The sequence below is a fragment of the Neopsephotus bourkii genome, unplaced genomic scaffold, assembly GCF_033783945.1.
Source record: "Neopsephotus bourkii isolate Nb327-2 ecotype Australia unplaced genomic scaffold, CSIRO-AGI_Nbou_v1 NB_1658, whole genome shotgun sequence".
Classification (NCBI taxonomy): domain Eukaryota; kingdom Metazoa; phylum Chordata; class Aves; order Psittaciformes; family Psittacidae; genus Neopsephotus; species Neopsephotus bourkii.
In genome coordinates this window covers 56,687-128,775 of record NW_026902132.1, presented here as the reverse complement: position 1 = coordinate 128,775, position 72,089 = coordinate 56,687, and the positions used below count along the sequence as shown (strand labels likewise).

Here is a 72,089-nt window from a genome sequence, read left to right as displayed (position 1 = left end):
AAATCTGTTCTGGTGATGCTGGTGTTATCCATTTGTACAAATGAATAGCACTTTATCCTTAGAAATTTCATAGCCTTTTCCAAAGTTTCTGTGGGTTTGCCCCACACAGTTGTAGACACTTGCCAGAATGGCAGAACTTGGGAATTATTTTGCACTAGTAAAGTATCTGACACTGCCCATAACTAGACCTGAGACTGGCCCCATGCAATAGGATTGCTAGTGTCTTTGGAACGAGCTCCAGGATCTCCTTTAGCACTGCAGATTATAATGGATTCGGAAGTTTATCCATAAAAATCATATCCTTTGGCTACAGTACCTGGAGGACATCTTCTTGTTTATCTTTTTTGATACTTGTTTGCAAGTATCAAATTCTGTGTGAGGCAGAGTAAATACACAAGCTGAGAACATCATCTTTAAAAGGTATTGTGGATGTCATCCAAGCATCTAATCAATCTCTTTACAAGTCCTGAAGACCAGTTTGCTTTCAAACCTCATCTTTTGGTTGAGATGAAATTAAGAAGTTTCTTTCACATCTCTTACTGTGTCAAGCCCTCATTATTGCAAAAGATTTCACTTACATTTGGGGAAAGAGAGAGATCAGGGATGGTTTTGTTATGAGATGTTTTAAGTCATTAGAGAATGTTATGAAAAGGTAATTGTATTGCTGTGCTGCAACAAGAAAGCAAAGTATAAAGTGTTCTGGGGATATTACTTCCTCCACAGCATGGTTTGGAGTTTAGTACCAATAACTACTATAAATATTTTTAATCCTTCAGAAGTAAAAAAGTAAAAAAAAAAAAAAAAACAAAGTAAAAAAGTAAAGACAAGTGGACTTTTAGGTACCTCTCCTTCTGTACAATCATGAATACCTGACAAGCAATAGCTAATTTTGACAAACTGTCTGCCTAACAAATTAATTTAGCTAAACTAGAAGCAAAGCAGATCCTGCTAAGTGTAGTTGAGATGTAGTCCTTCCACAAGGACATTCAAAGCTCAGATATATTGTTATCCCATTCCCAAAGGAAATGAAGAACATTTACAGCTAACCAGTGCTATTACTTTACACAGTTAGTAAGCAACTTCAAGTTCTATAGCTTGAAGAGCTTATGTTCAAGTTGCGGGCACACAAGAGAGTGGGTGTCACAGCCTGTGCCTTGCTTTTTTTTTACCTCTGCTATCTTAATCTGGCACAGACAAACCATCACACCACTGTAACAGCACCTTCATTCAGCTGCAGGGTGACATCCTTCAGCAAGCGGTACACCATCCCTGTCCAGAAGTAAAAATCTTACTGATAACAGAGGTTATTCCTACAGTTTTACTTAGTTTGACACACTCTCTGTCTATATTTCTTTCTATTACTGAAAGTAGAAAGGATCTCTGATGTGGACAATTAAATTCCTGTACACAGGATACAGTTTTTCTTAACAAAGTATTTGTTACTACTGTTGTCTCTACTGTTAAGCAAAGATGCCTCAACAGTCAGGCACACTGTATGTTCTTAGGCTGAAGAGGTCTTGAGTGGCTAGTGGTCTCAGGGGTATAAACTAGTGGCATGAGGACTGTGACTGCTTAAATTTCTGGCTACTTACCTTTGCAGCATTAGAAGAAAAAATTAAATCTAAAGACCAAAGTATTAACTGTGTAGCATCACCTATCAATATGGGCCTTGAAGCCTGTATAACTCAGATCCAGAAGAACTTCTGTCTCCAAAATTCCTTGGATCCTTAGTGTTGGAGCTAGAGAATTGCAAACAAAGTCCCTAAAAATGCAAGGAACCGGTAAGGTTCATCAATCATTCTTGACAGCATTCTCAGCTGCTTTTTGGGTATTCACTGAACATACCTAGAAGGAAAAGCTGTATAGTGTAGGCACTGAACCATGCTCTGGTTGATTAGAAGTGCTAGTACATGAGGAAAATGCATGATTTGGTCAGCACTAATTTGAACCATGTATTTTGGGAATATCCATAGGTCCATTTGTTCCAGAGAGGTACTTAATTACTGAATTAATTTTTCCTATCAGTTAGAATCATATTACAAGCTATCTCTGTAATGTTAACCTTACAAAATGGAAATTGAATGACTACATTTTGCCTTACACTAGCACTAATCATTGTCTGTGAGTGCTTTAACAAGTTGGCCATCACAAAATAGATTATATATCATAGCACAAAAGCCCCAGATGAAGATTTGAAGATACAGGGTGTCTTTTCAAAGAATTTGAATATTTTTTTTGCTTCTGATTCTCAAATACCCTAATCATAGAGTCATGGAATTGTTTAGGTTGTAAAAGACCTCTAGTAACTAACCTAGGGCTGCCAAGTCCACCGCTAAACCAGGTCCCTAAGTGGCACATCATCACACCCTTAAATACCTCCAGGGGTGGTGACTTCTCTGGGCAGCCTATTCCAATGCTCAACAACCCTTTTAGTGAAGGTATTTTTCTTAATATCCAACCTAAACCTCCCCTGGTGCAACTTGAGGCCATTTCCTCTTTTCCTATCACTTGTTTCCTGGGAGAAGTGACCAACACCCGCCTCACTACAGCCTCCTTTCAGGTAGTTGTAAAGAGTGATAAGGTCTCTCCTGAGACTCCTTTTCTCCAGGCTAAACAACCCCAGTTGCCTCAGCCACTGCTTTGTACCTCAGCTGTTGACACACCTTAGCAGATGATCTCCAAATGCAGCTGTGATTTCCTCAGCATACCCAGGAGGAGAGTGGAGAAGAATTCCTTTCTCTGTATTACTCCTTCTCCCTCCAGACTGCTGGTGAAGTTCTCCTTAGCTCCTGGCAAAGATAAGAGAAACCCTAATGTTTTTCCAGTTTCAGCAGCATCATCTACCAGGTCTGTACTATGCAGGTACACTCTTGTTCAAGGGTGTCCTGTCCTAATAACGATATCTCTTTTGAAGTAACTGGACCACAAAAGAAAGCACTTGACATCTGTCTCAAAATCCTCAAGAAAATAGCCATAAATGCACATGTACATGGTGTTTATTTGACAATTGTTGTTCATGATGGTGGCAGTAATAGTCATGATAACAACAGTTGTTGTGAGATAGGCAAGGTCTTTCTGAAAGTTCTGCCCTGGAAAGAAAGGTTGTGAAGTCAACTTATCTCCTTTCTTAGCTGAGACTGGCAATATTAGCAAAGTGTTAGCTAATATTAGTTATTAATTAACTCAATATGAATATCTTGAGACTATGGATTAAAAAACACTTTTAAAATCTTGACTTCAGCTTCCCTTTGTGACATTAGAGGCTATTGAAATACATCACAATCACTTCCCAAGTTTTATAATCTGTCATGAACATGTTTCTGGAATATGTGTAAGACAGTATTCTGGAATGTATAAGACAGTATACCCACAGCAGTGGGTGGATGAAAAGTGTGTTCACCAGTGTACTTTCTTTTGGACAAGAGCTCTTCCACAAAAAAGCTGCAGAAAACTCCTTCAAGAAGTATGCATATAGTTGGCTAATTAGACCAGTCTGGTTATCCCAAAACATGCTATTCTCTAAGGGTTATCTATAAGGGAAATGAGGACGTAAACTGGTTGAGATCACAATATGATTCTGAGGATCCTAAGGAAAAAGAAGAAGGGAGGCAACACGTAATTTGGAGGCAACAAGTAATTTGGACTGCTTCATTGCAAACAAAACCATTTTATAACATCTAATACCGAATTTGGTAACTTTGGTCAAAAGTCATCTTCTTAAGGCATATCTCACACAAACGATTGGGACTGTAATTGTAAAGTTTGTAAAAATCCCCCTTAGACTGCAGTCACTCAGACTACAGCCCCATCAGGTGTGTTCCTAGCCAGCAAAAGATTCCTCCAGGTAAGAAGCACAGCCTTTTCATCAGCAGAGCAGTTAGAAGTCTATTTGCTTATCCCTGCCTCCAGGATCTCCAGATAACATAAAAAGATCTGTGGTATTGCTTGATTCAGTCCTTGTGCCTGAGAACTCATGTTTTCCTGCTCTGCTGTTCCCTGAAGCTGCTCCTTCGCTCCTGGGCTGGCTACAGCTGACTTCACTGAGCTGAGATTCTGACTCAAAGAGAGTCTTCAAATGTGCAGGGGAGAGGAATATATCTAGCCATGAAACATTTGCTGACCAGAATGCATCCTTGCAGAAAGGGGCAATAGATCATTGTGAAAGAGTAGCTTGAGCCAAAGAATGCCAAGATCACTAACTATCTAGAACAAAGAGCTCTGCAGCAGTATGCTTAAAAACTGCCATGTGTATACATTTAGCATTTTGCATGTAGTGAACCATTTGGTGTGTGTTAGTGGGAGAGGTATCTGATATCTCAATCCATGGGTATTTGATCTAGAATATACCCTGCTTAGCAAGACATGGCCATATCTTTCTGTTAAAAAGACCAAAAAATTTATTGCAAGCATTTCACAATTCATTCAAAACAGGACAGAGTGCATGTCTCTGAGCTTATGTAAAAAAAAAAAAAAAATATCTTATTTTGAGAGAAATCATGTTTTCTAGTTCTTAAACCTCTTTATATAAGAAAGAGGAGCATAATAAAAATAACCCCAATATTAAACAAATATACCAAGGTACCCAGAAACAATATTCAGAAGCTTATTGCTACAATTACAGTGAAATATGTAAACTTTATTCTTTCTTTTCACTACCACCATGCAGCATAGTCATCCATCTGCAGAACCTAATATGTCAAAGGTTTTGAAGTTTGATATTGTGCAGTGCCAGAAACTCTACCAGTGACAAAAGGAAATAGTGGAGTTCCTTCATCCCTGAAACGGATGCTGTGCAATCCCATTTTATGCATAGAATCAGCTAGAAATGGAAGCTACAGATACAATAGGAATTTAAGGAGCTTATTATTAAGACAAAGAAAGAAGAAATAGCCATTAAACAGAGAATGGACTTGGAAGAGACACCAGAGAAGTGTTAGCAGGAAACGCATATCATTGTCAATTCAATCAAGTTGGAAGGTGTTGGAAAAGGAGAGCAACAGCACACCCTGATAACCTAGCAGTTCGTGTATGTTTTTGACCAATTTACTTTTGTCTGGTCTCGTTTTCCTATGCAGAGCAGAGAATAAAGGATGTTATAAATATAGGCTTACTGTACTGATAAAGACTTATTTTTCTCACCCTCCCAATTAATGGTGGGCTTCACAATCAGTATAAGCCAGAACAATGTGGAGTGCTCACTAATGTTGCAGAACAACATTTATCCCACAAAAAAAAGAGAAAACTTCATTTTCATAACGCAGCTACATAACTGCTGATGTCAGCACAAAAGAGTTGGAAGGAATGTGTGGTCTGGGAGTTAAGACTATTGTGAACTTGCATACTACTTATGGAGAGAGCCATTGTACTGTCACTCCAGGAATACTGCGTAAACAGAGAAAGGCATGAGTAGCTTTTGAGAAGCTGCAATTTATTGTTTGCCAAATGCTGCTTTGTTCTAATGTAATCTTCCTCCTTGCTCCCCCAAGAATACATGAAATTGATGTAAATCATAAGAAAAGGAGATGGGGTACATTCATGTATAAATCATTATTGGTTACATAAATCTCCTTACTGGTAGGACAGGACTTGGAGGAAATTTGTGCTATAGCATTTGAGCGTTTTGTCAGTAAGGTGCTCTGCTCTGGTCTTTTCACCTGTATGAGTAAGAAGGTATAAGCATTTGAACAACACATCAGAAGTACAGAATTTACTTCTAGAAGTATTTTACTTAGGGAATAATCTCCCAAAAAAGCTGATTTTGATGCTCCTGCTGTGTCAGTGTTAGAGGTTATTAAATGGATCATCTAGCCAGTACAGAGACATGCAAAATCTAAGTTTATGGCTGTTCAAATGCTGTGGCAAAGATGATGAATTGGTTAGATGTAAAAATTTACTATTTCAGATGCTGTTTGAACTGTTTTTACTAGAAGGTTGCAAAAGTATCAGGAAGCTTCAACAAACAAGGCTTATGATAAAGAAGTTATAAACCTGACTTCAGCATTTTGGTTAACTGCAGATTTTTTACATAGAAAACATAAGCAGAAGCTGCAGTGGAAGTTCTCTTATAACTTAGTTAAAATACATAGATGTGTATATATTTTTACATATGGATAAATATATATGAAAATACATATATACTAACTGCTCATATCATATAATATAACTGATCTATAAGATGGTGCATTTACCCACGTTTTGTCACATCTAGGTGACAAAACGTCGTTGGATCACCATAGCTGGAGCAGCACCACAACTAAATAATTTTGGCGATCTGTCTCAGCATTCCTAATGGAGGATAAGCTGCTTCTTGGCCAGCTCTGCTGTCTGAAAGTCACGTAGGAAGGTGACTTTGCTATACATACATACTGCTTAACCTTAGACATAGTTATGAATAGCTCCATTTGTGGATGAGCTCTTAAGTTGGAGGTCTTTGCTTAGTGTGCAGGCTCTGCAGGTCTGGCTTGAGATGCAGGCTGTGTGCCACCCTTAAAAATTTGGAAAACTCATCTTACTGAATCTCAGCATATCAAGGCAGTGTGATGATACTTACACCTGGATTTGGAGACGGTTACAAGCTGTGGCAGAAAGCATCTCTTCGGCCATGCTCTTATGCAAAGCTTTCTGTCCTTTTCCTTTCACAGCCTCAGGGGAAACAACTGCTAGCAACTGTTCTTGGTACAGTGTGAACTTCCAGAGCAAATAAAAGTTGCAGAAAAAAACCACTTTTGAAACTGCGTCTTAGAATTCAGTTCTGTATGAAATATATATATTTTTAAAAAAGCATGCAAGTCCAAAATATTTTAAACAGATCTAGAAGCTGACAATTTTTTTCTCAGTCTTTGTGAAGAAATGTCTCATGATTAAAAAACCAAAACAGTACCTTTTGATCTGGCTTCATACAAAGTAGCTTTGGTTATTTTAATTTAGATAATTGTTTTGGATTTTTTTTTTAGTAATTTAAAGCTGCTGTGTTGTTTACATCCAAGCTACTAAGTCATTGTGAAAGACAGCTCACAAGAACAAGTCTTGCTCGATAGAAACAAACCATTTATTTTTTCTTCTTTTCTTGTCTATTAAGGCTTTTTAAAAATTATTTTTGGCAACAGAAATAATGCTATCACTGAAAGGAAAATTAGTCTTGTAATAAAAACAACTCCTCACTCATTCTACCTATAAAATCTTTTATTCTTACAATGAATTCTTCTCAAGGAGCTAATTAGAAAGTTCTTTAATTGATAAGCATATGACCATGAGGGCATTTTCAATTTTTCACAGCATCCCAGATGACACAGTTACAGAAAGGCATAACTGAAAAGAGAGAGAGAGTCTAATTGGAACAATTAATTGAAACAACATCTAGTTAATTTCAATTATAAGAATCCTAACTGCTCCCTCGTCCCTTGTTGTGTGGCCTGCTGCATTGGGGTGATGTTCCTACAGACTTCTCAGCAAAAGCTGCATGAGGATCCCATCTGCTACTGATTATTCCTGTATTTACTATTTATATTACATAATACACATCAGCTTTACTCCTGCATACTTCTGTTCCCAGGAAGATGCTCTATAAAAGCAGACAGGAAATTTGTAACTGCAGACATGTGCATGGCTTTGTATGCTTAAATTACCCATTCAGACAGGAAAAAGTTAAGTCACTCACTTGAATGATTTGGGATTTAAATGTGTCTAACATAAATTTCCTTAAGAAATATCAAAGAACACTTCTATGCAAGAAGTCTGTTTCCAGCTAAATACCCAGCTCTAATACTCACCAGACTCTGGGAATAAGCTGCAAAATATGCTTTTTGCAGGCAAAGTTCTTGTGCTTCAATTTGAAAACTAACAAACATTGAGCTACAAAGCCTTACCACCTGTTCATCATAAAGCAGAAGGTTGTTTGCTGTCATTTTTGCAAGAAGCAACTGCACATCACTCTTTGTGGCACTCTTCAAATGTTGGTTGTATGTGTACTCACACCCCATAGGAATCTCCAAGTGATCGCACTCCCTTTCTCCACCAGCTTCTGCTAGCCATAGTGATGATTAAAGTTAAGATGCTGTCAGACACATGGCAAAACATTTCTGAGGCTAGGATTTCATGCTGCATCTTTGGTCAATGCAGTAGCTTTTGTACACAGTGTACTGATGTACAGTGTACTGATTCATCTGCAGAAATAATCCAAGGTCTAGCTTGAAACAGCACATGACTTTTGCATCTACATACAGCTGGTTTGGTCTCAAGACTTTAACTGTGGTATAGGTTCTTATGGGAGGAACTGTTTGATTTTTTATGGTTTTTTTTTATACTAGCATTCATTTCCCGTGCTGTGGCTCCCAACTCTGCTACAGGGATCTTATGTAAACAGCCTATTCAGCAAGCCTGTGCTGAGTTTGGGACACGACTGATTATAATTTTACATGGCTGAGAGAACCAGGACTGTACTGTTCAAGAAAAGGCTGTGTGGAGAGTTGCATTAATTCATAACACCTTCCAATACTTTACCTTGCTTTCTCACGTATTTTCCTTCCTGCAACAAATGAGCGAAACTGTTATCACCTCAAATTAATTTTTCCTTCTGTGGTTCCTCATGGCCTTCTCATGTGGACTTTAACAATTCTCTACTTCTAATCCTTTGCAGGAAATACAGTCTGAAGCTGATTTTCATACTGACATAATCTCATCTGCTAGTAGTGGAGTGATCAGGTCTCCTGATTATTGACTGTGTTGGCATTTCCTAGGCCTTCAAGTCACTGTGAAGACATGATCTGAGGAAGAGAAAAATGAAAAGCCTAAATAATGATACTAACTTAAATGTATGTCAAATCCTTAATATTTTCTTTTGCAAACCATAGATCACTGTATCTTGAAAAAGTAGTGTTTCTTTGTAAATGTATTCTACATAGATAGGCTCCACACTGAGAACATTTTCATCCTGTACTAATTATCTGGGTGAACAAAAGCTACACTAATGTCCAAGGACCAACATGAGAGGGTTGATCTGAACTTTGTACAATTAAGTGTGCTAAACACACTCATTGAGATTGTTCAGGTTGGTCCCATCTTAAAATAGTCTTGTAAGACAGTTATAGTGGGTTGACCTGGGCTGGCTGCCAGATGCCCACCCAGTTGCTCTCTCATTCCCCCTCCTCAACAGGAGAGAGGGCAAAAGTAAGATGGAAAAGATCCTGGGTTGGAATAAAGGCAGGTTAATAAGAAAAGCAATACCTGTGCATGTAAGCAGAGCAAGAAGAATCTAACTCTCTATTTCCCATCAGTAGGCAAACATCCAGCCACTTCTTGGAAAGCAGGACCTGAGGACCCAGAAAGATTTTTTTTTTTTTTTGTAAGACAGATGTCATAATGAGGAATGTCCCTGCATCCTCCTCTTTTCCCTCAGCTTTTATGGCTAAGCATTATGTTATATGGTATGAAACATCTCTTTGGTCACTCTGGGTCTGCTGTCATGGCTGGGTCCCCTCCCAACCTCTTGCCCACCCCCAGCCTACAGGTCTTAGGGGTGGAGGGGTCATTTCTGGATAAAGTCTGGCCACTGCAAGCACTGCTCAGCAACAGCCAAAACACTGGACTGGTACCACCGGTGTGTTATCAACCTTGCCCAGCCACAAATGTAAAGCACAGCACTACACTGGTTGCTAGGAACTCCATCCCAGCCAGACCTAGTACAATGGTACACCAAGTTATAGGCTACTGAAGTGAAAACACACACAGATAATGGTGCTAGATCAACAGAAATTACATGACTGCTATATTCTAGATCCTACAGTACAACAGAGAAGTCCCTCACTTGATGACAAAAGGAACCCTGGGAAGCTTCTTTGTGGCTTTTGATGGGAACCTGGACCAGGAGTGTAAACACTTTTCCTCCTTCTGAAACACATAGGATATTGGAGATAGATTGTCATCACTTTGCCTATAGCAGAGGAGTCATGCCAGCCCTGGACTCTGTGAAAGCAGGTGGTTCTTCACTGACACAGTGCACAGAGTGACAACAAAAACTCTGCAGGCAAAAGGACTAGGGCTATATTGCAGCAAACTGCAAAATTCCAGAGACGTGAAATATGGGATACAGGAGATGGAAGCATTTCAGACTTTAATTATTCTAAGCCATCAAATAACTGGCCACACACTGACAAGCAGGTAGTGCATTGCATCTTTAAATGCAAAGGAAAATTTCCATTCCATTGTTTTCACTATTACTTTTCCACATGTTTTTTCCTAGGCAACTATACTTCTGTAGTTAGGTAAATCAACTGGAATGTCCAGTACAACTGGCCTATAAATGAACCTTGGTAATGGCTTGGTAACGGCTTCTAAGCCATTAAAAATCACTGATAAGTTTACCACAGCAAAGGAAACACAAGAGAATTGTAAACTTAAAAACTAAATGAGAAAATATTTTATATTCTCATGTTTATAAGTGGTTACAAGGGTTCGGGAAAGTGTAGATGTTCTGTTAGACTCTCAGCTCCTCTGTCGAATACAGCCTAATCCAGGAGCTGGGTGGAAGATTTCACACACTGATGAAATGTCTTCCAGTGGCATTAGATATAACTGAAATAGACCCCCCATATTTGTAAGGAGGTGTTTCTGTTCATATCTAGATATGAACAATGGCACTCAAGAGAGGCTTATTTACAGTTGACTTATTTTTCTCCTACCAGTGTGTCTAAGTCAGTCATGTCTCTGCAACTCAGAAAAGATAAAAGAAAATTTAAAACTTCAAATTGTTCACACAAGCAGCAAGATCAGGATAATAAAATGTCATTTATTAGTATAAATGGATCAATCACTCATGGAAGAAATCTGCTCTGTGATGTACTCCTGTTGCACAATTGGTTAGATGCAGACAACAAGCAGCAATTTTTCAAAACTAAAATATTGATGATAACCGCTAATGATGGTCGGGATCAGTAATCTGATCTGGAATGCCAAGCCATATGGTCTTATACTTCCAAGGCAAGATAACCTTTAAAAACCACTCACATCATTATGTTTAAAATATTATATTCTAAGTACTACTTGAGTTGTAATGATTTTGCTGTGAAGCCTTTCAGCAATCTAAAATTTACTTTAGTAATACAGAGCCCTCTTCTACCAAGCTGTCACAGCAGCCATGTCTGTATGTGATCACCAGAACTGTATAAATCTAAAAAATTCTATAGAAACTAGACTATTTTCAGATTTCAAAATAGGCTTTCATGTCCAATAATCTTATCTATAATTCATAGTTAGTGGAGAATATGCCATTGTTTCAACCCTTAATCCATTTTGTTAATCCAAATTTTGTTTTTATCCTGTATGTACAAGAAATAAAACCTGTGCTTCTGGTTGCAACACAAAATATTTACTGATGATTCATTGATCCAGATGTAATAACACAAAGTCAGCCAAGTGTGCAACAGAACTGGACTCTGTGAAGAACTGGTCATTGAATTTTGCTTTATAAAAGACGCCTCTGACAGAGTGTGGCACACAGAAAATGCTAGAAGGCTGGCTCACTAGTAGATGATGCCTGGATTTAATGTGTGTGAGCCTAACATCTGGCTCTTCGTTTATCCAATATCTTAGTTACCATGCTCAGCCACCAATCCTGTTCCTTCTCTACTGATGCAGGCATAGGCATGAGTCCCTCATCTCTCCATGTACCTCCCGCACTGAGCTGCCAACATAAAGGACCTTGATAACATAAAAGCTGTAAACATTACTTGACAGGATTTAAATGCATCTTTTGCCACTTTTACTATGCTGCAGTGACATAAGGTAACCTTCTTGTCAGTGAGGGTTGGTTACTATGCAACTTCTGTGCTTGTGGATAAGACATAAATAATAAAAGCCAAAAAAAGTTGCCCATAGAGACAAGCCAATATCCAGAACACAAGGCTAATCATGCCTTTTTAGTGAAACATATTACAAATACGAACATTATTAGATCAAGAATCACTGCAGGAACTCAAATCTACGTGGAAAAAAAGAACAGTACAAAACCTGATGGAGAATCTGGGGCATTGAGCTGGCACTGCCATGCATTAAATTTCATTATTTTTTCCAGTTTCTATGCAGACCTATGACCCACTTCTGTTCCCACTGAAATCCATGGCAGATTTAATAGGTGCTCTATTTTTTTCATTTTAATAGGCACTCTATTTATAGAAAAACGTGTAACTTAAAACTATGTGCATTCTAGTCTTGCTTCACCTTCTGCTCCTCAAGGGATACATACTGAAGAACTAAATGCTATTCCACAGTTGTGGAATATTACTGTTACTGTAAAAATAACCATAAATTGTGCCTAAAATGCTTGTCATAACATATTTAGCTGGTTATACTACACTGGAGAACAGACTTTTTTCCTAGCTACTAAGACATAAACACAGTTTGTTATTAAGGCTGTGCCTTGTTTTAGCAGATTATCCCTCAAATGAAACCAAATTATTTTATACTTCCTTATCTTAGACTTCTGCCAATCAGGATACATCAAAGTTTAAGGCTATCAGAACAGACACTGATGAGGCATGAAAGCTGGAACCTGTGGAGATGCTTCCCTTTAGTCAGTCTTCCATCCTCTTGTGTAATGTTATATCTTAGAAGCTGATTCTTTGATATATTCAAGTTTGTTTGTTTTTTTTAAAGTGGATTTGAGAAAAAAAACTCTCCTGACAACACATCTGGGTCATTTCCATACAAAAGATTCAACTCTGTGATACCATGTTACTGGAGGTTTGGTTTCTATGATGGACATAAAACATCTTTCTGTATTTCAGCACAGGAAAAACAACATGGGGGGAAAAAAACAACATCTGTTTCATAAAATTAAATACATATAGACATATGTGTTACATAGATATGTTAAATAACACACACACACATATATATAAAGTAAATACAGATATTGTCAAGATAAATTGTGATGGTACTTAAGTTTAGATTTCAGTTACTCCTTGTGGCAAATCAATGCCTTGATCCACTGCTAGCCAGACTGGGACTCAGAAGCAGTGCCCACAACACCTGAGCTATGACATGCCTCAGGAGGGGATTAAGGATTCGATGCTGAGCCATATCAGCATACTCAAAGGGCGATGAATGTGTGGATGATTGTAGAGGCAACACAGTGAAAATCAGTGCTGCAGTGAAAGGAGTGATCTCACCCCCTTCTCCCTGCATGCAGCCACATGCCCTTTCGTGATAGTGGCCTCTCATGTGGCCATGCAGCAGGCTGGATTCAGGCAGCTGCTCAACTAGCAATAGTGACATCTGGGTTTTAGCCAGGTTGATCCACCAGCCCAGTTCTCTGTGTGGCTGTGCAAAACTCTTACTTGCAATGGGAAGCCATGAGGATGAGTGGCCAAGCACAGTAGCAGGCACAGTGCCATCCCTTTGGAACAGTTTGGACTACAGCTGATTAAGCAGCCAGAGAGCTGCAAGTGGGTAAAAACTGTGCTGCAGGTCAGGGATGCTCTCAAGCCCTACACCGGGACAAAGCAGTACCTTAACTATGTGTTAATGTGTTTTTAAGTAAAAGCCTTCAATGTTCTCTTGCAAGGCCTTTAAAACTATTTCAATAACCCAGTCCACAAGTACATTTACAAGCTTGCTTAATTAAAGCTATTTTGTTTAAAAGAATTCCAGAGCATGCTATTACCTTTTCTTAACCTCAGTGTTACAGCGGATGCTTATCCAGTCCTGGGACTCTGGTAAGCTCTTATGGGATACACATAAATGAGCTATGACAAGCAGATATGAACTCCCTTTGCCTGCACACCAACATAATGGGCCTCCAGCCAGCTCCAAACTGAAAACCCTTGCAACCTTGTTAGGGTGACACAGTGCCCGAGCTAATAAGCTGTGCTCAGAGGCAGAGCAATCTGGGCTTGGCTTCACAAACATGCTTTTGAACTGGAGCTGGCTTGTATCCAGGCAGCTGAACACAGGGGAACAGGGAATTTGTGCATGACTGCAACCAACCATGTAGTCATATTCACAGTATCATCAGACTGAAGGCTATAGCTTCTCTCCAGAAGGTCTGAATGCCTGCAAAGCTTCTGTTCTAGATTTCAAAGTACATGCACTGCATTTCACTTAATCTTCCCTTCTGAGACAATGGAAACCTTTTGCATTATGTAAACTATCCAGTCATCTGGCATTGCTTGTCTCTAATAAGTCTTAGGATTGATTTGACTTTCCCTTGTTGTCAGGAACCACACATTTCCATACAGTTTGAGGAATACTCCTGTAATTACTTGGGTTTTGAAAGGCATACAAGACACCACTATGTGTCTTCCAGCTTTGTACTGGCATGTCTTACAAAGCTAAATTTGGCCATTTTTCTTGTTCAAGGCACCTACATATTACAGAAATCCTCTTTGGTTAAGCTTGTCTTTTGTCCTGGGTTCAGCTGTAACAGTTGTTTTTATCCTTCCCACGACGCTTTTTAAGACGTCAATAAACCTATAACTATTTTGACCACATAACAAATGTGATGGGTGGTTTACTTCACATCACTTCATTCATAGTTCATCTCAAATAAGGTTTAACATATTTTTTAATCTGGCCATTATTGGGTTTGCCCAGTTCTTACTGTGTACGTCAGCCAGACTGTTTGCCACACCACCAGTGACATAAAAGCAAGTATTTTTATTACTTGCTTTGTGCGTGCAATTGGAACTTAACTCCACTCTTTCTTCTCTTCTTTTTCTCTCCCCCCTCTAAGCCTATCAGCAAAGCTGGATGCCCTAACACTCTCTGTCTCTGAAAATATGTAAGGTTATGCTAACAGAAAGCAAAAGAAGTGTAGACAAAACAAACTGAAAAGCAAGATCATTCTCTACATTCTCTACACATAGAAATGATAGACTATACAAAGTGCAGAGCAGAAAATGAGATCTGTTGTTAGATGTTAGAGAGTACTTGCAGTAATAAAGAGAAATCTGAAAATCAGCACAGGTCGGGAAGGAAGAATTAGGCCCACTGTTTTGTAAGTCGGGTAGAAATCAAAATGTGGTATTTCAAGTGGGGTATAGGCACACCATGTACATTAGGCAAGTATCCTGACAACTTAGGTGTGTCTGGCAAATACCTGCACCTAGATAAATGTTGAATTTTCCTTTAAGAAGTGAGCATGTACAACTAACACATGTAATATCTCAAAAAGAAATTCAAAGACTTGTCTAAGTAATGAAATAATTCTGTGCCTTACTGTGTAACATCTACCTAATATTAAAAGAAACCAGCTTTAATACATGATGCTAGGATCTGTTGAATGTCATACATATTCGGTCACAAGCAGTTGATTCTTTCTTTTTGAAATTGACTATATTATTTATCATTTCATATTTTGCAGACTTCTCAATAATCATAATATTTTATTTAAAATGGAATTAGGAAGCATGGTTCATTAACTGGAAACTGTGAAAGCAAAACTCTATTAAAAGGTACCAGTATTGATATGTCTTTAAAGAGGCAGAAAAAAACTACTGTCACAGAAAGAAAAAAAAAAAAACGGCATTTAAGGATATCAAGTAGTAAAATGAAATTAGAAACTTTCAAATTATTCAGTTAAGCTGAATGGCTGTTATTTTTGTTTAAAAGTTAATGGCTGAATGCAGTTTGCCTGCAGTAAATTCAACAGCTCAGTTACACAAAATCCAATAGCAAAAAAGAATATTTTTCCCCTCTGGCAATGGAAGCAAGTACCAGCTGCCACACTGTATGTGTAACTGAGATCAGTCTCAAGGACCAGTATTCACATTTTCATCAGAATTAGCAAGGTGTGTTTTTTAAACTGCCTGTGTGACTCAGGAACTTAAGTGCCTGTAGTGAGAGTTAAAAAAGCAACCTAAACTTGATTGTTTAAACTACCCCTGGGTACCTCTACCCTAATTCACTTAAATATGCTTATGGGAGATGTCTTCAACAGAAACAGAGTGGAATCTGAGAACACCAAAAAGCCCACTGTAGAAATGAAGGGATTCCCACAACCTCCAAAGAGGGCAAGAGCTGGGCCTAAACGTACACATAAACCAGCTTTATTGCACTTGCGAGATCTGCAGTTTTGCTGCATTTGATGGTACGAAATTTATATGAATGTAACCTTGGTTATGCCAGTGCGGCATACTGTATTAGCAAAAAATAGCTTGTGGCCATGTTTTTAATATGCATTACAGCTAATCCGGTTCATATGTGAATGTACTCCAGCTCTTTATAGAGTTGCAGCTGTATCACTAAAAGAGAAAGGGTCTTAACTGCTGATATCTAAACTCCTTGTTGTGTGGCAGGTTTAATCTCTTGTGCAGTGAGATCCCTCCACCAATAAAGCTGAGGTAGCAGAATATCCCATCTCCCATCCCTGCTGTGGTGGGAAATCCATTACAGATTGTGATCTGCTTAACTTGTGATATAGCAGTTACACCACTCTACATGCTACCACATGGATCAGCCACTATGAAATAACAATACAGAACTTGCAGAGGTCCCTAGTGCCGGGGTAGCTGTCATTTGACTTTTATTACTCTGTAATCTGCAAGTACAGAAGTATAATTTCATGAAAAACTCTGCCTTGGAGACAGACACAGGGCACAGGCCTAGGAGGGATCTGGCTCATTCCCCAGCAGCAGGGTCGGAGGCTGGAATGGGGCAACCATGGAGACAGCCTCATCGCCTGAGCACACAGGGAAACATAGCAAGCTGCTGGCTGCTGTCCCACTCTCTGCCTTCTGCCCTCTGCCTAGCAGAGGGTAGATTTCATCACTTGTCTGCACCTTGACTTTTAAGTGCAAGTAGTCCAGCCGGCATTGAGTACGCTGATCGTTTTATCCACAGGATCTGCATTCTTTGACTTCTAGTGTGATGTTTTTGTCTAGTGACATTTGGATCAATTCAAAAGCTGAATTTGTGCATAATCTTAGGACTGCTTTTGCCTCACAGAACAGCTGAAGTTTTCACCTCTGCCAAGTGTCCTTGAAAATTTCTTCATACATCAGATAAACAAGCTCTAAGCATCTGGCTTGTTTAACCAAGAGTAAAACTATGTAATTTAAATTTGCAAAGATACATAGCCTCCTGTTCTTGTCCAAATCATAACACAAATGTGGCATCCTCAGCATACTGTTAAGTTTCTCCCAGTAAAGCTTAATGCATCTTAAATATCTGGATGAAAATTGTAGGTAACAAACTGAAGAGTCAACAATGTCTTGCTGTTGCAGAAAAAGGCCTGGAGTCTTCATTGTTGGATGGCTTTAAAAACACATTAGACAAATATCTGTCAAGAGCTAATACGCAGGAATATCTGAGCCTTTCCTAGTGACCCTGGAAAAAAAAAAAACTTGCCCAGTTTTTCTGCAGGTCTGCCTTAAACTACTTGACCTCCAGCTGCACATCGCCACATGCCAGCCTACAAATTCAAATGCTGTCAGTTCTCGCTCACTCCTAAGTCTGCTAAGAGTCTCACTGGAACCTATAAAAAAAAATAGGTGAAGACTTCATGATTTTATTTAATACTATCATCAGTATTAATAATAATATTTAACAATGATGGAAACAGGTAGAGAATAGTAACAATAAGAGTCAACTGTCACACACTCTTCACATTGACATCATTATACTTTAGGTTTCTAAGGAGCAGCTACACTGCACCTTTACAAATATTTCTTTTCTGAAGCTTGGAATGATCCATCTCCAGATGATACAACACACACGTAATGTTATATTACTTCCCCTATACAAGCAGATATGTACTTACCCACATATGTTTGCAACACAGACAGAATGTTTCAATTAATGGAAGTTATAAATGCTTTTCGATAAAGTAATGGACTGAAATATTAATAAACTCAAAATTAAGAGTGAAACTAATTAGCAAAGTAACCATATTAAGTACTTCCACAGCTGCTAACACAAAGCTAAATAATAAAATATCCTTGGCCAAAATTGAAGCCTGGGAAGAAAGTCTGTTGCTTCATTTATATCCATACTAAAAGCAGAATCACAGCAGTTAGCTTTACCAGGCAGCTGCCAGACGTGCCTTTGGCAAGATACTGCTCTGAGAATTTTTACTGCTCAGTTACACAGGGGTGGAAAGCAAAAGCCAAGCATGTTTACTGAAGCAGAGGCCTGCAGTTAGGCATATAAAACTGTAACTTTCAGACTCAGCAGCAAGATGCTTCTACTTAAGACCCAAATACAGATTCTGTACCCTTATGTTAAGCATAGATGTATAAAATATTGTCTTTACTGAAGAATTTGGATTAAAATTGAACTAATGGGAAACGCACATTAGAAACCACATAGAAGACACTCATATTGACATTTCCTTAGAAAGGTTGAAACTCAGATCCAGGCAAAGATTAGGTATGAGCTCAGTTAGAAAGTGCCATTGCAGCTGGATAATTTATAGCGGAAATTCACCACTCTTCTCTTGACTGTCCAGGGCCAGGGACTGGTCCCTCAAACACAAAGATGCTCCCGTTTGAGCACCTGGGAAGTGTCTGGTAAGATCTGGGTGCTTACAGTTTTTCAGCTCCAAGGCTTTCTCCCCTCAAATGCACAGCTTCTGGGGATCACTCATCCAAAAACAACCTCCTGAGACAATAATTGCATTCAGAATTGGAAACAGGGACTCCGTGGCGCAGTGAGGCAACAAGAAGTGGGTAAACTACCAGGACAGCTTAATGTGGCAATTGCCTTCCTGCTGAACCTGTGGCCATCCCTCAGGCTCATCTGCATGAGTTCTTTCACAGAACAGTCTCAAAGCTTGAATTATTGATACCTCTGGAGCACAGTATATCAGTACGTACCAGAGAACACTCTCCTTGCAAAATACACGAGAAACAGAGCAGATACCACTGCCAGTAACAGCCTGCTGACAAAGGACTGAACGTTGCTCTGACCTTAAACCTATAGATGGGCTTTCCAGCTCCAGCTGTAGGGCAGCATGCAGCACTAAAGGCAGTCACTTTCTCATTTTATATCTTTTAGCTGGGGCTGCTTATTTGTAGCCTTACCCCACCTTTGCTAACTCTCAGGTTAGAAGCAAGAAGTCTCCTTGCTTGTTACTCATTCAGAGCAGTGCAACAACCATGACAAACAAGACTAATATCAAGTCTTTTAGTGGCACTCAGACAGCATGTAGACAAGCGCATGCTATGTGAGACTCTGGGAACTCACACGTTGAAATATGCATTTCCTGATTTTGTTCCCATCACAGGGATGACTGTCTAGCAAAAACACCAAAGATAAAATAGGGGTGGTTGTTCTTGGTTATTTGCATTAAGAGAATTTAGAAACCTCCTAATATGAGAGAAGAAAGAACACAGGCATTTTTCCATGGGGATTTTTTTTTGCGTGTGTTTTTCCCTGGAATGTTGTAACACCACAAGGGCTTCTGCCATATCCAAGCCAAATACAAGTAAGCCATGACCCCCTTTTTTTATTTTTTTTATTCTGAATAACCCAAATAAAACCTAGATAAACCCCATAGCTGTATACACCTGCTGCAATTAGTTAGAAAATGATGGTGTCACCAACATAGCAACAGAGTGACACACACAGGAAGCAGAAACAGAATAGGGTCATACTGAACTTTTTTTTACATGCTGGCTTCAACCACTGCCTATAGCTGAAGTATCAGAACAAAACACATCTTTTACTTCATCTTTTTCTTATCTGAAGGGGTTATTTGGCAACTTGCCACCAGCAACAATTATGTTTACACATAACATAAACAGTGTACTTGAATATGACAGTAGAGATAATAATGAGAACCTAGTGGCAAAGGGCTGAGTAAATAGCAGTCAGAGAGAGATGGGACATGCTTGGAAAACCGGAGCAGAAAATACACTTAATTCCAGTGGAAAATGCAATAAGATTGACCCTCATCTCACAGAAGCCACTGGGACTCACAATCCTAGCTGCAAAGACGAATTTCAGTATGTTATCCCATTGGAACAATGTGACTGTCAGACATAGAATGATGTGGGTTTTTAGAAACATGATGTAGAGAAACAGGCTGACTGCTATAAGCTCTTGAAATGAGTAGCAGCTGGAGAAGCTCATCTACGTCACTTAATCTGTCCAGCTCCACTACGCAGGAATGCCCACAGCCTTGATTGCCCATCTGCAGTGATGCTGCTCTGTCCTCTCATTCACCATCCAATTATTCTCATTGTAAGAAACACCTCCTTAATGACTTGAGATTTTCCTGTTTCAGCTTCAGGCCACTGCATCATGTCTTTCCTTCTTCTGAGAATGTGGACAATTCCCTTCTTTCATTTATACTATTATCATTGCAATTATTTATAGTCTGTAACTGTAAATCTCCTGAGTCCTCCATTTAATACAGTTCTTTCAGTGTCTTTTTCTGCAATATGTCTTACTTTTCTATCACCATCCACTACTGGCTTTGTATTTTCTCTGATTTTAAAATAATTCTTGTATTATGGGGATTTAATAGCATTCATCATTCAAAATGTATTGGTACTAGATGATCTAAAGGTCCTTTCCAACCTAAACCATTCCCTGATTCTCTGATTCTATTTTCACAGTATTTGCCACTAAATTACTTGAGCACTTGCCAGTCACTAATAAGTATATGCCCTGGATCTGACACAGGGAAAAAGGCAAAGAGGCATAGAAAAACTAAGATGCACACAAACATTTGAAAACAAACCCAATCCATAACTTGAACATAAATTGCCTGAGCTGCTGTTCAATATCTTCACAACAGTAATCTTGAGAAAAAACAGACAAGGTAGCTGCAGTTCAAAAGCCTAAGGAATCAGTCATTATATGCAAATAAGATTAATCTTCTTGTATCAAGAGATACTGTGCTGTATGGGCACTGAAATGACTAATGCTAACTACAGAGATCATGATAAAATGGATCTCCAAGGAATAGCACGATGTGATAGAATAGCAATCATGACAAAAACACAGCTTTAAAAGGGTACTTGTCTGTATTTTAAACCATTCAGGTAAAATGAAATAATGATTATAACATTGTAGTAGTTTTGCATATTAATGATGTGATAGACTTAAAGAAAAAAAAAGAGATCAAAATCAGTTTGGAAAAGGAGGGCTCTAATAAGATAGAAATGGAATTGGCCACCCAATCCCAGTTTCTCTATGGGCCACCAAATATGATGACAGACAGTCACAGCTCTATAGTGTTACAAGGGAGAAAGATAGTGTAGTATTAAAGACTTGAACTTCCCACACAGATAATAAATCCTAGTGATAGCTGTTGTCTCTGGCTACATCCACAAATGAGTGACGGGCATATCTTCACCAACTAGACAATGAACCGATCCTGCTGCAGTTGACTTTCAAGTTTGTGGTCTGTTAATTTTTCCACATGATCTGAATGATCATGGGCCAACTCACTTTAAATCAAATGAAATGATATACAGAACTAAGTTCTCTGCTGCAAAAGATCATTTAAAAAACAAAATCAGAGAAATACAGAGTTTAAGAGTTTGGAATGCCTTAAAATGTTCATCAAATATATTAATAAAGAAAAAAGAAAGTGCATTGCATATGACACAAAGATTAAAGATCCCCTAAGTATAAGTGTGTAACTAAATTAACTCTTGATTTACTTTTCAACAGAAACAATGACTATATAGTCATGGGTAGGGTAGATTAAAGGAAAAAGGAATACAGAACAAGAATTATCAAAATTAAATAGAAGCAAAACCCCAAAGATCTTGTAATGAAGTAGACAGTCTCTATCCTAGGACACATGCTAAAGGAGAACAGATCAACATTGTTTTGTATTTGAGGAAGAAGTTTCTCAAACTGCTCAGCCAGTCAGACCTATAGTCTGACTTCAGTAATGTACAAAGTTTTAGGACAAACATGGAAAAGAAGACGCCATAAATCTCAATATGCTTGGAAAATGGGAGAAAACACAATTTGGATTTACTAGAATTAGACTGTGCCCAGCTAACTTGAGTCTCTCCATAAGTCATGTGAGTTTTCCAACAAACTATCCAGTGGTCTTGGAAGTTCTGGGGTAATGGTTGGACTCGATGATCTTAAAGGTCTTTTCCAGCCTAAATAATTCTATGATCCTATGATTCTACATGGGACTTAGTGAAGTATCTGAATCCAGCATAGGAAACTATTATGTAAGCAGTAAATGCTGGCAATTTGTACAAAAGTTGCCAGATGAGTAACAGATACCTTAAAGGGAACATGAGAGTAATGCTGAAAAGAAAGTATTTAGACAAAGGAGGTTACTAAAAATTCATCTGTGATCAGCCACGGGACCAATCTTAGATAATACCATCACCAACAATCTAGCCATAGAAATTAGGAAGGGATTAACAGAACTAAGGACATGAATCTGGACAGGACATTTAATAGACAACTGACATTGAACTAAATAATAGAAATTGCCTAAATGTCTCTGAATAGCTATGCAGAAATGTCCATCTCTCCCCTTTGATTATACAGGTAATCTTGAACCTCAAGTTAAATACTTAGGGTAGGTGCTACTTACAACAGAGACTATGGCACCATCTGATGCAGCTAGAAAATAGCACACAGCTTGTCAGTCAAGGTATTTCTAGTAAGGAAAGTATTAATATGAGTTTAGTATCAGCATAGGAGGCTGGCATGAAACCTCTTTGCACCTTAGAGTACCACTTACTTTTCTGTTCAGTCAAGCCCAAGAAAGGTGGATTCAGGCTGGGAGAGGAGCTGATGATCCCAAGGACAATGGTCAGAGGGATGGTCTATCACAAGTGAAGTGCCCAAAAGAGTCTGGCTACCTTAACTTGTAAAAAAGGGTTCTGAGAGAGGAAAGGGAATAATGTCAGGCACAGCTGCTGAAATTGAAAGAAGTCTCAGAAGAAACAGAAACAAAATTAATAGAAATACATCCTGTGTAGAATTTAGAAGACAACTAGGTATCCCAGGAACAAGATGTCAGGGTACTCTTGATAAGGTTTACAGTAGATGTCATTGTACAAAGAGGAAGAAAAAAATAATCAAGAAACTCTCCACTTACAACCCCCTAAAGGGCTGCAACATGATATATGATAAATTTACGGTTTACTTATGACTTAACTTTCTACAACATGAGACTAGACTAGATTGAGTCTTCCCTTCCAGTCTTATGTTCATTACTGTAAAAAGACATTTTTCTTTTTGAAAACACTTGCTTCAAGGAAATAATTTACCTTACAAGAATAAAATGTATCTGTATCTATCCTATCCAGTTATGTCCTAAGATAGCCCAAGCCTAAGAAAGCTGATTTTCAATCAGCAGAATTAAAGTTAGAGCCTACATATTGCTATAGACATATTTATGTTATATGCTTGAAACAGATACAGAAACTGTATTTCATGGCATCAATTCATTTCATTTCACAGAAGCAATTTCCTTGCAAGCAAAATCTACCAATGTTTTAGCATGCAAAACAATATTATATGGCTTATAAATGCAGACATCAGTACGATCGATTTCAATGTAATTTAAAATTTAAAGGAAGTGCTGTTATGCTGCATTTCTTCAGTCTACACGTCTACCACTTCTTGCCAAAGACCACCTGCACTAGAAAAGAGCTTGACCATTTGCCTGTCAAATATTCTACCTCCTCCCAGTGACTATCAAAAAAAAAGACTGTGAAACTCAAACATATGGGGAAGAGGAAGGGCTAGTTAATGAAAGTGACAAGAGTTTACAACACCCTTTTGGATGATAAATGAAATCTGCATTTTAAATATGTCTAGGCAATGCAGAGTGTGACAACAGATCATTTTTGCAGCAACTATGGGACACAGAAAATACAACCTGCTTTTACTCCAACTAATCAATGAGCCTACAGCAGCTCTCTCGCCATGTCCTTATTCTTTTTTTGATCACCAAGCACCACAGCCTCTGTGGTAAGAACAGGGAGAACTCCCCCAGCATGGTTCTCTGCTTGTTACCCTTCTACAGAGGTACACTTTTCTGCCAGGTTTTTCACCTTTTTTGCAAATCAAAAACATATTCAGAAATGTCTTTATATACTTAATATACTGTATTCTGTTTCCCTATTATCCTCCAAATCTGAACATTCCCAAAATGTTCCAGATCATCATTCCATTCACCATATGAATGGAAAGTAATATTTGTTTTCACACATCTGCAGTGACACCCTCATTATTTCAGTATCTGATTAAAAATTTCTCTGCTAGCATGCAAGAACATTATGGCCCACTCTGAGCTTTCCATTTATTTTTGTTTCCCATCCTATTACCTCTGCTCTGCAGGCACACCACCATAATCCCTGCTTAATTAATCATATTCCTTATTTCTAAAACACACACACACACACGCACAATCATTTTTCATCCTTTGTAAAGAAGAAAACAAATAACCTCCTCCACCACCTGCTATACAGAGGCTTTGGAACACAAATGTTAGATTTCCCAATATGCATGTGTACTTCCACAAAGGTGAACATACACGCTGTTAGTTATGAGTGCACATTAAAAAAAAAAAAAAAAGGCAAACAAACTTCAAATTTATATTTTTCCACTGGAAAACTTTACAAACATGTACTTCTAGAGGAACATGAATCAATGTTTTTATTAACAGATGCCAGTCTCACAAGAAAACCTCATCAGAATATACACCAGCCTATGTATACTGAAAATAAATCTTGCAGCATCAGCAAAATAATTTTGTATTTGGTTTATTACTAAGCATATAGAATTGATGTCACATAAGGGTATGATATTCTAAAGAGTATCATATTTCTAAAGATAAATATTAAAAAGTGGTAGTCACACAGCTGCAAAATGGGCGAGGCTGTATTTTGAAGCCACATTCTGTCCCACATCTGACAGAAAGAAATTAAACCTCTTTTGCCACCACAACCGAAGTTTTAACATGTATAAGCCGAGAGAGTTGGGGCTGTTCAGCCTGGAGAAGAGGAGGCTGCGTGGAGACCTCATAGCAGCCTTCCAGTATCTGAAGGGGGGCTATAGGGATGCTGGGAAGGGACTCTTCATTAGGGACTGTAATGACAGGACAAGGTGTAATGGGTTTAAACTTAAACAGGGGAAGTTTAGATTGGATATAAGGAAGAAGCTCTTTCCTGTTAGGGTGGTGAGGCACTGGAACGGGTTGCCCAGGGAAGTTGTGAACGCTCCATCCCTGGCAGTGTTCAAGGCCAGGTTGGACAGAGACTTGGGCGGCACGGTTTAGTGGGACGTGTCCCTTCCCACGGCTGCGGGGGTTGGAACTAGATGATCTTAAGGTCCTTTCCAACCCTAACTATCCTATGATTCTATTACTGGGAAAACAAACAAACAAACAAACAAACAAAAAACACCCAGCCAAAAATGCCAGCACAGTGCAAGTTTGGGCTCCAACACATAATTTACAACTCTATCATTTGCAAATTTATGCAGTGAATGCACAGTACAGGACCACTAATGAAACACGGATTTGGGTTTTGAAAACAAATTAAATACTTCTGTGTTCTGATTCTAACATGATTTTAACTATTGTGATGTCTTCAAATACTGCAACACTAAAACACATTCATTCTCATATTATGCATGCTAGATCCTCACAAACAGTGATTATACAAAGTCATTATAGACACTTACTATAGTAAGTGACTATACAAAATAAATTACTAATTTGTAATACAAAGGAAATCCTGGCATCACAGAACCCAGGAGCAAATTCCAATTGGTGCTGGCAGGTCAAGAATTATATCCAGTGCTTTTTCCATTGTGAAGAATACATCCAAAACAGACAGGTATTTTCTACCCTCCTTTGGAGATGAACTACCCATGTTTCTTGTACCACTAACAGTAAAAAATATAGTAAAAATTAGGATTAAAATCACCAGCAAACTATCAGTTCTCTCTGCTGCATTTTTACAACTTAGATGATGATGATGGTTGGAAGGGTAAGGCGGGACATTTTTGTGAGTCTTAATTTCCTGTTTGTTGAGTATCCTGAAAACAACATAGGAAAGGGACTTTATTAGAGCAGAATTGCTTGTTTCTGTTTTTTTTCCCTAATACTGCAAACAAAACACAGAACACATAAGCAAATAGCACTTTTAGCAACAGTATAAACCATCATATAGTTTGCCGAGAAGCCTTGCAAAAAAGAAGATAAATTTGTCCCTCAGACATAGCAACAAAAACATACGGATCAGAAGAATTCATGCACATACTGGTTTTGGATTATCCCAAAGGATGCATTCTGCCTCTCTCTCATGCTCTGTACAACTCCCCTGAAGTCAGAAATACAAATCCTGTCTCTGTACTCCCAAAATACAGCCAGAAATACACCTCCTTCGATTACTGCCAATTCAGGCATGCACTGACTTTATGAGCAGTTAATGTCTTTGTTGGGAGCACATAATGAAAAAAAATATTTTTGCAAGTAATCCTGAATCAGGATGTTATACCATGATATGTAGGTGCTGCTTTTGCTACCAATGAGGCTTTCCTTTTCTTTATTAGATTAAGTTGTACATTGTAGGTGTATTCTCACTTCATGTCCTTCACTAGAGAAGATGGAGGCCAAAGTCCCATTGATTTAAGACCTGAGGGTGAATTAGTAATCCCAGTGCTTCAGAAACTCATTTAGAAATGGAGGCTACAGGGTCTTTCAGGTGAAAAGAGAAACAAACACAAACCACACTGAACCGTATTTACTTCAGAAAGTCCTTTATATTGTTTATTGTCTCTTGTATGTTGACCTCACACTCTATGACCAACAGAATAAATTAATAACCTCAAATGATGCAAACCTTTAAGTCCAAATGCATTATAAGGTGAATTGATGCTGGAAAGTCTCAGGGGCCCAAATATCCACCACAATTACCCAGGAAAGGCAATAATGATGCCATTTCTTGTTACTTTGGTCTTCTTTTAAGGCAAAGGCAATTCTTAACTGGTTCACTTAGCTTCTTGGCAATCTTTTCCATCTTTTTTTGAGAGAATATCAATAGACATTCAAGAATATTCACCAGTTATGAATCAGAAACAGGTAGAAGACCTGAAGACTTCTCCAAGAACAACTAGCACTAGCAAAACTATTATGTATGTTTACTACGTATACCACTTGACATTTTACACTTCTTTGAGCACAGACAGGTTGTTCGATAGAATATCCCCACAAAAATGGCACCTCCCCTAATCACAAATGAGGTATCTGCCACAAAACTTCAAATCCAGTGAAACTCTACTGAATCCAAGTGCCCAGTACAATAGAAGAAACCACTGTTATAAACATGGTTTAGGAATGGTTTTCTCTATTGCCTCCCTCAGCCAGCCTGGTTAGAAATTGCTCCTGCATAATGCCTAAGTGGTTTTGGAAACACTAGCCCTGTACTCTGCATGTCGTATATACTTAAAGTGCATATTTAATAACATTAATGCAAATAATAACAGAAGATGGACACTGGTTGAAAGCAGTAAAGGAGCAGAGCACCCTTTGAGATTTTCTTCAATACAGGAACTTGTTTAACTGAGATGGCAATGCCAGCTTTTTCTTCACATTCCCTCTCTGTGCTCCCTGAGGTTGGCCACTTGAGCATCCATCTTTTGTCTGCGGCTTCCTGATTTCCTGACAGCTGAAGATGCTCCACTCAGAACAAGCGTGTCAAAAACCAAAGGAGACTGAGCATCACACATGGAAACAAATCAAATGTTGAAGCATTTACCAGACTGATGACAAAAGGACTTACAAAGGTCAGCTCACATTCCCTACAAAATTCAGTATCATTCCTAAGCATTAGACTTTCCCAAGCTTTATCCCAGCAGCTTTATCTCAGGTGCTTTTGCTCCTACTTCATCACTAGCGTAGTAAGACTGCCATTCCCCTAAGCATGCATGTTGACAACAGAAATCTACAATTTTATTCCAGTTCTCTTGTATAGATCTATTCTGGCTTGTATTCTTGTGGGTATGAACAAAGTGATGCTACAATTCGTTACAAAAGCTCCACATCCCCACAAACACCTTCCCCATTCCCACAGGAAACAAGCCTTTGGAAGACTATGGCTGCCACATGGACACAAAATATGACTGCAGATGGTTCTCAGCTCCCCTAGATCCCTAGATCCCAAGATCTCCTTGAGGGGCTGGCAGCCTACTTGCCCTTTTCTTAAACAGAGCTCCTTTTCTGTCTTGAGTTCTTTTACTGGAGATTCCACCAGTCTGTGGATGATCAGACTCATGCACTTACTTACTCATGCCTTTTAAATTGGCTGAAATGCCAAAAATTATTTTACAGCAAGTTCTGCTTTGGAGTCCAAATCCTCAGGTGTGCAAAGAACTAGGTACATCCAAGATACAAAGTTGCTTCCCCATTGCAAAGCCAGGTGCAGGTGCTCACGGAGCAGCGATAATGCGGGGGAAAAAAAGACTACTTTTCCTCCCTCCAGTAAATCTGTATCTTCCACAGACAAAACAGGAAGACCATCAACTACCAGCATATACTAAATTACAACCAGCCTTGTATTTCTGCATGACTGGAGTCTTCCTGTATATTGCTGTACTCAGTGTATGGCTTATAAAATATTTCTGTAAAGAGAACAGGACATTCGTGAAAATGTTGTCCATCCCAAAGCACAGCAGACCATGCAACAGTGAGCACCAGACTGAAGGCGTGTGGTGCTGAAGATCTTCAAGAATGTTTTCAGTGTACCACTTACTCTAAGCCATCTTCCTGAGGACACCTGTAAAGCCCTTTGTACACAGTAGACTTTTCTTGCTTGAAGCAGCATGTTTGAAAGAACCTAATGCCACATACTAGGCAGGCTGGGAAAGCAGTCTTTTTCCTGCTGTCCTGAGGCCCTAAGGTAGAGGGACCATACCAGAAATATCATTCCCAGATGTATTTCAGTTACCTGAAATAAAATTTTGACTATTTCAACAACTCTCTGGTGCTTTTTCGTTTCATTCAATTGCCCATTTGAATGACCTGAACATTCATTCATTATATGAACTGCAAGATAATCCACTCCAAAGCTATTCATACAGTGGTATGATTTGTCTTTAGTGGTGTCATGACACAGCTGGATGTGATTCAAAACCGGCTTCAATCTGCAATTAATGCATAAAGAAACATGTTATGGCATTTAGGAAACACAGTCTCAAAGATACTTGCTTCATTGGAGAAATTACTGAAAACAAAATATTAGGCTAGCAATTCAAGACTTCATTTCCAAGGAAAAGAAACAGCAACAAGCTTTTTCAACATTTTTGGATGGAGCAGCCTGCTAGGGTTTACAACTCTTTTATGATACTAACAGCACAGCACATACAATTACCATAAAATAGCAAGTCCATGAAAAAAAAAAAAAAAAGCAGATCACTAAACCTCAATTGTAAATGCTAAACGTGCTGCAAACAAAACCAAATTTGCATTTGACCAGCCCTTCTTTTCTTTCTTTATTTCACCAAGGCATAATTGGATGTTCAAAATGCTACAAAAGTGGAACAAAACTACCAATTCTCTTCCTTAGAATAACAGGTTAAGCTTGCAATTACACAGCTTCAGCGTATCATTTTGTACAATTACTAATTAGCCACCATCCCTGATCGGAGAATACAGAAGTAGTGGATTTCCTCCTGAAGAGCTGCGCCTACTTCATTTTAAGTGAAGTTCTGCTACAGAGGGAGAAAAAAATCCCACGGGCACGCCCGCATCTGCGCGTGGGGTGGCGGGGGGGGGGGGGGGGGGGGGCACCAAACAGAAAAAACTCTTCTTTGGACAAAACCATCCAGCTACGCGGCTGTCGGCACGCCTTGCTGTGCCGCCCAGCACGGGGGTCCGCAACGCCTCCTCCCCGCGGCGGGGCGCGGACGGACACGTTTTGAGAAAGCAGGCGAAACAAAGCAGCTGCGCCCCCCCCCCGCCCCGCACCCCCTGCGCCGCCGCCAAAGTTCCCTCCCGCTGGGGCTGCCGCACACCACCGCGCCGGGTGCCAGGGCTGTCAGCGAGGTCGCACCGCCCTCCGCTCCGCGGAAGGAAAGCTGGGAGCGGGGGACACGGCACCGCACCACGCCGCTGCAGCGCCACTCACCGCACCGCGCCGTGCCAAGCCGGTGTGCGGGCGCGCCGCGGCGGCCGCAGGTGCCGTGGAGGAGGAAGCGGGGGCGGGCTGCCCTGGCGAGCCAACCGGGGCCCGGCGCGGCGCCGTGAGTCACCAGCAGCCGCGTAGGGCGGCCGGGCGGCTGGTATAAGAGCGCCGCGGGGACACCCTCCCCCAGTCCATGTCTCCAGCTCCCTCCTCTCCTCGCCCCTCCGACCGCGGCTCTTGCCCGCCCGCCCTCTCTGCCTTTCTCCATCCCGGCGCGGCGATGCGGTTAGTCCGGCAACACGAAGACCTGAGCGAGGGAGCAGGCAGACTCGGTCGCGGCGCGAGACGGCGGGCGGTCTCGTGCTGCTGGGCGCTGTACCTGCTGCTTGCCCTCAGCTGCTTGTGCGCCACCGCCGAAGGTGAGTGCGGGGCTGGGGGTGGTGGGGGTGGTGGTGGTGGTGGTGGGGCGCCCACTGCTGAAGCTGGTCCTGCCGCCACCCACAGAAGCAATGTCTTTCTCTCTTCTCCCACCGCCCTTCCCTTTATTTATGTATTATCCTTTTTCCTCTGGCCGCTAGCCCGCTGCTCGGGGTGGGGGGGAGGGGGCGGGAGTGGGGCTGGACGGATTGGCCTTCGGGGGTCTTTGCCGCCTGAGTTTGCCCCACGCCCCTCTTGTCGGGCATGGAGCCGCCTTTCTCGGCGGCCCCTGCCGGCTCATGGGGCCGATGAGGGTGGGCCCGAGCCCCTGCGAGCACCTCTTCTGGGAGCCACCCGTGTGCCGCGGGAGGGTTTGATTTCCTGCGCGATGCCTGGTGCTGAAGGGAGGGTCTGCGTGCCTTCGGCTTACTGCGGGGCGGGGAGGGGAGGGCTGGGGCTTTGTCGTGGAGGGAGGAAGAGGCGTCCTTGGAAAGCCTGAGGCGTTAAAGGTGCTGTCAAACTACTGTGCAACTTTGGCTTTGTGGCATACAGCAGCATTGGCATGGCTCTGGTTCGGGGCCAACGGTAACCACCGGAGGGGATCTCCACCTGGTGGCAAGGTTGGGTCCTGCCAGCGCTGGGTCCCTTGCGGGCTGGGCTCTAGTAGCGTTGCTCCTGGCGAGCTTCAGGGTTGCCACCTAGCGCAGGAGCAGCTACCCCAATGGCACATTAAGCCAATTGAATGGTTAATTAAAAATATGCTCCTCTCAAGTGGAAGCAATAGTTGACTGACTTTCTTCCTTCAGGAACTGAGGTCCAGACTACTCTTGAGGTGGGAGGTACATGACTTTCAGTCTCCTGACTAATGCCCTGAAGTAGGCCTCAGCGTCAGATCTTTGCTGTGTTGGTGAAGTATGCTTAAAGGTGGTTGGACCTTGTAGTCCTAACTGTACACAGGAGTCTGACACAGGGTCTGTCAGGTAGAGCCCAGCCAGGGCACTGTTGTATCCAATTCCTCAGGCAAGGATGAGAGGAAATATCTGCCTAGTCACTCCTCAATTCCTAGTCATGTAGATTGCGTCTATATCCACTCTACAACAGACATGATTAAATAGCTACAGTATGAAGGACCAAGCTGGCAATCACTGAAACTGCTAGTGCACTGTAGTAAGAAATTGTAGTAAGAGGTACACGGTGGAAGGCAACTCTAGGCCACCAAAATAGAGTCAGAGATTCTTCCCCCATATGAGTTAGTGGCCCCACCAGTGCTCTCCTGCTTGTAGTTGCAATGACTCCCCCAAGGTCTGGGGGAGTCTAAGCTAGTTCCTCTCAAGGTTTCCCAATCGCTGTTGCAAGCTCTTCTGGGACTTGGTGTCAGATGACAGCACACAAGTGTCACATGTTTGCTGCTGCCCAGACAAGTAATCTGACAACTTGCTTAAGGGGCCAAGACAGTGAGAGGAAATGCGTGGAGAAAGCTAGTTTAACTTGAGTAGTCATTGCAACTGTGCCCCTTCACCCTACACACATTGCTGCTTATGAGCCTACGTCTAGCAGGTACCTACCTGGGGAACAGTAAAAAAATGTGTGTTAGCAATCAGAGGCTGTGAAGTTACTAGTTCTCTAAATCTTTTGCCTAAGCCTTATACCGAGTGGAAAGGTGCGAAGGTGCTTCTTGTGTATGAGTAGCAAGTAAAGGGAAGGCTTGAATTAGTGGCTAATTGATGCTGATCTAAAAATCATTAAGTGTCTGGTGACTGAAGCCACAGATGAGCTATGACTGTGTCACTACAAATAACAGCAGATTGGGCTTTTAGTGTCATGAATAAGTGATTACCTGGTCTTGCAGGACTGTGCTTGGTGTAAGACATGCCACCACAGTCACTGGCTGGAACTAATCCTTGTCTTAACTGGAGCTCACTCCAGGTGGCCCTTAAAGTTTGATAGGCATCTTCAGGAGTAGCAACAGATGCTGACTTTCACCTTTGTGCACCTGTGTGGGTGTTGCATGCTATCAGTTCCTGTAGTTTGTGAGCTAACAAAAATGGTTGATCTGACATTTTGCTTGGTATCAGCTGCGAAAGCAATGTAACCTTTTGGGAATGGGTTATTCTAAGTGTTGTAATTGTGAAGTTAAAGCTGCTACTCCAAGCTGAATTACTGTTTCATTTAGCAACGTGTAGTTTAGCTGCTCTGTAGCATTTGGTCAAAGTGGTGTTACGCTTCTAAGTCACAATGTACTAAGCAGTCTTAGCAAGCCTTTTCGGGTTATTCTAGCTTGAAATAGAGTAACTAAGGACTGTGGAGTTATTTTGGGATCTTCTGGGTGGCAGGCTTAGTCTAGTATCTCTAGTATGCTATTTTGGGAAAGGTTGACTCTTCTCATTCTGAAAGCCTGGATTGAGAATGTCTAAAAACTAGTAGGAGTCAGTTGTTGTATATGTTAGGTGGTAGTAAAGTAATAATTGGAATAATGTGTGACCAGGGCTTGCAAGCAGAAGGCCTCTTCTGTTAGAGGTTACTGGACAGCAAGGTGATGTTAGGTTATGTCAGGTTTAGAGCAAGATGATAGCTGTGGCTTCTGCACCCTCTCTAAGCTGTCTGGGGTGTGCTTTCTAGAGTAAGGCAACCTTCTTGTTTGACAGCTCTTGACTAAATAATAGTAGCTTTACAAAACATGTTATGAGAAGGTGCATGCAGGTGTGACTCCCATCCTGAAAAGGAAAGGAAGGATGGAAATGCAGAATATAAGAGCTCATGTTTAGTTTTTTGGCACTCTTTGAACACTGCTTCTATGGAACAAGTTGTTATGGCTTTACTCTGACAAGCGAGTTAGAGTTTACTCAACCAGTAAGACTGCTAAAACATTAGCAGAGCTCAGTAAGCTGCTGTTTCAAATCCTTTATTTCTAGCATGAGTTTACATGAGATACTCAGCAGGTAAAATTGTCCATGTTGTCCTTGTTTATAGTCTGTCCACAGTTTGCAATTGCCCAGTGCCCGATGGCTGGTCGATGTAATGTGAAATGGCTGAATGCTTCCTTCCACTTGGAAGCTGTCTTGCATTTTGCCTGTCATACACAGAAGATATAAAATAACAAGTAATGTTCTGAAAAATTGATGCCCTTTGTAAGCCCTGGAATGTCAAGACAAAGCACCTCCACTAAATGATGCAATAAACCAAGGAGGAGCAGAGTCTTGCATCATGCTGTAGACATGTGCAGCCAATATTAATGCATGTGCTTACAGACTTCCCTGAATGCATTACATGGAACAGCTCTGGCTTAGCTGCTGGAGAAGCAGGCTGTTGTTAGTGATAGTTATAACAAAGCTTCAAGATGAAGTAGGCTGCCTGGAGGGATGGGGTCATACAGTTTTGGAGCTGAAGGTAGTCTGGAAAATGCACTCTCAAGCAGCATGCAGAAAGCAGTACCTTACTCAAGTGTACTAACAAATAAAAACCGTTACCAGTTATGAATCAACAGATTTGATTACAGAAGGAAGTTGTAAATTATCTGTCTCTCTTAGCATTCCCTTTTTGTGTATACAAAGGAATGTCTCTGGGTGCCCTTATTTGAGGATTAACTTGAATCATGAAAACTTATTTAAATACAGAGCAAATATCTAAGCTATATTTACAGACATTTTGGGGATTCTGCTGTAACGCAATAGCAGCAGAGGACTGAAATGCTAATCTAGTTTGACATTAGTGAAGTTTAAACTCAGTTTGATTACAACTTGAAGAGTTCTGAGAATGCAGTGCTAAGCACTAGACAGCATATGTTGTGTGCACACATCCCTCTCCCTTGCAACCTCCCTTAAGCCTGCCTTGAAAAGGCAAACTCAGTAAGAGGAACACTGAGACTGCTTTACTGTTGTTTGGCAGGTGGACACAGTGCTTAAGCTCTTGACTTGCACTGTGAAGGAAAGCTTCTGGCTTTACTTTCATGACTGAATAAGGTAACTAGAGAGATCTGGAACTCTGATCTGGTTTCATGTTGATGTTCTGCAGTTTATTAAGCTGGGTGGCTTCCTGATCAGCAGTGGGGGAAAGCAAGAAAGTATTTCTAAACAGGATTGGGTCTTGCCTTTCTTTTTTTTCATTGAAGGTGCAAGAGCAAAATGTGAGGAATCCCAATTTCCATGTAGTAATGGACGCTGTATTCCTTTGCTCTGGAAATGTGATGGTGATGAAGACTGTTTAGATGGCAGTGATGAAAGTGCCTGTGGTAAGTAATCAAAATAATACCTCTGTAGTAGTACTTGCTAGTTAGTGGGGGCTACAGCAAATAGCTGAAGAGATGCTTATCCTGTCCAGCATTTCTTGCAGTCAAAATGCAGAGTAGAGGCCAGATTCCCTAGCACAAGTGGGATGCTGAACTGAACAACTATCTTGATGCCATGTATCTGTATGAGGCAGTTTAATTTTCCTGAGTGTTATGAAAGTCTCCTGAAATTGGTGACTAAGAGAAAACCTCATGACCAGAAGTTTATTTGCAAAGGTGGTCAAGAACAGAATGCAAGCCTGTTCTCAGTTCTTCCTTGAAGACTTATTAGAAGATATTTGCTATTAGCCCATAGCTTTTGGCTATTCCATGGTTAAATGCCCTGATTTATTTGTGAAAGTAGTTCTGCAGAGTCTCCTGTAAACACGAAACCTAGCTTTGCAGCCATCTCTTGCTTTAAGCAGACATAGAGGCCAAGATAGATGACTAGAAGTACTTGGAAATGAGGCAAAACAGACTGCATATGCAACACTGGTGTGTTTGAACTGCCGGTCTCCTCAAGCAGACCTGAACTTAGGGTTACATAGTACCAGGCTTCTGTGATGACAAATCAAATGCCGTGGTAATAAACTCAGGGTTTTTAATATCAGTATCAATAGACCTTGAATTAAGTCCAGTATGTTCAAGGCAGCAGCATAGTCTCCCCCTTAACAATAGTAGTTCTTCAGTACTTATGGGAAGAGAAATATTGCTCTGTGCACAGCATAACTCTCTAGGAAGTGTTAAACAGTGCTCTCATTAGGCAGGTGGAGGGCAACACCAGACATCCAAGAACTAAGGATATTGCATCACTTTCCTGGGCAAGGCAGCTTACCTCTATCTGCAACAAATAAACTAAGCTCTGGTCTTTAAGCAAGTGGCTGACTCCTCTCTTGCAGTGAAGAAGACGTGTGCTGAAACTGATTTTGTGTGCGCCAGTGGACAGTGTGTACCTAACAGATGGCAGTGTGATGGGGATCCGGACTGTGAGGATGGGTCTGATGAGAGTGCTGAACTGTGCCGTAAGTGAACCTGGCTTGTCAGTGCAGGCAAGCCTGCACAAAATAGCATTTTGACTTCATCTGCTTGCAGCCTGGCTCCCTTTCTAAAGAAAGAATGAACTTGTACTCAGGAGTACCTTTCCAAGTGATAGCTTGGCTTTGGCTCTTTTAGATCTTGGCAAGGCTTTTTACTACTTAAAAAGATACAGAACTGAGTGGGGACTCTGCAGTTCTACCTGGTAACAGATAGCAAGTGCAAGGTTTTACTGACAGAAGCAGCAAGAACAACATGCAGGCCTGACCATTACTGTGTCATGTTCACCAAGTGATCGCTGTCCTCCAAGACAACTACTTTGTAAATTAACCAGAGCTGTGTAGGAACTGAGCGACTGACCACATCTTGGAGTGTGGGAAGCAGAAGTGCAGAGGCTTGACCGTGCAGCCTTGTAGCTAGCAATCCCAGTCTGAAGTGTGGTAACTAGTCAAAGAATATAGATCTGTTAATTTTCATTTCTCTGTATCAGTAGATCCATGCTGAACAATAGTTCAGCCCCAAGTCTTACTGCATTTTGGTGTTACTCCTGCCTACTACTATGTACTACAGATCAAGTTTCCATAGCGTAACTCGTGTGCAGTCACAAAACTATCGCTACAAAGATATCCTTAAAATACTAATCTATTAGGAACTGGAAGAATCTCTTTACTGAACACTACTACTGAACACTACAAACTAACATAACCTCTCCCTTGATGGAGCCATCAATTTAGATGGCTGTTGGTATCTAATTAACTGCAACTTCGTCCAGGGCTGAAGCCTTTCAGGACAACTGCAAAAACCCAAGATCAGTAGCTCTTAAATTGAACTTAAACTTTTTTTAATAGATATGAGAACATGCCGGGTAAATGAAATCAGCTGTGGTCCTCAGTCAACCCAGTGTATCCCAGTGTCCTGGAAATGTGATGGTGAAAAAGACTGTGACAGTGGTGAAGATGAAGAGAATTGTGGTAAGGGAAGAAACAGTGGCTGCATAACTCTATTTGAAATTGACTTGTCTAGAAAGGAGCTAGTTGGGCAGTATGCCTGGGAAGATAGATTTCTCATGGTATCAATGTCTCCTAAAGCCTACATTGACTTTGTATTCCAGCCTGTATAGTAAAATGGACTTCTTCTAACACTCCTCTATCCTGTGAAATTGAGAGCTACAGCAGTGTAAGCTGTTCAACATCTATCTTTGGTCTCTAGCTATTTATTATTTTTCCATAGGAATAGGCTAAATCATATGTCAGACAAACTATCAGAACTTGTTCTCTGCAGAATTTCTGAACAGGTAACTCTAGTTGCTGCTTACATTAACAAATGGTCTCCTAAGAGTGTAGCAGAGACTTGTAGCCAAGGGCACAGTAGATCAACTTTACAGCCCTATCCTGGAGTATTCTGTGCACTTGTGTGAAAGTGCACACTATGGAAGCTGGGTTTCAGGTTTTCGGGGGACAGCTTCAGGCTGGTTTTCGAATGAACCTGACACTGCCGGTGTTGGAGGGCAGCATTCCCCACTTGTTTTAATGAACTTGCATACATATGAGTTGTCTGAAGTATCCTGAGACAAATCTGTTGCTTCCGTCAGAGCCACCTTACCTGGATGTGCTTGAAAAACATAGATATTCAGATTTTGCTGTGTGACTGGAGTGGCTGCCTTGCTTAGCAAGCACATACATTAATCTGCCAAATCTATAGACAGCATTTCTAATGAAGCTGTTAAAACTATCTATCTAGGCATACTGAACTGCTAGCCCCACTCCCATTAAACTAGCATAATTTGTACTAGTGTTAAATTGTGTGGGTGTGCCTAAAACCACTGGATAAACTGGTTCAAGATCTTGATTTGTTATCCCTACTGGTCCAGGCAAAAGGGCCACTGCTGTCCTGGGGACCAGCACTAAACACTTCAATTTCAAACTACAGTGCATGCTGACCATCTGGCTACTTTAGTCTTAGCCTAGAGTTAGGAATTCTCTTACCTTCTGTCTCTGGTTCACAGGGCTTGAGCCTATTTTCTGGAAGGCTCACAATCTGAAGCAGAACAGCCTAGCTGCTTCAGAAGAAACTTATTTTCATTTAGTAGCTCAGAAATGATGCCTCTCACTCATAACATCCAAAGGCAAGGAGGACAGTTTGTGTGGGGCCCAAGTGTCCTGTGGGTAGTTGTTTAGGCTGTCTTAGAACCTTACACAGAATGCTAAACTTCTGTCAGCTAACAGCTGATAAAGAACCTGCAAAGCAAAACACTTTCATACAAATGTCTGCCTTCTTGTGATAATCTGCTAATCTCTTTATTTCTATTATTGCAGGCAATGTGACTTGTAGTCCAGCAGAATTCACATGCAGCAGTGGGCGATGTATTTCCAGGAGCTTTGTCTGCAATGGTCAAGATGACTGCAGTGATGGAACTGATGAGCTGGAGTGTGCACCTCCCACCTGTGGAGTTCATGAGTTCCAGTGCAAAACCTCCACTTGCATCCCCATCAGCTGGGTGTGTGATGATGATGCTGACTGCTCTGACAACTCAGATGAATCTCTAGAGCAATGTGGCCGCCAGCCTGCGCCTCCTGTGAAGTGCTCTGACAGTGAGGTGCAATGCGGCTCGGGTGAATGTATCCACAAGAAGTGGCGCTGTGATGGAGATCCTGACTGCAAGGATGGAAGTGATGAAATCAACTGCCGTAAGTTAACTTGGCCTTTCTGTAGGGGGTGTTGCTTGGCTCCTGTTTTGTTTTCTTTTGTTCAGCAAACCTCAGGAGTTTAAGTATGTAATGACTGTGTCTTCCAGCTTCTCGGACTTGCAGACCAGACCAGTTCAGATGTGAAGATGGTAACTGCATCCATGGGAGTAGGCAGTGCAATGGCGTGAGAGACTGTCTGGATGGCACTGATGAAGCAAGTTGTAGCAATGGTAAGTGTGGGACTAAGCAGGAATTAAGTCTTTTCAGAATGTCTCTTGAAGCTGATAGTTGCCTTCACAATCTTCATAATCTTAAGTTATTCAGTGCTCTGGACCTGGCAAATTCAAGTGCAGAAGTGGAGAATGCATAGATATCAATAAAGTCTGTAACCAGCAGAAAGACTGCAAGGACTGGAGTGATGAGCCTCTCAAGGAGTGCAGTAAGTGAATGAACTCATTACACAATGCTGATCTCTAAACATACTTGAATACAGCTTCTGAGCTGTCAAATACCAGTTTGGAATGCCCATCTCACTTCCTTGGTGTCAAACATACAACCAAGAGCAACCTAGTCAATAGGCTAGTAACAAACTGTTAAACTGCCTATTAGAATTACTTCTGTATGGCCAGAAGGCACTTGAAGGCTTTAGAAACTCTGGAACTTCCAGGAGCCTCAATCTTTGTCTCCTGCTGCCAACTTGTAACACAAGTAGCATGCTGATAGCTGAGCAAATATGAATTTGAGGAGGGTCTCTTACATGTGACTTCAAGTGTCCAAGTGGTTTATCATATGTGGCAGGCAGTGCTCGAAAATGGGTGGGTATGTGGTAGAATACTCCACGACTAAAACTTTAAGCCTAAATAGGTGTGCTGTCTTACAAGTGCCAATTCTTCTCTTGTAGACATAAATGAATGTCTTGTGAACAATGGTGGATGTTCTCATATCTGCAGAGATCTTGTTATTGGCTATGAATGTGACTGTCCAGCTGGGTTTGAGCTTATAGACAGGAGAACCTGTGGAGGCAAGTATCAAGTAGATGAACATTGACCCTACTGTTAGTAATGGAGATGAGAATAAATTAAATTGTTGTCTTTACAGATATCGATGAATGCCAGAACCCTGGTATCTGTAGTCAAATCTGTATCAACCTGAAAGGGGGTTACAAATGTGAATGTAGTCGTGGCTATCAGATGGATCTTGCTACGGGGGTGTGCAAGGCAGTGGGTGAGTATTAGCATAAGACCTATATCCCCACTTTAAAATGAGGTAGTAAGTTAGGTACTGCTTGTGCTATTGTGGTTTTGACACTAGTTGTTGTGCTGTTATCAATATAACTTATACAGATCTGAACACTCCTAATACTTTAATGATGTCATGATACAGTACTTAAAGTAACCTGACATAAACTGCTTGTGTCTGCTCCCTGGGCAGAGGACCACTCCCTATTAAGGAGGGAGAAAAGGTTAGGGTTGTTGAGGGGAGAAAGGATGAGGTATGGTACAGCCAAGACTTCTGTCATCATCCACTAACAAGTGTGAAGTGGGAAATTCTAAATACGACTCTTTAAACTTTTCATAAAAGAACAGTATGTGACTGTATCTCTGGAAATGCAGATAACACTGTTTTCACAGGGAAGGAACCATGCCTGATTTTCACCAACCGCCGAGATATCAGGAAGATTGGCCTTGAGAGGAAAGAATACATTCAGCTAGTAGAGCAGCTAAGAAACACCATAGCTCTAGATGCTGATATTGCTGAGCAAAAGCTTTACTGGGCTGACTTTGGCCAAAAAGCAATCTTCAGGTAAATGGACTCAGCTTCTGAACCCTGATGTGCTCCCCTAAACCATCCCATATTTTACCAAAGAGGCTTTGGTGATGAGAACTATTTCCTGATGTCCTAAAGAAAAAAGTACAGTAGATGCAAATTCTCACAACTGGCAATGTGTATGCTTGTTGCATTTTAGTAACTGCTTCTACAATTTTGCAAAAGACACTGTAGAAAGTTACAAATGCATCTTCTGCATTGTCTCCCTGATGTCTGCATGCAGTATTTGCTGAGGCATACCAGGTGGTACTATCTGTGGAGGAAGGGGTTGAAAACAAGTAATTCTTGTCTTACAGTGCTTCTATGGATACCCGTGATAAAGTTGGAACACATGTCAGAATCCTGGACAACATACACAGCCCTGCAGGAATTGCTGTTGACTGGGTTTATAAGAACATCTACTGGTCTGACTCAGCATCAAAGACCATTTCAGTGGCTAGCCTAGATGGCACAAAAAGAAAGGTTTTGTTTCTTTCTGAGCTGAGAGAGCCAGCTTCTATTGCTGTAGATCCTCTCTCTGGGTGAGTATTTGTCCTGGTTCTCTTAAAAAAGCGGACCTACGAGCTATTCCATGTCCTGATAACTGACTTAGGTAGTCTTTGTTAGTTATTGGTCATAATTAAGAGTGATACTACACAGTACTATAGTGCATCATACAACATAAATTCTGCTTCACAGCTTTATGTACTGGTCAGACTGGGGTGAGCCAGCAAAAATTGAAAAAGCAGGAATGAATGGATTTGACAGACAGCAGCTTGTGACAACAGAAATCCAATGGCCTAATGGAATTGCTCTAGGTATGTTGAACTTGTCTGTGTGCCAGAGATATTTTGGAGCTTTAGCAATTTGTTCGCTACAAAAGCCAAGGTCATCCTTCAGAGAACTATTTTCAGCTTCTGAGAATGGGAAGCTCCTGCATGCCTGGAGAAACTGCAACAGGCACAGACAGCACTTCTCAGATACTGAAATGGTTACATTTTGCACTGCTCTATATCATAGCTAAGGCACAGACCATGTAGACAGTACTGCAGCAGTATGGTAAGAAACTAGGGGAACACTGGAACTATTCTTGAATCTGTGGGTGTTTCAACTTTTGCAGGAGACTTTGGAGATATTCTTCATGTAGATAGTAAATATGTTTGGTTTTTTTTTTCCTCCTAGACCTTGTAAAAAGCCGCTTATACTGGCTTGATTCTAAACTACATACACTGTCAAGTGTGGACTTGAATGGTCAGGACCGTAGAATTGTGCTAAAGTCTCATATGTTCCTTCCTCATCCTCTTGCTCTAACAATATTTGAGGTAAGAATGATTTTCTGTAGTAATTGTCAGAGATCCTCTTCTTGCTAGTACATGACTACCAGTTATGCTGCTGATAGCAACATGGAGGTAATGGGATGCAATGACTTTGTCTTCTAGGACCGTGTGTACTGGATTGATGGAGAGAATGAGGCAGTCTATGGTGCTAACAAATTTACTGGAACTGAACTGGTTACCCTAGTGAACAACCTCAATGATGCACAGGACATCATTGTGTATCATGAACTTGTTCAGCCTTCAGGTAACCCTAATGGGGTTTATAGTTATGTATACACAGCACTGCCCTACGTGGGTGATGGCAAAAGGTGTTCCTTCCCTGTATAGCTATCTACTTCACTTAGAGTACATGGAGCTTCTCAACACAAGCAGCCCCACTGGGGATGAGAGAAGGTCTAATTGTAATTCCTCTTTCTTAGGCAAGCAGGTACAAATCTGTAACCTGCAGAGACAAGTAACTCTACTAGAGCTATTGAGCAAATAGTTATGCTATACATCTTGAATACAAAGGCTCACTCTTGTCAACTTTTGTACCAACAGGCAAGAACTGGTGTGAAGAGAACATGGCAAATGGAGGCTGTAGCTACCTGTGCCTGCCTGCTCCTCAGATAAATGAACACTCTCCAAAGTACACCTGTGTATGTCCTGTTGGGTACTTCTTGCAGGAGGATGGTCTGAGATGTGCAGGTATGGTAACATGACTGAAGTATTTTCCAGAATAGATGGGGAAGAAGTAGGGGTACTGAACCTGCTGGAGGCAAATATGGCAGCATAGGCTGTGACAGCTTTGCTTGGGTTAATCTGATGTAATTAATCTTGGAGGGGTGGTCTTCTAGCATGCATTAAGATGGCCCTCAAAACAGCAGGTGCTGTTCAAAGTTCATGCTTGGCTTCTGTATCATCATCATTTGCAACAAGACGTTATACCTCCATGCCTTTCTGGAGATAGCAAGCACATGCACAAAGCATACTAAGACCTTTCCTTACAAAACAAGGGGTATAAACTAATATGGCTCTACAGTGTATAAACAGTGTTGAAAAGCTCATAGGTGACTCTTGCTAGCCAGGGACCTCCTTTTGTGGTCCAAACACGCTGCTGCTACCCTCAGCACTGATTATATGGCAGGCTTGTTTGTCCAGTGGAGTGGATCTAGAAACTCCGAAGTACTACTTACTATATTGCATGTTGATTCGGACTGCCACAGTTGGAGCACTGAATGCAAGGGTGCTGCTTGTCATTGGCTGCTGTAAAGGGTTGCTATAGAAATTGAAGACTACCTAACCAATGAACTTGTAGAATTAAAATGCCACTCAGAAAACCTGAAGTGAAAAATGTGGCGGCTTACTGTTGTCATGACTCTAAATACCTAAATTCATGCCTGATTAACTGTCTAGCCTTGTTCTTGGAATTAATTTTGATCAGAAACCTTCAGCTGAGTGTGTGCTAGTGAAAAAACTACTGTCAATGTTTCCAATAAAGCTAACAAGCTGCATGATCACTCTGCATCTGCTAAACATTTGCTACCATGGCTCTCATAACTAAGCCATTGCAGGACTCCAGGATTAATTGGGTTCTTGCTCTATAATTAGTTTCAGGTACTGGAACAACTGTGGCTTACACTGAGGCTAAAGATACCAGCACAACAGAAAAATCTCCAACTGTTGGACTAGTTCCTGGAGGTACTGGTCCCAATAACTCAGACTGCTGAACATTTAGAGAAATTAAATGAAAACTGACCCACTAGCCTACTTGAAGCTTTCTCCTTTGCATGCAAATAGAGAACACAGGCCAGGTGTGTGTAGTACAAGTACAGCAGCTGGAGCTCTAACAGAGCTACTTCACATGTAATTCCAGGAGTGCTCAGAAAAGGCAAGAAATACAGCTTCCTACTAATACAGGATGAAGCCTGCTAGGCTGTTTTTTGTGGTGTTACTGAGAAGCTTCTGGGCTTGGGGATTGCTTGCATCTGACAGGCTGTCAGCCTGTCAATAAGCAAGCTTACTACTTGAAATTCTCATGCAGGTTTCAACATCAGTAGTACAACATCTGAAGTAACTGCAGCTGGAGGAACATCAGCAGTTTGGACTGTTCTTCCTGTCGGTGAGTACAGCATTCACTGGCTTTTGGGACTTACTGTGGTGGCACAAGCCACTCTGTCAGGAGCTTGACTTGACTGTACTCCATATTTGCCATCTGTTTCTCTCCCTAAAGTATTGCTGGTAATGGCTGCAGTGGTCACTTACTTCATGTGGCGTCACTGGCAGCACAAGAACATGAAAAGCATGAATTTTGATAATCCTGTCTACCTGAAAACTACAGAAGAGGACCTTACAATCGATGTTGGAAGACACAGCGCTTCAGTAGGACACACCTATCCTGCAGTAAGTAGACTATTGACATGTCTGAGGCTCCAGGTTAATCCTCAAGAGTAGACATAAAGACTGCTAAATGATACCTGACTTGAGTTTACGAGACATCTCTGCTCTTGAAGGCTGCTTGCTGTAGTGGAGAACTTGCAGGATTCCAGCAAGAAAGCTGGAGAGGGACTTTCTGAGAGAGCATGTAGTGATAGGACAAGAGGTAAGGGCTTTAAACTGAAAGAGGGTAAACTTAGATGTATGGAAAAAATTATTTCCTGTGAGGGTGGTGAGGCACTGGCACAGGTTGTCCAGAGCATCTGTGGCTGCCCCATCTCTGGAAGTGTTCAAGGCCAGGTTGGGTGGTGCTTTGAGCAACCTGCTCTAGTGGAAGGTGCCATTGCCAATGGCAGGGGATTTTATTGGGTGATCTTTAAGATTCTTTCCAACCCAAACCATTCTATGATCTGAACTTGCCCCTTTAATCAGGTTTAAAGTTGTAGTAGGCAACTACTGTCCTATACTTGAGATGAAGTAATTAGTGCTGAGTGTGGTCACTAGCCTGCAGAACTAGCCCATTTCAAACTGGAGTGTAGTAGTGATATGCATTATTTTGTACCTGTTATTAGTGGCTAACTTGTACTTATTTTATACAGATATCTGTTGTAAGCACAGATGATGACATGGCATGAGCACTGGATCCGCAATTGCTTCTGGTTTACTTGTGTTTTACACTCTTTGGGGATAATAACCAGGTTTGTGGCTGAAAGACTTCCTCCATTCTTGGAAGAAAGAAGATACTTTATGTATGGAACACTTATGTAAATAACTTTTATATAGCTTAACAACAAACTCTGTAAATACCTGTCCACAACAATTCAGTTTTTGGTGGTTACTGTTTTATCAGTAACCCTTGGATTGGTCAGTCAGTAGCACCACTGACCAAATATAGAGCACTTTCCATAGAAAGCCATATTCCAGCCACAACTTGTAACACCTGTACATATGTGTATAGGCCACTTGTAAATACTGTTCTTGGAAAATCACTATCAAGCACTTTGAAGTATTTCAAATGTAAATTATTGTACACTGTGTTTTCCAATAATTTGGGCAATGGCAATAGGAAAAAACGGGTTACTATGATTGCCAAAAATTTGTAAACATAAGTAATTTTGTATGTATGTTTGGAACAATCTTGTCTCTTACCTCTTAGAGAGATACAAGTACGAATGCTCTTTAAGAAATCACCATAAATTTTACATGTGGAGAAGGGGGAAAAAAAATAAAAAAATGAAGCAGTTAAAGTATTGGTCTCTGTTATTACATTAGCACTGAAGTTAGAGTGTCTCCTGAGTTGGAAGCTTTAGTGAAGTGTACTTCCAGCCAGCACATGAAGTGTCTTGGAATTTATTTCAACAGTACTCCAGACTGCTAAGACACTACTGACTTGCCAGGTACCTGTACCTGTTTGTAATACATTTGTGAGACTAATACTCTGCAGGGTACTGGATCAGTGGGTCTCCTTTCACAGGAGTACAGCTGGACCTCCTAAGTGAGGACTGACTGTGGCTAAAAATACTCGAACACTATTGCAAGCTTAAGAAGTAGCATTGACAGATGCTACATGGAGACAGGCTAAAGCATTGTCTGCCATGTAAGTGCAGGGTCCTTGGAAAGGATGTTATGCACAAGCTCATGGTGATATCAAGCTGTTCGTAGCTATTCCTCATTACCATGCCAGTGTAAGTTGGATCTTAGTAGCTGCTACACCTATGCAAAGGAAGAGCAGAGCTGTGACTTGGCAGCCTGCTCCTAGGTTTTCTTGGCTGAAAAACCCCTATTGCTACCTGTGTAATGGCAGAAGTCCCCTGCAATGAGTATGAATGAGCTGGGGGAACTTAATCCATTGTAATGGTTCTAGGAATACTGTGCCTGGAGTTCTCTTGGGTGGCTGTAAGAGTGAAAAATAAATTGTGCAACTCTTCTGGATCCAGGAAGGCGATGTTAATCTTGATGGTAACTGTTTAGTACTATGCTACTTGAATGTTAATTTTAGTAGCATCAAGTGTGTTTCTTATCCTCTACACAAGCATAGTTCATTCCTTAGGATTGAATTAATTTACAGGTTCTGATGTCTTCAGGCGTTTTGCTGTGTGATCAAGTTTGGAGTAAAAAAAGAAAAAGCTTTTGATATTTTTTTTTAATGGCATAAATACTTTGTAGTCTGTAAGTAAGTACAGTGTAGTTTCCCTAACCCTTAATAGTTTCTTTAATGACAAATAATTTTTCTGGGATAAAGTTGTGGTTTCTTCCCCTGACACTGGGATCTTGGCCTTGAATTGCCATCCTGTAACTACTATAGAAGGAGGTGCTACTTCACTGTTTCTGATCTTCCCCTTCAAGGTGAAGAAGAAAGGATGCAGGTTCAAAGCTAGATAGTTTGGAAGAAGTGAAAATCTCCTGCCTATGGTTCAGTGATGATTTGTTAAATCGCTCTTAATCATGTCTAAAATAGTAATAATAAAAATCTTGTCAGAACTTGAGTCAGTTCCTAGGCTTGGTTCTAGTGCAATTTATCCCTGCAGTTCCAGTTGAAGTCTGCTTTCTTAATGGTCTTCTGTGTACTGTGGACTTCTTTCTTGGCAGATGAGGACAGCTGTCAGCTTCTGAAGGCTTAAAGAAATCATTTCTAGCTAGCTTGCTACTCTGGGGAGTTGAAGCTTCTAGCCAGCTATCCCTGGCAACACTTGTCTGGCTGTAAACATTTTCAGTATCTGGAATACATGTGGACTAAAATGTCTTATGAAGATTAGAATGTAGGCAGAACTCTAAAGTTCTGTCCAAGAGTACTATATTTTGCCAAGTACTTTCTGGGATAAAGTGCTTTTCATATAAGCCTAATATGTAAGGATTATTAGTTATGTGATAGAATTATATTTTTTTCAGTTAGATATATAACTTGGGATGCTGCAAGGTACTTGTGTTGAAATGCCAGAAAATATAATTGTCGTTCAGCTTGTTGATTTTAAATTTGTATGTCAGCTATGTACAGGCAAAATGCTCTGCTTTTTCAGTCTCTGTGCAGAAGATAAACGGTTCTTTTTTTTTGCTGCAGTTCATTGCTGTCACTGGTATCATTCCAAAGGGCATGTGGAGTAGACTGATACTGACACTTCTTCCCAAGGTTATAATTCAGTTTAATTAGCAACTTAGATCTATTTTGTGAACCTGAGTTAGTTCCTGGGGAAACTGGGGTCTCTAGGAACTTGTTTTCTGACTTCAGTCCTGTGTGTTGACCATAATTGTCAGAATAGCACCTTGGCAGGCAAAAGTAGTTTCTTTAGTCTATAGCAGACTTAACACTTCACCAGATAAAACTTCTATGCCTTCAAATAGTGGGAAGGAGGAGGCGTGGGAGATACCAGGCAGTAGTAGGAAGTGATACAAGACGTACTGTACCTAGTTGAAGATATTGTTTGGTTCTTAATCTCACTAGGATTATTCTGCCCTCCCCTCCATTTTTGTGTTATGAAATTGTTGTTTACTTCCACAGCAGGCTTGGAGAGTAGTCTGGGATTCCTTCTGTAGAAACAGTTCCAACTTGCATAGACAAATGCCTTACTGTTTGAACAAATTTTTTCCCTTGCCATCTGCAACTGTTTAACTCTGTTTTATTGATCTGTCATGTGTCTGTCTTGGCATCTAATGAAGGTCGTATAGCTGTACTGAACATTACTGTAGCAGCAGCCTGTGACTGTACTGTGGCCACTAAGTGAAGTCTTGGAGATCATGAGATCATCCTCATCTCAGCTGCTCCGCTTGTGGTCTCATGGACTTCCAGAGCAATGGGACATTAATATCTTGGTTGGTCAGGTTTCGTTGCTCAGCTGGCTGTATATTCCTCTTGAAGAATTTGCTACTAACAGACACATAAATATGGCTTTAGCTGGTTATTGAAGTAGTATTCAAGGTAATGGCATAATTTTTTTTCCAAGCTGAATGAAAAGCCCTTTGGTTCTAAATACTGCTTATATCTGTTCTGCACCTGCTAGCCAGTGTGAGTGCACAGCTAGTTTTGCAACTGGCTTTTTTTCTCCCTTACAAATATTGAGATTTCTCTTAATGCTGTCCCTTTGCTCCCACATTTTTTCCTGCCTCCTATTTGATCTGCCTTTGAGCAATAATTTGAAATATCTACAGTGCCAGCAAAAACAGAGGAAAATGAACATAAGGGAATTGAAGTTTGTCATGTGATTCACTTCTCCCCCTTCTGTCCCTCATTCTGCTACAGATAGCTGCAGTGTGCCTTTTCCCAACCCAACTTGTATTTGCTTACATTTTTAATGGACATACCTTTTCTTTTTTCTTGCTATCAGATCTCTGCTGAAACAATTAAGATCTATTTATCTATTTTTTATGTAAGTGCTGAATCTTGCTGGTTTAGGAAAAGGGACAGAGACAAGAACTCAAGCTCAAAGAAATGGGATGAGAGACCTCAGATAAAGGAAAAAGCTTGCAGGTGCACTCTTCATTCCATAATCTTGGATGCAAGTGAAAGCCTGCCACTACTTTCTGTAGATATGCCACATCATACCTATGAAGAAACATGCTCCCATTCCTCCTTTGAGCTGGCTCAAAGCAGGGTTTAGTATTGTCACTGGGAGAAGGTGCTTGAAGAGGTCTGTTCTGGTGAACTGCAGAAGTCAATATATTCCTGGCTTGGTGTTTTCTACTTACTTTTCTCTGAAAAAGCTTCAAAGTATGCCCATACTAAATGAAAAAGGTCTTTAAGAGCAGGAAAGGGACAGAGAGGGTGTGAAGTCACAGTTGCTGAATATGTAGGCTGCTGAACATTGAAAATAAAGACTGTGGAAAGCATGTTTGTCTTAATTTGGCCTGCACAGCCCCAGTCAGAACACTTACACGCCTCTGTCAAGCCATGGAAAATGCTTCATATCGTATATGGAAAAAAAACCCCAAGCATCACAATCTGGATAGCCTACTGAAGGCTAATTTAACTAAGCCACTCTCTGGTCTATAATGAATTTTTTGAGCATAGGAAACACCATGCACTAGATCAAGACCAGTGACGGGTAAAACCAAATATACTTTTTTGCTGTGGCAGTATGCTCTGTATTAAAGCTAAGGAGGTTTTGGATTTTTCCCCACCTTCTCTAGATGTGCTTTCTTGGAGTCAAAATTCAAATACAGGGAAATATTTTACTGTGCTGACTGCTTAGATTTAAAACACAAATACTAGGACGGTGACTTGAAAGGATTAACTTAACATTTAGAACAGTTGTTTCCTCCAGTGGAAAGTACTTATTCTTGAAAGAGCTCTTGGAAAGGCTGAGCATTGAATACAGCAAACACCATAACAGTCTAGAAGCAGTGGTGCAGGCTGTAAGGTCCCTTTTGTGGATGTTTGCAAGTGAGCAGTGATGGTTCTGTTTGAGCAACTTACTCATTTGGGGAGGGCTTAAATATATAAAAACTTACCCATCCTAAGACTTAAGACTTTCTAGTTCAAGAAAGTTAGCCTGTGATTTGGTAGTTGTGTAATGTGTTGTGGTTGCAGTTTTTAGCTCATGAACTCAACAGTAGAGTATGTGCTTTAAGAGATTGTTCATTCCTCGCAGGCCTGGATTGCAAATGTGCTTAGAAGGCTGTGCCTCATGGGGACTTAGAAATATAAGTAACTTATTTAGTGAGGGGTGGTTAAGGAAAAGTCTTTGTGTTCTTAATTTAGGCTTTCCCCTCATGCCAGGGTACTGTTACCACTGTAGTAAAACTTAATGATGCAACTCCACACACACTTCATAGAGGTACTAGCACATGATCAACCCCTATATTTGCCTTTAGACTTTCAACACTTTCTCAATATTATTCTGTCCAAATTGGGATGTTACAGCCTGCATTGGAGGACAATAATATGGGTAAAAACTTTAGGACTGAGGGTTGTGCCCAAGGGGTTGGGTTCCACCTGGAGGTGGGTAACAAATGAGGTACCATGAGGTCTATCCTGGAGTCAGTCAGTCCAATGTATCAGGAACTCTGAGAAGCACATGGAGGATAAATAGGTGTTAGGGGCAGAACCACTGAATACACTCAAGGGCAGAGCTGCTGCTCTAGTGGGACTTGCTCAGGTAGGAGAAAGGGACTGACAGCGGTGCAGTGAAATCCAGCATGGGCAAAGGCTAAGCTCTGTGCTGGAAGGCAGAGCCTTGCAGGAATGCAGCCTGGGGCCAGGCAGCAGCAAGGATCAGCAGTGACGATGGTGGTGTGAGCAGGCCAGGGAAGGGCAGGGATTGTCCACTCTTCTCAGTGCTCATCTGACTACATCTGGCCACTTATGCTGGGCCTCCAACAGAGAAAGGATATTGATAAACATGGCCATGTTAAGCCAGCAGGATGGTCCTGGACTGGAGCCCTTGGGGTGGGAAGAGAGTCTGTGGGACCAGGGCTGGTTTAGCTTGGAGAAGGGACAGCTTTGGTGGCACCCAGCAACATTCCTGGCAGCAACAGGAAGCGATGGAGGAGACTCAGCTGGACATTTCACAGCAGTGTGTGTGTGGATGGGGGGGGGGGGGGGGGGGGGGGGGAAGTGAGAGGCAGCAGCACAAGCTAAAGCCTGACAGGCTAAGTCTGGAGCTAAGGAAAAGGCTTTGCCCCAGGACAGCCCTGTGGTAGGGACAGGGCAAAGGGAGTTTGGGCCTTCTTCAGCCTGTGGGGTTTCAGGGCCCAGCTGGGTAAAGCCCTGAGCTATCCTGAGCCCATGGCAGAGCCTGCTCACTGCAGGGGACTGGATGACTCCCCAGATCCCCAATAGTTTGAACAGGATCCTATGAGTCTGTGATATGTGTGGATATTGAAGAAACGAAGAATTGATCAACCTTGCAAAACAGCTCTTTTGATAATAAATACACTTTTTTTTTGCTTTAATCCTGAAAATGGAAGTAAATACTATCCCTGTAGATGAGAATTCCTGTGGTGGATGAAATGGAAGGCAAGCAGTAGCAAACATTCATGCCATCTTTGCAGAGAATGGTCTAGGCCCAGTCAATTGAGCACTCCAGTCGTTGGCAGCAAAGTGTCTATCACATGATGCAGTTTTCCATCTCTTTTGTTATCTGTGTTGGTTGGCACTAGTTCACTTGTTTCAGTGGGGTTTCCTTTGCGATCTTTGAGTCATATTTTGCAGCTTTAACTTGCCAGGTTACAAAGGTAGAAGCATAGCTTCTCAATGGCTAAAAAACTTTGTGCTTCAAGAACTTGATTTGTCCCCCTAAAGTGGCAATGATGTTGCGTGGTGTAATGTCACTGGAAAGTGTGTGATCTTCACAAAGGATTAGCAGAATCAAATAAATTACAAAACATTTTTCTCCAGTTCCAGCATCATCTGAAATAAATAGCTCAAGAAGTTTATACTTCAGTATGTGTATTCACTTCAGGCTCTTGCTGCCTGCAAGTTAAGTGAGGCTTGAAACTTGTTTACTTCCTGGTGAAAGCATTCCCACTGTGAAAGTGACAAAACACTGTGACTTTCTAACTTTCAGTTTGTCCCTCTAGTGGTGAAAGAAGTTCACCCCATGAATCTTTTTTAAAAAATGATGCTTAATAAAGCTTCAGTGCAAGAATTCCGATTACGTGTGCGATTACTGATGCAGGAGCAACTTGGTCATTCTGGTTTTCCAAGAAGAAACATTGGTTATTCTTTGATTAAACAGCATCCAACACAATCCCCTGCAGATCTGTTGGTTGAAGAGAAGGACAAAGTAACTGGAGGGTGTGATGGTGTCCATAGAATTTATGTGTAAGTTGTTGGTTGTGATCCCTACACATTACAAAGTTGCTACTACCAGGTAAAATCTGGCAATTCTGTAAAATACCAATCTATTATCTCGCCTCAGAAACAGAGTTTGAACAATTGCTTGAATCAAATGAATAGCTGCCAGTTTGTAAAATGTCCTACACATAGAGAGAGAGCCAGCTCTTCCTAGCCTCTTTTCTTCTTTGCCAGCTTCCACTGCTGGTATAGTTTATGTATGTGAACAAAGAGAAAGAAAAGCTGTAAATCTGCTTATTTACAGAGAGCATAATTCAAATGCTGTAATGAGAACTGCATTTCTGTATTTGATACAATGCACCCACTTGAGGGGAAAACCATTCAAAAAAGCCATTTTTTCACCATCTTGGGGGCCAGATACAAATAGCCACGAAGTGCTGAAGACTAACGTTTTGTTAGAATGTCTTTGTAATTCAAGGGTCACATGCAAGCAACAGGCATTCCCAGTTGACACTACCTGAAGGTCCCTTGTTGACCAGAAAGAATCTCTAGCAGGAGACTGCTTAATGCTCAATATACATACATAGTTTACTGTGACGTGACTTTCACTAGAAGCTATGCCAACTCTTTCACCCAGCCTTCAGCACTTAAAAGGGATCCACTTCGGAGTATGGCTCCTGCAAGCAGATGTGAAATAAATCAGCAATAATAATTAGACCTGACATTTATTTTGTTCTTCTCCCCATTGTCTGACATTTCAGCAGCAGTTAGTTAATTTAACAAATACTATGTGGCACTTTTTTACATGGTACTGTACGGACAACTGATAAAATGAATCTTCCTTTAAATTATTTCAGAATGATAGGAAGTCAAGCAGCCAGCCTAGTCATTTACAGCTTAACAATCACACTAATGAACCAGTGAAGAATGAAAATAACTACAGCTTGTGTAATTCAATTTACTCTTTTCAGTGAGCATGTTCTGTTCTTCCCACAGGAAGGAAGTGAAGCTTCTCATTCTGCCTCAGGAGATGGGGCTGAGCCAGGGGTCTGATATGTGGAAACTAATATTCCAGTGCCTCTGGTGCACCTAGACATCTGGTGCTTTGCTTGCACTTCCCTTTAGTTCTTTTGGAAGACTCTTGATGCTGTGAAATAAGGTCTGTATTACAGAGGAGTATGAGTTGGGTAACCAAAGGATGAGCAAGCCTGAGTTACCCAGTGCCGAAGAATCTGTTGTGGGCAGTAACTCACAGAGTAGTGAGTGCACTGTGTGGTGGTCTGGGCTATCTCACAGTTTTGTTTTTGTCATCCCATGCCCTTAAATAAATTTCCAATCTCTTCTGTGTTGACCATAGATCTCAGAAAAGAACCTACCCAAATCAATAGTCATCAGAAGCAATTGCATGGGTAAACCCAAGAACACAAGCAAGACATGCACAAACTCTACTGCTCATGTTGCAAAAGGTAGGGAAAAAAAAAAAAAAAAAAAAAAAAAACCCTGCAGAAAGTCTGGGAGGCTTCCAGAAGGCCTGTAGCAACATCCTTAAGTGCTCTTTGAAGGATGAGTCTCTCTCAGAGAGTCTGGTGCTTGTGGAAAGACTCCAGCCTCCTTCCGAGGGCAGCATAAAATGCCTCATCCATCTGTTGGAAGAGAGGAAAAGGAGTAATAAGCAGGCAGAAAGACATCCTGCATTACTTAAGATTTTCAGAAATTAGTATTAAAAATGAAGCAGTACATTACAGACTAGAGCATAAAATCAGTTTAAGTCAAAGGTGAAGATACCACATTAACTTGTCTTTCATGGGAGCCTTCTCATTACAGGCTGTTACTTTGTGAGCTGCATTAAGTACATAGAGGAAAGAAGAATTGCTGTTTTCTATTTTGACTATGAATGAAAGTCCAGAAGACCAGCTAGGCACAGCTCAGCTACTAAAATTATAAGGATTAAGAAGGCCATAACCAGTCACCAGCCAGGAATATCCATTAACAATTCTTTAATTCTTGTTGATGTTTTTTACTTAGCACAAATAGGAAGGAAACCAAATCAGTGTCCATTTTCAGCTTGACAAATTTATAACTTGACTTGCTTGGAACTTACAATTTTGCTTCTAAAAGAAGTACACAGACAAGTGTACCAACAAAGAGTCCAATTTACTTTTTACAATGTTCTTGAGAGAGAAAACAGATGTGTAAAAGCCACAAAAAGCCTCAGCCTGGCATATAAGAAAATGCCTCACTCAGCAGTTTATCGTCTTAAGCACAGAAGCTGACACAGCTACAAAGAGGTATTGTCTCAGGATCCCCTGTCACTACAGAGACTGTGCTCCAGTCCATCATGTTCGATTGTTCAAGCTTCATGGACCTTAGAGGTATGACTGGACAATACAATCCTGTATTGTGTGGTTCATAAGGCGTCACGTGTGCCTTCACTTAGGTATGTATGAAAGGTGATTAGATAGCTGTTATGGTAAGTAAGTGTAAAGTGTATTCCAGTCATTCTGCTATTTGTTTTCTGGTTTATTTAGGAAAAAAATTGTTTTTCTATGCCTCAGTTTTTCCACTTTTAACAAGTCACAGGGCCGTTGTGAATATTAACTAGAGCTTGTAAAGTTCAAGTGGAGTATGGGTGCATGCACATCTATGCATTCATACACAGAAGCACACATGTAGATTTCACTTAAGGAATCTCAGTGCCATCATTTAACCAAATTTTAGCAGACTTGAGGTGAGTTCTATTGTTCCGTGGCTGTGCTCCTCTCAGTAGACAATATAGGAAATGTGCGCTGTAAGGACATTTACTTCACTGTTAGTCATAAGATTCTGCAATAAGCATATAAAGTTCAATCCAACCACATAAATTGTGTATATGTTCATTTTGCAAAATGTACTACACTAGTCTGAGATGCAAGCAGCAATTCTGAAAGTAACAAGAACAGTAAATAGAAAAGATTGTGTCATTAACTGGATTTCAAATAGAGAACCACAAAACCATCATCTTGTACAGCCTCCTGCCCACAAAAGGTCTAATTTCAAAGCTATATCAAGTTGCTCAGGGCCTTTTCTGAAGATGCAGGTGGTGGAGTTGCCATGACCTTGGGGCAGCCTGCTGGGTTGCATTACTCACGCCCTCAAGCATTTTGAAGATTTTGTGCATGTCTGTGTGTCTCACAGTTTGCAGCTCTAGACCAGACTTTACTACTGAGTTCTTGATCAACCTATCACTAAGATGTTAGTTTGTTACAGTGGTGAGTCAGTAAGGCTTTCTGGTACAGTGTCACAAAGCAGGGCATTGTTCTTTGAAAACAGCAATGGACCAAAATGCGTATGTCAGCCTCCTAACTGAGTGTTATTCAGTAGAACAGCTGACATAATGCTTTCAGGACCTAGTTCAGTGAGGCTTTGAGTATACATTTACATGCTTAAGACTTAAGTTTTCTGTTAGCTCATAGTCCCAGTCAGTAGCTCTGAGTTCATCTGTTCAGGCTACATGGGAAGTTCAAGAATAACCTGGATTTGCTTTATGCTGTTTGGAAGTTTTATATACAAGATCATGCTTTAACATACTCAGCATAAGTACATTTTCAAAAGCAGTAACCTACTAGTATGAGCAAATGCCTTAAGGACGTAATGTTGCTGACTGTTTCAGATGCTTCTATTAATTTTATAAGACTATGTCACTAAGAGCATTTCTAAAAATCAAGATTCCTCTTAAATTTAATAAATAAATTGCTGTGATTGTGACCTTTACATTATAGTGTTAAACCATGCCCGTCCTAAAGGTGTGGAGATTTTATCAGAAGTGTAAGTTGAAGGACAAAAAAAGAAAGTGTCTTGGACCTTTTGTCAAAAAGAAAAATCTTTTTTGACAAAGAAGAAAAATCAGGTTAATGAACTTGTATCACTGTACCATTTTGTCTTAAGGATGAAGGCCACCAGTGTAGAAGCTGGACGTACTGCACCAGCCTCCCTATCTGTTGCTGCATGAGAACTGGACAAGCAAATAAAACCAGCTATTAGAGAACTGTCTGACGATATTAAGAAAAAAAATTAAAAATCAGCAATTTGCTAGCTCTTTGCTAAAGCTATCCTGCTGAACATGTGAATGGCTCCTTGACTTGGAAGATAATCATTTTCATTCTACCTATCTTAATTCACATGCTGCACTGACTACTCCTTGAAAGTAGGCACATTTCCACCACAATTGGTCGTTTTTAAAACAGTCACCGTTAAATGCTCACTCTTCTGTGTTAATATTGCTTGTGTGATGTTTTCATTTGTAATTTCTCCAGTGCTACTCTGCCTTCTTAACAGGCTTCTTAGGTCATTAGCAAACATGAGCAGTCTGAGATAATCGGTGTAGGAAGCAAGTGATCGCCTTCCCTGGAGGTTAGGTCACCCCTGTATTGTTGAGGATAGCAAAGCAGTCAAAGGGACATTTTTCCACTTTGAAACACAGTGCTGAGCATCCAAGTTGTGGTGACAAAGTAATATTCACTGAAAAGGTGGGAGTCCACTCCTCACATAACCTCTACTCCTTTGCCCTGCTGCAGTAATGCAAAACGACCACAGATCTGCTTACAGGAGAACTGAACACATGTTGGGGTTGGTGTGGCAAGAGGTGGCACTTAACCAGAGCTCTGCTGCAACCTGGCAAACCCTGTGCTGAGTGGCTCTGCTGTGGGACTGATCCAGTTTGTGATCAGGTATTAGGCCAGCCCTGAGGAAATGAAGGAGCACAAAGGTTGTGCAGCTGCTCAGTTCCTTCCTGCACAGCTGGGACCTGTGCCAAGCACAGGCGAGACCTGATGATGTGTGCTGTCTCCCGCCCTCCTCCCTACAGCAGCTGTGCACTCCAGCACCCAAATAAATCCCAGTCACTCCATGGTGGCTCTTTTGTTCCGCTGTTTTTAAACTCAGAGACCCATTTGTGCAGCCAAGTCAACACAGGGCTCAGGGCTCGAATCTGCATTGTTGCCTGCTTTGTGCAGTAATTGAATGGGCATGCCAAATGGCAGTCAAACAGCACTAAACCCAGACCAACTTTTTCTATCTTTTGTGTAAAGACAAGTGATTGTACAAGAAGCAGAACAGAATAGCTTGCTTGATGTAAAACAAGCTGCAGATTTTGACATACTGTTGTCATTTCCATCCTAGCTACAGCTAATTAAAATTCATTTCATGCAACTAAAAAAAGGAGAGGCACATATTAAGATACAAGCATGACTGAACTCAGGCATAACCATCAACATTATTTGTAGCTTTGTGAACACTTTAGGTGGAAAAAAAATTTCATTTTTTCCTGACTGTTCATGAAAGTTTGCCCTGTTTTCAACGAAATCAGAGCAAAGTTATTTGTTGTGGATAAAGGCAAAAATGGAATGTCAAAGATTAAATTAAAAAAACAACCAAACAAAACAAACCTATGTATTGGGAATATATTTTTTTAGGGATCCTGCTTCATAGTTAGATGTAATTTCCATTTTACTGACATAACAGCATAAGAATATACTTTTCTATGTCTGAGACCCTACATGGTGGTATGTTTGCCCGGTGTCTGGAGCACAGTCGTTCCTCAAACATCCACACAAAACCTGGAACCCTGGGGCTGGAACTTGGTTTTCTCAAAAAGTAGCAACTGTGCAACCACAGTAATAACGTAAGAGTAAGAGCAAAGTTCAGTGGAACACATTTTATAGAAAAGGGGTCTCCAGGATCAGAGTAGCCTAACTGGTAACGGTAATGCAGACATCATTAAGATGAATTGGCTAAATTTTATAGCAAAAGTTTTCCATCTTACTTAATTGCCAGGTAGCTTGTTGACTACTCATCACAGGATACAACACAGTCTCTGCTCAAGTGGGAGACATCTGTGATGCTCTAAAGGCCAGGAGCATATATTTATTGCATAACATTTAACCTTCTTGACATTATGTGCTTTGCCACAATTATATCACCTTAAGAAACCAGTGAAGTTTTAAGGTCACACCTTGCATTTAGAATATCCCACAGCCTTGAGGGAAGGTCTGACCTGCTTTTAAGAAATGAAAAGCAGTTTTCCTCTGTTTTTCAGGGTCAACAATGTATTGTTAGCACACAGTGCCGAACACCGGAAGAGATACTCATACTTGAAATTATACAAAGAAAACACATATGACATATTTCTAAAATATTCAGCTTGACTTGAATGAAAGAGGACATCTTCATAGTTTTAAATTCTGGGTAGAATTATCCCACAAAAAAAAAACCCAAACCAACAACCAAACAAACAAAAAAAAAATCCAAACAAACAAAAACAAACCAAACCCAAACAAACCTGAAAAAGAGTCATTGGAAGCAACATTTTATTTTCTAGTATATTCAGACACACAGTTTTCCATCCAGTATTATTGTGAGACATAACATGATTTTGAGGGTATTTCAGCTAAATAAGCAGAAAGAACCATGTTAATTCAGAGGTTCCAAAGAAACCTTATACTTGAATATCAAGACCCATAAAATAGAGCATAAGGTTGGTTTAAGGAAAGGATATGATTTAATTTTTGTTATTTAGCAGAGTATAAACATTTAATGGAAGAAAAATAATAAATGTAAGAATGTAAGCCACCAGCAGGAGCAAGGAAATTTGCACAGACAAAGAGCTAGTTTACAGCTTTTATTTTTGGTGCTGTACATACACCAAAGGAAAAAACTATGACATCATGGATACTTTGCTTATGACACGTCGTTGTGTCCACCACAGAGGGCAACATAATATAGCTCAGTCAGGCACTCTGTCATCCATCTGGCAGACAATGAAATATAATACTGTCAAAGGGTGAGCCAATAAAGAAATAACGACAGAGAGACAATGTTTTTCTGGCCTATGACCACCATTTTAGTTATGTTAATCAAACAGATTGAATGTAAAAAAATCTACTTGAAAGGCAATGTTATGTGCCAGCTGCCAAAAAAATTAAAAAATTGCAGTCTCATGCTGCTTCCAAAATGTTAACTATGTGCCCCCTCCGTGTGCATACACACACAAAGACAAGACACAGAATGGCTATGTTATGCTCAGAAGTAATGCTGAGTTTGCCATTTAAGGGGAGCCAAGTATACAAGGGAGTGAATTAATGTTGCTAGACCATCTGGAACTAGTTTTTTCTCAGCCTGGCCCTTTTTAATTTGTTCTTTTATATTGCATTAATGTCATCTTTTCCTCCGTAAGAAAGGGGAAAGAAAATCAGGAGATAAGAGCCTCCCAGTTTAGCATTTCCATTGTCTTTATGTTAATGACTTTTCCCAAGCTTATGGTTGCACCTTGTGCTATGGGAGAGCCTATGACAATTCCTCTGAACAGCAAGCTCTTACACTTGAGCATTAAGCTGCAGGCTTAATTCTGCATCAGAGGATAGATCCTTATGAGACTATTTTCAAATCATTTTCCAAGATAGACTATGTGTTCAAAAACATTTCATTTATATAGAAATTAATTCATAGGGTTTCTTTCCCATAACTGAAATAAACATTAGTTTCTATGGCACAGAAATCCACAACAGCCTATTCCAATAAGGTTGCAACCTTGTTTCTACTATTTTAATTATATATATTTTGTTTTAAATGCATTAGATGATTGTTTTACCTAAGTAAATTAGAACCATTATTTCTATACTAGTAGATTTTATTCAAGTGCTTGCTCTGAACCAGCACAATTGTTTTGTGATTATGTCTTTCTTAAACAAGCTGAAAGGGGATCAAGTCACTAAACTGAGATTTTACCTTTCCTAAGAAAGTTCTTGGGTCCTAGTAATGGCTGAGGCCAAACACCATGCTATAAAGTTGAATATAAAGCTATAAAGTTAAATAAAAAACAGCCTTTCCAGGTAGTTTCCTGCTCAAATAATTCAAAGATGACAAATAAGGCATTGAAGCAGAAAATCTATGAGCTGTTTTATTACTGTAAGTCTGAATCCCTCAGTCGTTGTGCTCTTCTCCTCACAAAGCAGCATGGGTATCCCCGACAGGTGGGGAGGTGTTTATGATGGGTTTCCACATACAAAACCTTGTCAATTCAACCAATATCTGTAGTTCTTTGTGTTGTTATTTATTTTAGTTGTGTTTAAACCTGCCAAGAACTGGCCTGATTTAAGCCTGATTTAAAACCGAAATACATGTGTCCATACTGATATATCCCACGTAATTACACTACAGACAGAAAGAACCAAATTAACCCACCACAAAGGAAAATTTCAAGAGAACACGTAGATCTTTGGCTCATCACAGTACAGCTACATACATCCTCAGCTTTGTGGCTTTAACTGCACTTAGCCCTTCAGCAACAGCCTGCGAATGTCTGAACCAGTGATTGCAACTGTTATTGACCTCATGAGCCATAAATCCTCCAGCATTTTTTATATTATAATTATTAAGATATCTGGTGAAAAAGGCCTATTCCTGAACAACTAGCCAAATATGCCATTAAAGACACAAACATGGTAGTAGCATTGGTTGTGTTACCATCATACTTAGTGATCCATTCCATGATCCTGGGATTTCTATGTGGTGTCTAACAGATTATGAAACACAGATCCACATGACCCACATGACAAGTGTAATTTCAGGTGACTTCTTTAGGTTCCTTTTAAACCAATCCTGGAAAGTTGTAGAGATGCAAAGAAGGGTTTGGATTCTGGCACATCACTAGGCAGAGGTAGAAGATGCCACCAGATGGGTGACTGATTCCCCCCAGAGGTGCAACTATGAGGCTTAGAGCTCTCCATGTTGCTTCCACTTTCAGGCAGGGGACATGAGAGAGGCACTTCTGTTTCCCATGGCTGCTCTGTGAAAACCAGTGAGCGGGCCCCATGGGTTACCTGAGAAAGCCCAGTGCAAGGAGTGAGATTTAAAACCTCTGACGTGGGTCTTTCAACTGGACCCAAGGAACATTACACTTAGTAGGCACGGAAGTAATAAACCTGCTGAAGTGGCTCTTTGGTCTTATGTATTTCTATCTGACAAGTAGTTCACAGGGGAAAATCACACCATGTCTAATGTGCTTGTACACCCAGGACAGCTTTTAAAGTGTTTGTGGGTTAACGAACTGAGCTTCCTCAGGTTACTAAGAATCATAGAATCATAGTATCATAGAATGGTTAGGGTTGGAAAGGGCCTTAAGATCACTGAGTTCCAAACCACTCCCAAGGGCAGAGGTGCCTCTCACTAGACCACGTCTCCCAAGGCTCTTGTCCAACCTGGACTTGAACACTGCCAGGGAAGGAGAATGATAATCCTCTGACTTTTTTTGGCCTATTGCTAAACCATGGCTTGTCCATGTAAGTCCAGGCCTTTCAGAAACCTTTACTACCATTAATTACTTCTATTTCCCACCAGCTTTTCAGCCATACTTTCCATATGCTCATTTCCAGACTGACTGACATAAAGTTGCTTTCAGGGAATGTAGCCTTTAGTTAATCAACTTACCAGCAGATGTTTTCTGCAGGCTATAATTTCTTGTCCAAAAAGACATTTTCCTTCATAGAGAATTTAGGGCTGGTAGAAAAGATCAAATTATAACCATAAAAACTAGCCAATGTGATAAATATCATCTAACTGATCCAGTAATGTGATTTGGCCATCAGATCTTTCAGGTCTCTGCTTTGAGTGACCACACTGATGAATGCCCACCTTCTGATGAATGCTGAGGTACTGAAGCACATTCACAAGTTAAAAAATGAGACCACTATAGAGTTTTTCAAAGCAATGAACCACAATAATAGCAATAATGTTTTTACTCCACTATTGACCATAGTGAAAACTGGAGCTAAACAAAGGAACAAAGATTTCAAAAGCTGATCCACTAAACTGTTCTTCCTCCTCTGTAATTCACAGTTTTACAGCTATTTACATACAGAATTGAAATGTGTTGAGATATACCTAAAGTTTTATCAATGTTAAGAAAGCACAGTGAGCCCATATTCCTTGGTTGAGTTTCTTCTGGGCGTTACCGTGGTATAGAAGCTAATGAATGGTAAGTCTTCTGATCTTAAAACAGTTTTATGGATGCATCACCTGCAAGACCATCTAGGGGCCCAATGAAGGTTTTGACTAAAAAAATGTTGACTCTTAGTAAAAGGTCACAGTCTGTGGCTGCCAAAGAAAGCCAAGAAATACTATGCAACATTTCTATTGTTGAGCAGTTTTGTTTAACATATACAGTTACTATGCCTACTTTTCTTACCAAACTCAATCAGCCAATCCAACTTACCTATATATCTATCAGACTTTTTGTGTAAGTTCAGCTTTTTGCTGCTGTGTAAAAATAATAATAAATAATGATTGGAAATCTTTGATACATCTCTCGTATGTGTAGCCACACTGGTGGCTGTCTGCAGGAGCACTGGAGCTGGAGTCAAGGAGTAGCAGTTGAAGTGCTGAGGTTCCAGTGGCTGCATGAAATCTTTGATGGCAATGTCATAAGACCAGCCTAGGTCTGCTTTAGTGAGACCACCTTAAACTGAACTTCTGAGCTGTAAAATCTGTCTGTCTGGGGTACTGGCTAATTGCTAAGCAACTGGTGGTCATTTCCATTCCCACTAACAGTTACTGGAGAGCTAGAAAACACAGGATATACTTTTTTCTCACTTTCATTTCCCTGTCTTACCTGTCTTTTTACACTTTTATTAAACTCAATAATGTATCTAAACAGCCCCTAACTGGGAGATCTCAAATGAGAATGTCATATTTGAGAAAGGGATGCAGAAGGCAAGCCAGCAGGGAACTCCTATCCCAGCAACCAGGGTCAGAATTCAACTTTTACACCCACAACAAGCAGACAAAAATACAGTCCAGGCTGAGAAATGACACTGGAGTTCCTGTTAATAGAAAATTAAGTTATAACTCTGGGCACTTCATAGCTGGGTGCAGATGCTTTTCCTATCCAATTCAGCATTAATCATTATAATCTCCTCAATAAAAATGATTGGTATTTAATTTGCTATCATCACATCCTGTCACTTCAATGTTGCTGTGTGGCCTGTGTGACTACTGCATGATTTTATTTGGGGCATGTCTGAAGGCTGTAAATTTGAAGGAGCTTTCTCCAAGGCAGAAAAGATCAATTCGGTAGTTAGGACATGTTGATAACATAGTACCTATTGCACATTAGCAGGGAAAGTGAATACAAGAATGTCATCTTAATTTTGGTGTTACTGACATTTTAGCATAATCCAAAACTGCCAGAAAAGTAAAGGCTGCATTCTACTAAAGAATGGATAGGAACAGGAAAAATGATTCTACCCTAAAGTATTTCCAGTCCATTAGGAACAGAGTGTAATGTAATAAATAACATCCAAGCAAAATACGTACAATATACAACACTATGGGAGACAATGTTTGGTATATTGTCATAAGAGCCATGCTTTCTATACCCAGGACTAAATCTTTAACTGGACTGCATATCACAATCCTTAGAGCCATCTTCAGACATCATACCAAAAAACAGAGCCCTGAGCAGTACTAAAAGACTTCATTCCAAAACAGGTAGAGATAAGAAGAGCTGGGTATCTGTGTTACGATTTCCCTAGTCTGCCCTTCCCCAGTAAAAACCTGATGACTGTAGTGCCCCCAAAGTTTTGCAGGTAAGGCATAAGTTAATGTGTTTGGTCAAAATATAACAGGGAAGTTAGTATCCAGAGCAGCCACTGTATAGAAGGAAGAATCAGAAACAAAATAAAAATGTCAGAAAAGCATTATTTATCTCCAGGCCAAAGAAATCTAAAGCACAGTCATATAACAGATTTGCCATATTTGGATTGATACAGCTGTGTTTTAATTAGCAGAACTGGTAATAAGTGAATGGCTTAGTACTTGTTTGAGTTGATCGTGTCCCACAATCATCTGCTGCTCAGGCTGAGACTCCTACCTATAAAGGGCAGCAAGATCCTCTCTTCCTTTTTGTGATGGAGTCCCTGGAGCTTAGAATATATTTGCCGCTTGAGGGCTAGCCACCTACAGGTGTTATTAGGCTTAAGAACATAAGATTTGTTGTTAAGCTTTCTGGGGATATGCCAAGGTCACAGATGCTGTGTGACACATAGTACTTTGTTAATGGATTATTTTCATGGCATTATTCTTTACTCGCTTTCTGTCTCCCCTTCTACTATTGTCTGTAAAGTTCTTTTAGACATTCCTTCGACAAGCTTGATTTCATAGATACCAGCAGCTTCACCTCTTCATTCTTCGACCCAAGAACTGCCTAGTAGGAAACGCTACAGATGGACATGTGTTATGCCCTTTCTCAGGATTCACCTTCTTCTGCTTGAAAATCTCACCCTTTAAAATTCAAAAATGATGCACCTTTTTTTTTTTTTTGAAAACTGAGGGAAAGAAAGAAAAGTTTTTTCCTCCTCATAGCTCTAACCCCTTCTCATTCACTTAATTAACCTCCTACTGGTCAACCCATATGTATTCTATGAAACCAATATGAAGAGGCTCATCTTGCTCATTACTGTCTACTTAGGGTGCCTACAATCCACGTAGTATCTTTCTGTTACTACAAATGTGCCAAGCAGTGGGTATCAGCTGTCCTGGAAAGGTGAGATTGGGTACAGAAATGTGGACAGCTCTATTAAGATCTGGTTTCTGGAACTTAATCAAAGTGGGAAAAAAAGGCAAACTTCTGGCTGGCCAATGTTCATATAAATATATTTTCACAGATTTTAGGTGGTATACACAAAGGTTTATAAATTTCATTAAGGCATTCTCCTTCAGGGTAGTGCTGCTGATCTTTAAAACAGGAGTGACACTATAGGGCTAGAAGTAGAAATATTTATTACCTTAAGTAGAAATACCCTCATTCAGTAGAAAATATTGATAATTATATCAGTTTTGTATTACTTCTTTTTTCTCTACTGAGTATTACTAAGTAACAGTCACCAACTAAGTAAACCATGTAAAAGCTCCAAGAGAGCAAAAAGCCCCATGAGAAATGTGTGCCTCTTTCGGCTGGAGTTTCAACATTATCTTTTATTTCAGGTTTATAAGTGGCAGAAAGTAATGTATTTAAAAATCTCTAATATTCTATGCTCAATTTCTGTCAGATTTCAAAAAGTGGACTAACACAGGACCTATGATGTCCTGTGATTATACATTAACTTGTAATTAATGGTTAGATACACCATTCCATCATAGAATCATAGAATAGTTAGGGGTGGAAAGGACCTTCAGATCATCTGGTTCCAAGCCCCCTGCCATGAGCTGGGACACCTCACGCTATGTAACTTAAGATCCTACAGAGAATTTAAACTGTTTTCCTCCATCCCCAAGAGCAGTCGCTGAATCACGAGTACCCTGGCCAGACTCCACACGATGTTCAGAAAACGTACATGCACCCTACAGTCCCACAAGGACCTCATGTTCTTAGTCATTTCCTGCTTTACTCTGCTTTATTGTGCAGTGTTAAGGAGCTCAATAGGTGCTCTCTGCCAGCTGGAGACAGCTGTGATTCTGTGATGAATGAAGCAATCCATACACTGTGGGAGTCTGAATTTGCTGGATGATGTCGTCTGTTAGTGTAAATTAGCTTGAGCCCAATAAAATTAACCAAGTAGTGCTGATTTACTGCCTGGAAAAATGGAGATGTTGGTTACTGTGGAGTGTGGCCCTCAGCAGCTCATTAATGAGGTCAAATGGCATCATATTTTTTATACCTCACAGAAACAGATTTGAATGGTTCACAGTTATTTAGCTGTTATTAAGCCATGAGAGAAAAAGGGCTACAAAATGTGCCTAATTCCTGTCAAGAGGTTACCTCTTGACTATGGAACTGTTGATTCAAACTTGGACGTCACACATAAAGAAAGCCTGGTAATGTCAAATTCTGCCTATCCATCCAGTTCTCAAAAGAGCTAAAAAATGTACACACATTCAAAGACTTCACCACACATTCAAAGACTTCATGACACTATTCACAGCCAAAAAATTCCTTTCTCAGAGGACAGGAGACTTGAGGAAAAAATGTTAGCTGAGCTCCTTTGGCAGATGCATCAACATTCACCAGAATCCTTATTTTCTTCAACCAGTTTATCATTCATTTTTCATGATTTATAGAAAGATTGTTCAGCACTATACCAGCCATAAAGATTCTTGAGGTTATCTTATGCCTTGTCAGTATTCACTCTCCTGATGCCAAATTACATTGAGGAATTCTGCATTTAGGCCCGAATGGATATGCATTATGATTCAGAAACATTTTACCTCAAGAATTACTGCATTTGCAATCCTATGCCAAGCAGGTAATTGCAGCAGGATATTGTGAATAGACTGCTAGGATGAGTATTGTATTGCTCTCTTTGCTGAATCCTTCGTGAATGCAAAACCATTCAGAATCAGACATATTTCCACCATCACAGTTTGAGTCCCTGAACAGATTGTTAACCTCAGAAGTGAAATCAAATACAGTAAATTGAAAACACTTCTGGTTCCTTTTTACCCTGAGGCACCCAAATGACAAGTGTGTACCTGCAATGGCAGGCACTGATCACTGTACTTTTTTCAGGTTTGCTTTTTAAAAAAGTCTTCAGCCTTTTCCCCATATTTCATCAGTCAGAAAGTCTGAATCTTATCTTGCTCTTTAAGCCACAATTTGAATACAGTTAGCTGGATAAAGATGACTAAGTCAGGAGTGCAGGCTGGTAGACTGTCTTTTTGCTCAAGAGCAAATTTTGTTCCTGGACAATGGTCACTGTTATTTTTCAGGTGTAAAGAGCATATCCTCCTGTGGATTACTTATTTCATACCATCAGGTGTGCTGAAATAAAACTCTTTTTTTTTTTTTTTTTTTAGTAGCTTGAAATGCAGAGGGGACATTATGCAGAAGTCCCCAAACTGTCTTTTGTTTCTCCAGCAGTTCATTCCATTGTGTCATTCTAGTAACGGATTTTCAGTGTGATGGTGAATGAGTTGGTACGTATTTAGGTTATGTGGTGCAAGATGGAGGAAGGGCCATCTGGAGTCTCATGATAGCCAGCTCCTACGACAGTACTTTCCCTTGGATGTTGAATTGCTGGCACACATAGTAACTGAGAAGGTGGCACACTAGGATAACACCAGACATTGTGCTTCATTTTTCTGGACTGCTAAATGACTTAGGTTTTACACACCTGCAGATGTTTCACCTGATCGCATGTTTTAACACCATTTGGAAGAACTGTGTTCTCAGTGCAACAAGTGAAAAATGCCGTAACAAGGACAAACTGCATTCTCACAATTACATTCTCTAGTTCTTACCCCAGATGTGCCAGTAAAACACCCACTCTGATCCAGGCAGCAATCTCTGGCATAAATCAGTTTTACAAAGGCAAAGGCAAAGGTAAAGGTAAAGGCAAAGGCAAAGGCCTTCCCATTTTTCAACCAGTAGCAGCTTTCAGGATATCTGTCTTAGGAAAATCTTAAGTTGTGCAGGCTATAAAATATTTCCTTAGCAGAGGAATATGCTCTGCTTTCTGTTTAAACTATGTTTTTTGTTTATAATTCTTCATAACACTGTTTCTGCATATGGGATCACAGTATCCTATGTATTCAAAAGTATTCTATTCAAAGAATAGAATTGGAATTGGCACCACTGTGTGAGTACCAACTACAGAAGAACATGTGTGGTGCAACACTTAGGTACTTACAATTTTTCTCAACATTTTTATGTGTATTTTGACATACCTAGGAGCCCTGAACATTTACTCAAATCCCTTAATTTTATAAATATGAACAGCAAGACCGTTTCTGCCTTCATTACTTCCTGTCTGTGGTCAGATTACAGGCAACAGATATAGCAGCTAGACAAGGTCACAACACAAGAAGAAAATAACCAGTTGTACCAGGACACATAAGAAATACATCTAATTCACTCTCTGGTCCCTCACAGTGGCCATCTGTGGGTGCCTAGGGAGAATTTAAAGACAGCATATAGCAATACTTTGCCAGAATACTCTGCCGATCTTTATAGGTTGCTAGGTCAAGAACTTTCTCACTTAAATGCAGCGTCTCCCCTTATAATGGATCTTCATGTTTTATTTCAAGAACTCATCCAGTCCAGTTGGTGAGGCATGAAAATTTCAGCATCTGAAGTGTCTTCGGGTGACAGGCTTCATAGCTGTGCTGGTTTTGGCTGGGACAGAATTAATTTTCCTGGTTGCAGCTAGTATGGGGATACGTTTTTTATTTGTGCTGAAAACCATGTTGATGATACAGGATGTTTTTGTTACTGCTGAGCAGTGCTAACACAGTGACAAGGCCTTTTCTACCTCCCACCCCATGCCACCCGCAAGTAGATTAGGGGTGCATGAGAAGTTAGAGGGGACAAAGTCAGGACAGTGGACACCAGCTAACCCAGGGGATATTCCAGACCATGTGGTATCATGCTCAGCATATAAAGCTGGGGGAAGGTTGGCAGGGGGGCCACTGCTTGGGGACTGGCTGGGCATTGTTTGATTGGTGCTGAGCAATTGTTTTCATTTGCATCACTTGTCTTTTTAGGGTTTATTTTCCTTTCTTTGTTATTTTCCTTTCAATTATATTATTATTCTTAATATTATTATTATTAAAATGTTACTTCTTCCCACAAGTTTTCTCACTCTTACACTTTCGATTCTCTTCCCCCCATCTAACTGGGGGTGGGGAGTGACCAAATAGCTGTGTGGTGCTTAGCTGGCCCCTAGGGTTAAACCACAACAACAGTCTTACTGTTCTGCAAAGGAGACCCTCTGCAGTTTCATTTGGTGCCCATAACTCCGGAAAATCTCTGACCATCATTGCAGCATGCACAATCTTGTCATTAGCCCCCACCTCAGCCGTCTCTTTTCCAGGCTTATATCTGTTGCCAATTTAGCCACTCCTAAGGAACAAGAAATGCAGAATTCTTTCACATGGACAATAGGGTCCACATGAGAGCACATCAACTTTTTTGGCTCAAATTTAGACTGCCTGAGGAATGTTAGGCTGATTTTCTTCAGGCCTGGGCAAACCATCTGCCAGGATATGCACGAACCCTCAGCTCTGTCTGTCCCCATCCGTCACAAACACACACATACTCACACGTGCACATACAGCTGCATGTGCAGCAGGAAGGAACTGCTCCATGAAGAAAGCAGCAGGTTGGACCTTACACTCAGGGCAGATTACCCCCCCAGGGAATAGGGTGGGTGATGGCAGCTGTGTGAAGGCACAAGACTGTTCCCATCAAACTCATAAATGATGACTGGCCGCACAACCCAGATCTGCGTAGGTACCAGATAGACAGCAAAGATTTCGGGTCAGATGTGAGCAAGACTTTTTTTGGAGTCCAGCACTGAAGTGAATTTCTCCACTGAAGCTGAGAGAAGGGGATTAGTAGCAGAGCAATAAGAATTTCTCAGCTCCGTGTGCTAGGACACCTTCAGCCTGGTGATGTGACTCAGCCTTTGCTCATCCACATAGCCAAGACAGACCTGCACCACAACTCAATCATGCCAAATCATGTCCAAAGTTGGCTTTTTCCTACCTATCCACATTTACACTCATGTTTTTACATACAGCTGGCAGATGGGGAAACCGCAAGGTCTTGCTTTTTAACCATCTTGCTGAATTCACTAAGGCAGGGAACAAGGCTGTTTCTGGTCTCATCAACATACTAAATACTATGGTTATCACACAGAGAGCAGCAACAACTCCAGGGTGATTAGCTACCAAAGGCACTCCAACTCTCAGAAACATAGTAAACAATTAATACAATTTAACTTTACAGCTACACAAGGATTAAAATACAAAACCAAATCCACTTTTTTCTTTTCATTAGACAGGACATAAACTCTCTTGCAAACAGGCCTTACAAAAGGAATTTCCCTTTAGGGCATTACTGATGAAAAATGACAAGTGTAATCTCTATGTAGCACTTTCTGGAAGATCTGTCAGCAAATCCCCAAGCCTTGCAGTTCCAACTACTCTGAGTGAAATTTTCTCTTTCAAGGTTTTTATTAGGAGCTACTTTCCTCCTAAAAGATATTGGGGTTCTGGCATTATGAGGTTGTCCCTGAATATGCTCTAAAAAGCCATGAGGTATTGCTCTTCCTCAGGAGACCAAGTCTGGTTCATTAAAAATGAAATTTTGTTCTTATGGATAGATAAATGTGCTGTGAAAGGATTAAGCTGAAGTGCAGAGCATTCTTCAGCTGAGCTGACATTTTTTGCTTGAAAGAGCCAATGCTTCTATCCAAAACATCTGCCTATTTATACCTCCAATCACCATGGCATCCAGTCACAACATAATGTTAAAAAACAAACACAAAGCCACCCCTTGGTTTGTCAGTCATCATTATTAGCATGTATGAGCCATCAGATCCTGTTTGCATTGCTCATGCAAGTAACATCTACAGCTCCCAGGATGCTGCATCTGCAGTCTGAATGAACAGCACTCACTTCAAAGTACAGACAACAAGCAATGCTGAATCCTTAATCCTTCCTCCAAAGAGGTTCTTTTTATCATTGGTTTTTAAGGTGGAACTCTATTGGCAGCTTGCATAGGCAAAAGGCTAAAACAAGATTTGTCTTTCAGTGACCTATTAACATCTACTGCTATATATCATAGTATCTAAGTATCAAGGCATCAATTAGTCTTAAGTGAACTGAAAATCCATCATCTCATATTCTCCATCAGTATAATTCGTTAGAGCTGCAAATAAAGCTTCATTCCATTCTACTGTGCATGATATCGTATTGATTTACATTGATTTATTTGGAAGACTTGTTTCTCCTACCACAGCTGGTGGAGGGAGGGGGTGAGGGGAGTGTGCAGGGACAGCTTTAGCTTGTCTAAATGAAATCAAGGATGGACTCTTTGTGCTTAAAATTCATTTGAGGCTCAGGGAGCAGTCTAACCCACTTGCTTTCCATTGCTACAAAACACAGCACATAAATTAGCTCATTCCTCACATGCTAACCTTCTCATTCTGCTGGTTCTCCCCGTGTACCCTGGTTAGGGACTGAACTAGCCCTGCTCATCCTAATGGGTAATTGAGGACACAGGGACAGTCACTAAAATTAGGTACCAGCCTCCCAAAGAGAGTTGTGAGCTGTGGTCTGGGCAAGGTGTGGGTTGGGCTGCAAAGGTGCTGCTTCCTGGGGAGCAGAAGGCTGCCAGTCCCATGCTGTTCCTGCTGGAAGGATATGGTGATGATCATGGTGCAGCTGAGGGGGCAGGACCTAGTGCCTTGTAACTTGGAAGCTTAAATTAGGTGGGCTGAATTATGCCATCTGTTGTTACATGTATTATGTATGCGTGTGTTTCTTTAATTTATAAATTAGGCTGCAGTCAATTAAATTGTATTCCTCATAAGCTGCTTCATTTACCAAATAGGCTATGTCTTTTCTGTGATCATTACAGTATAGTCCCTCAGGATTTAGCCATCCTAGGATGGGTATTCAATTGCTCATATCTGAGGAAAGGAGAAAAAAAAAAAATAACAAAGCAGAAAAAAAAAAAGAAAAAAGAAAGTGCAAGGAATCTCTGACCTGAAGATGCATTGCTGGGTTAATTTACGATCAAGATTTAGTTTAAAGCATAATTCATAGCAAAACAAAACAAACTGCGGTTCATAACTCTGAGCACAAGTTAAATGGAAAGCCAGGACACTGAAATGCATGCCTAGGTCCCCTCCTATTTGCCAGGGTAGCTGAAGTGTAATGTATGTTCCCTCCAGAGCTATGTAGGTCACTGTCTGTAGCAGAATATCACAGGAGAGAGGCTGCGGCCACCAATGACAGACACTAGCAAGAAGATGAACATGTGGCAAAGTAGCAGGAATATCTGAACTGCCAGAGCCTCAACCAACAGTGCCAGTGATCTAATTCTAAGAAAAATATTTTATTTGAAGTTGAGCATGTCCAGCATGTGCATGGCAAGTTTAGAACTGCCCTGTGATGATTTATGATTACCATACATTGTCCTGTCTCCAGCAGGCTCTGTGTGAACATGTTGCTTCAGCTTAGTGGGAGGCATGGAAGACAGAGAATAATAGCTCTGAAAGCTTCACAAAAACAAAACAAAAAAACTAAGAAAACAGTTCAGATAGCAACTTTTTAAACACCTCCCATCCTTTTATAATCAAGTTTTCTTCCCAAGGCCTACAAAACCCACCACAGTACCAGCAAATACGAGATGACTGATGAGCTGTGGCATCACAACTGTTTCACTCCCACTGCAAGCATCCTCCCATATGTTCATTATTTGTCTCACCTTTTGCCATAAACTCTAATCAGTTAATTTTGGATTAACCCCATAGCTTTTGTATTACCTGGGGTTCTTCAGTGAGGATGGGTTTTCCCTGTTCTTTGGTG

At 40.7% G+C, this 72,089-nt stretch overlaps 1 protein-coding gene and 1 long non-coding RNA gene across 3 annotated transcripts; both read left to right on the top strand.

Annotated features, from left to right (window-relative positions):
- The first annotated feature begins 30,098 nt into the window (after nucleotides 1–30,098).
- Nucleotides 30,099–45,246, top strand: VLDLR (very low density lipoprotein receptor). Of its 2 annotated transcripts, XM_061375123.1 has the most exons (19): nucleotides 30,099–30,475; nucleotides 34,582–34,701; nucleotides 35,637–35,759; nucleotides 36,621–36,743; nucleotides 38,088–38,459; nucleotides 38,567–38,689; nucleotides 38,776–38,898; nucleotides 39,361–39,480; nucleotides 39,558–39,683; nucleotides 40,091–40,262; nucleotides 40,583–40,807; nucleotides 40,965–41,083; nucleotides 41,448–41,587; nucleotides 41,705–41,846; nucleotides 42,143–42,289; nucleotides 43,193–43,282; nucleotides 43,626–43,703; nucleotides 43,815–43,984; nucleotides 44,617–45,246. In XM_061375123.1, exons 1-19 carry the CDS (start codon nucleotides 30,250–30,252, stop codon nucleotides 44,650–44,652), a joined length of 2,775 nt encoding a protein of 924 aa, XP_061231107.1. In that variant the 5' UTR covers nucleotides 30,099–30,249; the 3' UTR covers nucleotides 44,653–45,246. The 2 variants fall into 2 exon arrangements, with proteins under 2 accessions (XP_061231107.1, XP_061231108.1); XM_061375124.1 differs by lacking the exon at nucleotides 43,193–43,282 and having other exon boundaries at nucleotides 30,332–30,475.
- Nucleotides 45,247–49,480: 4,234 nt separating this feature from the next.
- On the top strand, nucleotides 49,481–51,597 carry LOC133223955 (uncharacterized). The gene is made up of 2 exons (XR_009728747.1): nucleotides 49,481–49,920; nucleotides 51,252–51,597. It is a non-coding gene; the product is annotated as an uncharacterized LOC133223955 (long non-coding RNA).
- The last annotated feature ends 20,492 nt before the right edge of the window (nucleotides 51,598–72,089 follow it).

What these genes read in the sequence shown, in the direction of transcription:
- VLDLR (XM_061375123.1), top strand. Translation starts at nt 30,250, where the DNA reads ATGTCTCCAGCTCCCTCCTCTCCTCGCCCCTCCGACCGCGGCTCTTGC. An exon ending in TGAAGCAAGTTGTAGCAATG is followed by an intron (nt 38,690 to 38,775) that starts GTAAGTGTGGGA and finishes CATAATCTTAAG; the next exon opens with TTATTCAGTGCTCTGGACCT. An exon ending in TAGGACACACCTATCCTGCA is followed by an intron (nt 43,985 to 44,616) that starts GTAAGTAGACTA and finishes TATTTTATACAG; the next exon opens with ATATCTGTTGTAAGCACAGA.